Raw genomic sequence first — 60,948 nt, 5'->3', positions numbered from 1 at the left:
TAGCATTCCACGGAAGTCAAGAGAACATTTGGTTATACCTGAAATCTGGCAGCAGAATGCCTATAAAGCCTTTAATAAATGCTAACAACTCAGCAAATCACATAGTGCAATTTTGACGTTCACTTAATTGGATGAGAAAAAAATCTGCCAGTTTTTTAGAACTGAATTTCTGCTTTGGTTGCTCTTTGTAAGGTTTGTAAGCCAAGCATTTTAGCTAAGTTGGCTTCAGAAGCACACTGTAAAAGCAATGTGTTTCTCAGTTTCCCGGTGCCAGGCAGGTAAGGTCAGACCTTGGAAGGGAATGCCCTATGCCACTGAATTTGGAATTGTAGTTGGCAGCATTTGCTATCAGAAGGAGCTCCAAATTAGTGACATTTGTCAGGTGCAATAAGTGCTGCTGCGGTGATAATGTCTGAAAACCCAAAAGACTATTCAGTCTTAAGAAAACATCCACATCACCCCTAACAGCTGTTAGCTGGGATGTAAGGGGGTTGTGTGCAGAATTCCGTATTTCATCAGGATGCACGGGGTTGACATAGGTTAAGTAAGAACCTGGTAAACAATACTGAGACAAAGGGACTGAAAATCTTTTGCAGAAAAGTGTGTAGTCTTGTATATGTTTTGATATATAGGTTAGGGTCTGATTTCTGTGCTTTTCAGAGATCCTGGCAACAGAGGATTTGGTGATGTTTCCTGAGTGGAAACCATGCCAGTTTAGTAACATGTTATTATAAAAATCCAAATTTGGAACTAGATTTGATTAATATTATCCATAACCGACAGCAACAGCACATTTCTCATTTTCTTTTTAAGTTTTTATCTCAAAGAACCTATGCAACCTCTTCTCTTTGTTAACAAATACAGTTAAAATGCTACGTACCTTTTCTTCATTGATAAATTTGCCATTTCAGGGCATTCCAATGTCAGAAATTGTTTGCCAGAAGGTTGCTTGTAAGGACACTTAGAAGGAAATTACTTGATCATCGGAAAATTTGATTTACAACTTCTTTAAATTTTGATAGGACAGTTTATTGTGTAATGACTGAGGTGGTATCTTCAGAATTTTAGGACAAACTCAGTTCAAGCAGAGGATATTTTGTTCTCTTGGTAATAGCAAACTTGAGTTTTAACATTTCAAAAATGTTACTACCAGTTTCTTAGCTGCATTATATAGTCCAAACCTTAAGCCTTATACACAAAATGCTTATTCCAATGAAATAAGGAAACTTATCTTTGCACGAGAATTTGTAAATTGGCTCTATGTGCAAAAAATAAACAAGGGAAAGAAGAGGAAATATCTTTAAGAAACAGTAACTAAACAGTAATAAAACTCCACATTTAAGAACCTTGGGGTCTGCATTTTTACAAGTCAAATGCATCTTTACAAAAAAACCATTAGTTTTTCTCAAATTCATTGAAACAACAACCTTAACCTTTTAGAAATAAGACAAATACTTATAACGAGTAATTTTGCAAACATGCTTAAAATACTCCCTTCTTTCTGACCCAATGCCCTTTTTTTTTCAAGGCCCTAAAAATGAGAAAAGACAGACAATACTTCCCAGGCTATTGTAGGCATTGGCAGCAAGCTCACCAGCTCCTCAAACGAGGTTTAAGAGTGAGCACCACTCTATCTATATTAGGCTATGGTAGCAATTCATCCTTTGACCATTGGATTTAGAAATAAGAATAAAGCCAATGCTACTTTAAAAAGGACAAGTTCACACTTAAAAAAAAACATTAAAAACAGAACCAAGTCATATGATTGTAAGCATTTTCAATTAAATTAATACTTCAACAAAGAACACAGTAGAGAGATCCAGCAGGAAGGAAGAGGGACATTTTTCAGAGTACTGCCATTGTCAAATGGCACACATACGTTCCAGTTTGCTGAAATAACCTACGTTTACTTTTTTCTATTTTTGCGTCAATCAGTCATACATCCAAACAAATCGGAACAAATCTCACAGTCCTTATTTTGTCCTCTAACAAAATTCCCTTTGATGAAGGACTTCAGGAATTGGTTCAAATTCATTCTTATTTATAATGTATTTTTTCTCATGAAAAAACAAATAGCTTTGGTAACCCTTGGCTTTCCTATACAACCTCTGTTTACCACAGTTCCTTTGGTTGTATAATGTAGGTCCTCCATAGGGGTACCTCTCTGGCTTTCTATCCTGTGTGATGCTGCATTTTATTTTATTGGTTAGTACAATGAGTTGCCTTAAGGAAACATGGCAATGAACACATACGAAAGAGTGGCACACATGAGGTTAATTGAGTTGACATTGTAATAACCCTGATCCTAATGAACTAGTTTGGTGTCAAAAGGTCTGTCGTTATACAGAAATTCAGCTCTCACTAATGTATCACTACAATTAAGTTTTTCCAGAGCTTTAGAAATGTCAGGTCTCCGCAAAGTCCTTCCAGCACATTGAGCAAGAGGAAGAGTGAAAAACAAGCACATGAAACAATCCTTCATTAATCCCACATGAGTAGGGAATTTGCATTGATTCTCATAGTGCTAAACGCTGAGCTGACGGTTAGAGCTAGATGGATTTTGTGAGACTTAACCTTATACTAAAAGGACCTACTTGTTATAGATAGTAAGATTGAAGAATGTTAAAAGTGTAATACCTACCATGATAATGAGATCTAGAAGATTCCCAGGATCACCTCTGGGTTAAATAATGCATAACAATGATACTTCTTCAAATTTGGAGGCTCTGAGCAGGAGCTGCCCTTCGCAGTCTTCAAAAAGCTTTGGGGACTTTTCCCAAATTTCTCTCATTTTTGCCTAATTAGTTAATTCCAGTTCCATAAGTTGCAGTTTGCATTTAATATCACAATGTCTTTATGAATTCAGTTAAAGAGGATTTTGTCTATTAACCTTACAACAAAAAGTTCAGTGAGAAACGTAAGAGGTGCAAGTCCTATGTAAACAAGGTAAGTTTGGAAATTAACATGAGAAGTCCATAAGAGACTCCTTCATTATTAAAAATGAACTCAAAGTAGGAGATATCCTGCACTGGATCTCGAGGACCAGTCTTTTCTTAAGGGTGGACGATTATCCAGCTCCAGAGCTCATTGCTACTGTAAGTATCGATAGACCTTGAAGCAGTGATTTCCAGAGTCTGCAACTACAACATGGCCGTCTGAAGTAAGGGCCAGACCTTGGGGACCATAAAGTGGGTCAGCAGAGGTGTTAATGTAGGATAAAAATGATCCGCTTCCGTCAAAAACCTTTGAGGGTGAGAAAGCACAGAACAAATGTTATGAATAAAAAAGAAAAGTAGCGGACACAAGTCTGCTCTCAATTATACCATTGTACTTCTCATTTCTGAAACGGTTGACATACACTAGAATAAACAAGGGCAGAATCTGATCTGTTATTCTCATAATATACAAGTTTATATACAAATGTATTTTCTTATTAAAAAGAACTAATTAAAGCTGCCAGGATCTTTGGCAAGAATTAAACATGCAATGAAATAATAATAAAAAGGGCACCTCGGCTGTTCCTTGTTCTAAAAATAGCCAACTACAATAAATCAAACTCAATCAGAAACTCAACCAACACCTTGTTTTCCTAACAAATATTACTGTTGTGGCTAGCATGACTCTTAGGTTCCCACACAGAGAAAACCAGGAATTTGTTTACACTGTTGACAGTGCTTCCTGAGAACAACTCATAAGCAGCTCCCTCATTTTTATTTTCAGTGAAAATAATACATACACTTAGTTATTTATTAGATATTCTTTGGCAAATAAGAAGACTTTGTGATTAGCACTTGAAAGATAAAAAGAATGCAACTCTCATAACATAAAAGCAGAATATTTTCTCAACATTTAAAAAAGATGATAAAAATCAGCTCCATTTGCCTCAGGGTCTATACAGATCATTTGCTTTTTCGTGCTTTCCACCATGTCTCCAGTCTTCTGTTATGGTGATTATAAATTACTATCATTTCAGCAATGCTTGTAAGTCTCCTAAGTCATCCAACAGCTTTTGGAGAACTATTTGGAGACAAGAGCCTTGGTCACAGTAACCATCAGAGCTGCTAGCAGTCACGTTTGGGAAGTCCACAGTCTGACACAACCACTTCTAAAAGTGGACAGACCAGCAAGGAGGCATATAAAAAGCTGTGTTAGAAACCACATGACTTCTAATGCTGCTATCTTGTTTCTTGGGAAGTCTGAGGACACTTCAGTGGCCAGAGTTATCAATCCATTAGTTTTCCTAATCAAGCACCTTTGAAATACACAAATCTCTACCTGTATTCGGCTGTTTCCCCAATCTGCTACGATAATATTTCCATTAGAATCTACAGCTACTCCAGTTGGTGCATTAAATTGTCCATTTCCTTCTCCATTTGATCCAAACTTCAGTATGAATTCTCCCTCCTGGTTAAATACCTGTATAGGTTAAAACAAAAACCTGAATATGGCATCGTATCAAATATTAGTCATCTACTACTACCAGTTCACCTCTTAACAAAACTGGGAATTTAAGCGTTCCCAGGAACACACACACCCCTACACACACACACACACACACTGCAGATGGGAGAAAAGGTGCCTGTCTCTCCCTCCAGCTCCATTATACCATACAGTATTTCCCTTCTTTCTTAAGATCAGATTCATCTCAGACACAGAGGTGGAGGGCCCCAGGAACCCCTCTGCAGCTTGTGCATCTTGAATTAAGAAGGGCTGAGTGCAGATGCGGCAGTAGGAGTCAGTCCTACAGAAACACAGCTGAGCAGATGCACTCTTCTCTGACTTTCACAATCTAACGCATATTGAGAATCACAGCGTGCTGCTCTCTGGATAGACAGCTGAGCAACTGCATTCTCTGTGATAGCGAGTAACAGCAGAAAGATGGAACCGATCGATGACTATTCTGTCAGTGACCTGGATGCACCGACAGGACCAAGCGAGATACAGGATGTGTCATTTACATAGTACCATAGCCATCTCTATTTATTTTGGTCCATCTTGGACTCAGCCCCAGCTGTCCCACAAGGTCCAACAGCATTCTTAGAGACAGTCTGTGGCTTGCAAAAGAAAATGCAAAGACCTGAGAAGTGCCAACTGCACACTGAAGTGCTAAGAATGTGGAAGATGTGAGGAAATCATCCTATTCTTGAACACCCACAGTGAATAGAGAAAACGCATTTGGGGGAGGAAATTAATGAAGTACTAGGTTGGTGCCTCAGGAGATGAAAGAAAGTAGAAAAATGACAACTAATAAGAAAAAAAAAAAAAACAGGCAAAGATGTATTGCTCTGTCCCTGGGTTAAAATGGGGATGGTGAGTGACCGAATGAGAGAGAAGCCTACATTGAGTAGGATTTTCCATAGAAGATGCCTGAAGGAAGGAATGTGCTTGAAGGTTAGTCAGGGAGGGAGGATAATGTTGCTGAGTGAGAATATTTAATTCAAGACAACTGGTGGCAGGAAGAGGCTTTGGGATCCATAAGAGTGAAATTTATTTATTTATAACTTACTTTATTATTTAAAACAAAATTTACTCTCCACTCTTTCCTCACCATCTAACAAAAGATAACAGCATCACCCAGATTATAAATTACTCTCCAAAGTGTCAACAATTATCTGTACTGATTTAGAGAACACTACAAAAATAAGAATCTTTTCTAGTTAGCACCAAATTGTAACAAATAACATTTTTATCCCATTGAGTCACACCAGAGACAGACGGGAACGCTCTGTTCTCATTAGGAATGCAATAATTATAAATTCACTAAGATGCCACACTTCTTACATCTCTTCACTTGCTTTTTTTCATTTTAGTTTGCCCTTGTTGTTAACTCTCTCCAGGCATTCTTGTTACCACGGTAAGCCCTGCTGGTAGAGGGGTAATTTACGGAGTCATAGGCTTCCTGCTGCTAAACCACGTAAACAATCTGTTTTAGGGCTCCTGCAGCAGTCTTGGTTTCTTTGTTGTAATACAAACCACATGAATTGCTACTTCCTCTCCAATTCCAAAAGGATACAAGAGCAAGGTCGCTATTCAAAGGCTAGATGATTCAACACCGCTCAGGACATGACAGTGTCCATGATCAGACAGCGATTTCCTATTTCAGGTGAATATATAAGATTTATCATTTCAGTTATGAACTGGACTGAGGGTTTATCTTTGTGTTCAATCAGAACAGGCAGCCATTAGGTGAAATCCCAGGGATTTCACCGGTGCGTGGTGCTGGCGCACATGGCCTGAGAACCTGGGTCGGACAGCGTTCTGCTGCCCCTGTCCTCCTGCTGCTGCTGCATGTTGAGGGAAGGAAAAAGAGCACAGAAAGTGACTGAACGGGAATGTCACAGCCTGAAAACACACACCAGTGAGTAATTTCTGAAACGGCCTGTAGCTCCTTCATATACTTTTTCCACCACATGACATCTCAACAAGTATCCTTGTTTTGGTTTATTATTGGGACAAACAAATGTACCACCCTATCTTACCATACCTGTTTAACAGGCCATGAGTCAGGACTTGCCATGGGTGTAAGGACTCGTGGCCAGCCTGGCAGTGCAGGAGGTACAGGATGAAAACTGATGGTCTGTGTTACACACTGGTTAAGAGTATCGGGTTGTAAATGGATCCAGTAATCTTAAAACTTACAGGTAGAATTAAAGATTGTCAGGTATCTTTACGTTGTTATAATTTTATTCAACTAGAAATGTGGGCAGCTTTTACTGGCAAATTCAAAAGCAGTTACCAGACTGACTTAAAATAGTAAAGAACATAGGGTAAATAACAGGTTTGGCAGAAAGCTAATAAAAACAACTAAGTTGATATTATTTATCTCAGGTACAACTTATGTTTAAGCAATTGAATTAGAGAACATTACAGTAGCACCAAAGGCAAGTGATTATATCTCCATGAAGCAATGCACCGCATGCAAAGGTCTCTGAATGTGCAGACTTTATATCAGACCTCATACATACAGAGTGTGATCTCTTTGTTTTTAACAATACTTTATTTTCCCCAAGAAAGTACCATGATAAAATAAAAAGCTTTCCAAGTTGCCATTAATTGACAGTACCTTGACAGAATGGTTATGAAAATCTGTAACGATAATTTCATTGTTGCTGTTTACAGCTGCAAAATGAGGACCTGCAATGCAGAGGAAGAAGAAAACAAAATAATAATACCACTAAATCAAAAAGGTTGCTTAAATCAAAAAAATTATTCAGCCTGCCAGAATAATATATTTGGCTTCTGAGCATCAATAGTCAAATTGGGAATATCAATTTCAAATTAAGAGTAATTTCATGTTTTAAAAAGCTCAGCATGCCTTTTTGCAAACACAAATGATTTCTTTTTCAACCAGTTTTCAGCTAGTGTTATCAATAAGCATTGTTCATTCCTTCCTCTCTCATATGCAGATGACTTTGTCGGTATTTATGTGCTTATTAACAAGACAAAACATGTAGTGCTTAGGCGTAAAGTTGTGTATACACTGAAAATAGTTCTCAAAAATGTTCATGTAAAGTCTTAATTGAAATCTTCTATGCTTTGTGTGCTCAATTCTTACGAGCATTTGAGCAAAGAAGTTTTAGGATAAATACAAAGGTTACTTAGAAGAACGCTGTCAGGGAAAAAAGTGCTTTTTTTGCTTTACTCTGTGTATTGAACCATGTGCACAAACTTGAATAAAAAACAAACAATAGCTTGAAAACAGGCAAGTACCTGAATCAAAATAGTTAGTGCTATTTTGAGTTATTAAGCAGATCAGAACTCAGTTTCAATTTTCACAGTACATCAGTGTAAGCTATAAAAAGGGTGAAAAGTTTTACACTGAAACATTCAAGTAATGACGATTCACCTGTTTTTATGTAGCCTACCACCAAGAAGAGGTGATACATTTCTCAAATGCACTGTTACAGAGTATTTGCACATTTATTTTCAGGAGGTATTCTTAAAAATTTTAAAATGAAAGAAATTGGACAGACCCAGAACATTTTGGTGACACTTAGCTGAGTTAGAGCCAAAGCTCTCATAAATTATATATATGGCACTTGTGCCATAAGACATGGCAAGAGATCTCAAGTAAGATAAAAGCAGTTATACAATTGATGCTGTTTCTCTCTTGTGCTGTGAACCAGTCAGAACATCAGACCAATCTGTAACTACTTACTCAGAGTGACTCAACACCTGCAAAATGACCTGCATATGTAATTTGGCATCTTCATTTCAAATTTTGAAAGAACAGCTATTCACTCAAAATATATGTTTTTTTTTTTAAAAACTTAATAGCATGTTCTAATTGAAAGACAACATGTGCAAGCAGTCAGCTGAATATAAGTGGCAATTTCCCCAAACTGGCATTTTCCATTTGCGTAACTGTGTCTTCCTGATCTCAATCTGAACGCTATCCCATTACACTCATTTTCTAATGGGAAGATACCACTCAGGGCACTGGTTAATGTGCATCTGATCATTGGAAACAGAAAGCATGCTGTTTGAGTTGATTATCATGAACAGCTGAGTGTGGGCATTACAAAGCATTTATAAAACGTTAGTTAAGATCAGTCTTTCTTGGGTCACTGATCTGAAATGCTTCCAGGCACAGAGAGGTAGATAAAACAATCTGGTTACAGCTACATTTGCAGAACAGATGTTGCAGTCTTCCTGACCAATTAAACAAATGGTGAAGTGAATAGGAGCTGTATGTTTAGTAGAACCTTTCCAACCCAGGAAAAACGAGTAGGATAGAGCGTCTTCAACATGCTCAAACATCATGCAAATGTGAGCAGAAGAGGCAAGAAAAGGGGATTTACATATTACCATCAAGTGTACCTGCAAACTGCTTGTCACCATTTCCTCGACTACCGAACCTGGTGACTATTTTCCCGTTCGGCTGGAAGATGAAAACACAGCATGCTTTATTGTCCACTACAATGATGTGTCCATTACGATCCACAGAAACACCTTTAGGGCCCATGAGCTTTCCAGACCCAATTTTGGCCTAAAAGAGAAAACACAAAACAGGAAAATATGTTGGCATGATAGAAATAAGTCAGTACGGTTCAAAGATTGTATTACAGGCACACAGCGGATAGAGAGAGACATTTTTGTCATCAAAAGTTTCCCAGAGGGAAGTGATTGTTTTTACCAGCTCTTACTGCGTACTTCATAATTTTTTCTTCAGCTGAAAATAAAGACTGCTTTCTGTATGCCCTTTCTACAGTGGAAAATCTGCCACTTCAGCAACTGAGTCCAAATACACAACCCATGAGAAACACAATAATCAGATTTGTATCTCTTGATAAACTACAGCATCTGTCAGAAACCATCACAAATGGCTGTATAGCCAGCACTAGTGTACCTGTAGGATAGCAGACAGGCATAAAGGACTTCTACCTCCTATTGCATACTATTCCTGAGTCCAACAACAACCTGCTTATGGATGGGGAAACATGCTTTTACCGCTGCCTGCTACATCAAAGCAGTCGGAGCTCACTCTTGAAGCATCAGAGCTGAGTGGGAGGTATGCTACGATGTCCTCTGTCACCTTTCTTGGGTGAATGAGACACCATGCAGCTTTCTTGGAAAGAATTTGAGCAGACCTAAAGCTCAGGCTAACCTCTATATTGTCCACCAGATCCATGTGAGATTGCATCACTTGCTGCTTAGACACATGAAGTGTCAGCTGAAACCTGCAAAGGAGATAGGATCGTGCTGCCAAACAGCAAAGTAATCTTTGAAACACTAAACAAATCAAAGCTTGCTCCTGTCTTAGGTAAATTAAATTTATTTCCATCATTTTAAATAGGCCTTGTGACTACCAAAAACATCTGTCAGCGTAATCAGCAACAGCAGGGGAACTGTATACAATATTCCATATTGTATCAATGGAAAAACCTTCAGTGGAGATGAGGTGGATCTCACACACAGTGAATTATTTGGAAAGACTAGAGACCTGTCAAAATAGATCAGAAAATCTTAGAAGCATTGTTTAGTAGGATCAAAAAGAAGGGGATCTAAGAAGGGGATCTAAGCAATAGCATCCCATCTAGCCCAGAGCAAGCAGAAATTGAGGGAAAGCCTTCAAAGAACCCATGAGCTACCTGGGCACACACCCAAGAAGATTCTAGGATCACCTTGCAACCCATTTCACATTTTTCACTATTCTGCTCTTTTTTTCAGGCAGAGATTCTAGAAACTGCTTTAATCTACATAAAATCAGTTGAGTTTTGACATTTCAGTTAAAAAAAGGCTATAAAAATACCACCTAATTTTTTGGGGGGGTTGTTGTTGGAATGCAGCAACTTGCTTTCTGTTTGTGTTTTTGGGTTTTTTTGGTTTTGTTGAGGATGTTGTAGGATGTTGAGACATCCTACAAACTGAGGTTCATCTCTTTGGTGGAGAACATCGTTTCCTGTTTCCATAGGAATTTACATTAAATAGATACAAATATATTAGTCTTTTTTATGCAACAAGACCATTTTTTCACCTCACTGCCTTTGCAGGGTGGGACAGATCACCACCTAGAACAAGCAACGCTTCTGACTTCTCTGCCTCTCTCCCCACCCTCTTGCAAGTGGTGAGGAGTAGCTGAAGCTCTGTTAGTCTGTGACTAATTATCAAGGTGGGACAGATTACAGGGCATGGAGAAGATCCATTACCTAACTCATTTCTCTCAACTCCCTAATGTTTTCAAAGCAACCAACCATGACAGTATCTGAAGGAGCTCAACTATCCTTAGTAAGCTCCTGTTCCACAGTACATTCACATGGGTGGGGTTGCAGGTAAAAATAGGAGCCATCCCAAAATAAAGCCATCTAGGTTTTCTGAGGCTGTCTGGTGCAAAGTCACCACTTTACAACCTCTTTCAGTCTCAAATAAAGAAAACTCCAGGCAGTAAATCTTGCAGCTTCAAGACTATGCTTAGTCAACATGCAATGATCATGTGTCTGTTTTATGTTCAGGTACATATGCTCTTATAAATTGCTAAATATTTAGGCAAAAACCACCTAATTAAATCATGCGAAAATATCCCCAGGGAAAACTATTAAAAATGACTTTGTGTTCACCAGGGGAAAGATATGAGCAGACCTACAAAATGTATTCAGGTTTGCATAACAACAAAGCAGCAAAAGCATAAGTCAAATGCAAATCAGTAGATTTATTTCCTTTGGGGTGATTAAATCATATTCCCTTCTTTCCTCTGGGATGCCCGTGTGTTTGTCTGCTTGTGCATTGCACCACCTCCTTACCATCTTTCCAGGATTCCTATGGAAAAATGACTCAGATTCATGAGTACAGTGTCTTCCTGCCCATATAAATACACACACAAAAAAATCATGAATAAATCACGTACTACATTAATGGGCACTCAGTGCTGAGAAGAGTAATAAAAATCACTGTTCTTGGGCCAGGATCTAAAATACAATTTGCAGGCAGCAATAAATTATGCCCAGCTAGAGTTCGCAGTACTTTTTACTAAAAATCTCTGTTTCCAGTTTACATCAAAATATGCTGATGACACATTACTGGGTCTGGCTGAACATATGCTTTGTATATTTTCATTTCAGAAAGTTTCTTAGAATTATAAGTTTGATTATTTAGAACAGAACATTATGAAACCAAATCACTCCTGTTAAGTGTATCAATGGAAGTATTTTCAGACTTTTCTGCCATTAGAAATGAATAAAGTATAATGGATCATCTGAACCCTTAATACAAATAATGTGTTTAATTAAATTCAGTCAAGGACATTATGTCCCTTATTTTACAGGATCTTATAAATTTAGACTGGTTTTCAAATATGCGTTTAAAAAGTCACCCTACCCGGGTGGAAAATATTCTACTGTTGGATGCTGCTAGAGGTAAAAAAATCACCTAGCCTATATAAAAATTTATAAAGACTTTTCCACTGTAGAAGTAGGTGTGTTAGGGCTTTAAGTGTAACTCCACCAGTCTTGGTACTGAGAGGTTTGTGATTGTCAGAAATGAATTTACAGTCTATCAGCATGCCTTATTTTCCTGTTTGAGAACTTCCCTAATATGGAGGTACATCTTTGTCACACATTGCAATGTCGCACAATAAATGGATTTATCATTCATGTGACTGTCTTAATTCAACTGTGACCACTTAACCACACTCCACAGAACTATTCCTATCTGAACATGCAACCAGCTTCAAGCAGCTCCCTTCTTAAGTCTTCAAATGAGACAAAAAAAAAAAAAAAAAAAAAAGTCTGACAGATAAAATGTTTCCTTTCATCTTTTCCCACTCATCTAAACTCGATCTTAACTTGACTTGCAGCCCTGTTTGGCTGATAACAAGCTATCTTAAATACAACCCTTCAAGGCTAGAAAGAAAGTCATTCTCTGCTCAGAGGACTGAGAATCATTCCTTTGGCTCTGTTCTCCAGTTCCTTCACTAGGTTTGAGCACCACCACTGGCACAGAAGCTGATACTGCTGCTTCAGCATGCGTTCTCTCCTTAGCCTAGCAATATGTCTTCTCTAACAGTTTTCTTAAGCAATGTCAGAGTAATTTACAGAGGAAGCCAGCACTGTTACCTGCTTTTATAGATGAGGAAAATAAAGCACGGGGAAGTGAAATGGAAGATCACTAGTCACGTGTGAGACCCGTGGCATAGCCAGAAACAGAAGCCCCAATTCCTAAGACCCTACCTGAGGCTTTATCATTCACAGGATAATACAGCCTCTCATTTTAAGACACTCGTGTTTTGGTGTAACCTTAGATTAGGGTTTGTCCAGCTCTGGATTATGCAAATTTTACAGCCTTGAGAAAATGGAGCTCTGTCCCTGTTGCTACCAGCAACTGAGGAAGGTGACACTTTTCTGCCTGGCAGTGCAGCCTGCTGGGGTGAGTCAGCCCAGTGCTGTAATCAGGGAGATGCCTGGGCCCGGCTCCAGGGGAAATTAGCCTTCTGGCTCACATGGCTATTAAAATGCCACTAAGGGAGGTTATGTGTAAGTAAATACAGAAAGAAGGGGACAACAACAAAAATAGTTAGATGAAGTTCAAAACAGCCCCCTGATAATGCTGAATTAGCAACTAGCAGACCACCTGCATCAGAGATCATATACAATGACTTGCAGGCACAGTCCTTTGAAGGGAAACACCAATGTCCCTTTATCTGTCTCTCTGTGTATCTTAGCACGTGTTGCCCATTTTAATCTGACAAAGCCCCTGTAAGAATTACCATTGCCAATGAGAAATTACAAGGCTTTCCCCAGATTCCTACAGGTTCGATCTGTTATATCCATGTCCTGTGCTTCAACTATATGATTATGCCCGCCGGCCATACATAAAATGCTTCTACAAACACTTGTATATTTTTCTCTCACAAATATAGCCTGTTGCATTCAATCTAAAAATAGTATTTTATATCATTGATGTTTCATCTCACATTTAATCAGTCTGCTCCCAAGAACTATAAAGTCTGATGCATTAACTTGTATTAACCACACAAACATTGCCAACTTTACATAGCTCTTGCAATCCAACAAAAACATTGACTGAAAACAAAGCTAGGCTTTGCATCATTGGAACTACCTTAATAATTCATTTTTTTTCAATACCTGTCTTCCTGCTGGTAGTGTATATAGCACATAGGGTCCTGGCTCCACCAGAGCCATGGCTTTTTCCTCCAGAGCTGGCACCATCTGAAATGCTGGATTTACAGCATGTCTTGAGAAGCAAGAAAAACGATTCCCCCATGCTCTGTGTCCAGATCAAGCCAGTTCATGTTAAAGATGTTAATAATGACTTAATACACACTTAGGTTACTCAAAGAATTTGGATTCTTAACTAAATTACATCTTCCTTTGGTTTTGTTTTGGTGTCTTCATTTCATTCAAGGACTTCAGCCAAAACCAAGGTTTTCCTGTGTAGCTGTACACTTTCAAAACTACTTGACAAGGAAAATCACATACTCTGCAAATGCAAGTAATCTGTATTTTTTTAACACTTGCATTGCATATTAGCAGTTTTATTTTAGTGTCAAGTCTACACAGGATCTGGATACTTTTAAAAGCATGCACGTCTGTTTCCCAGATGGAGGTCACTGAGGACTATGCAAGCACAATTGCCTATTTGCTATAGCATTCGTCACTTTGCAAAGACTACTCAAAGGAAGGCCATTTCTTGGTTCACACATGAGCAGCTCAGGACTTGAGCTCTTTGGTCATTAGGCTGCCAGAAAATTAGCCAAACAGGCAATTTCTCTCCAATGCAGGACTCCAGAACTAAGTAACTATGGTAGAAATTTCCCTGCAGGTCCTTTATCTCACTGAACAGTATGTACTCTGCTATAGGTGGCTATTTCTAGCATGCATTGCCAGGCTTGGTAACATGCATTCAGAGAACAGCACCAAATGGAGGCAACCTTTAATTCTCTCTGGAATTGCACCTGAACCCAAGGAAAATAAATATTGCAGGTTGGCAAGCATCAGTGTAGTATGGTAGCTGCCTTCTTATTTTACTCCTATTAAAGGGATCAGAGTTACTAAGAAAATAAGAGGTGCGCTTTTCTCAGAACTTCTTATTTCTGAAACCTAAGACATTATTACTGCCTTTCAGTTTTTCCAGTGCACATCACCCCACCTAAAACCCTCCTGTCTATGCTGTAGCACTGGAACAACATCCTAGGTTGCTTTTCTTTGCATTTATTACCAACAGGATCATACATGAATTATACACTTGATTTGCTTACACGTATGGAGTAAATAGAGGGAGTCATCATCAGTCTGCAACCTTATTTTTCTCCTCCATATGTCACTGAAGAACCTCATGTCCTCCTCATAAGTTTTTATGTCTGTCTGTGTGTATATACATACATGCAGACACCTTTCTGTACAATCAGAATACTAATGATATGAAGGTTGTTGAGCTAGTCCAACTAGACTTGATTACATTAGCTATCCTTGACTATAAGTTACGGAAAGGCATCCAAGCACCTGGTAGGTAGAACTGTAAAATGGAACATATTGTCTCTATTTGGTATAACATTAGCATCACAGCTGTGACCTCTTCCTATTAATTATACAACGTGGCTGTGTCATGGGTTTCCACATCACAACAATGGAATTTGGACTAAGTTCCAACCAAACTATGTAGTTTCTTGACAAAAAAACCTGTTACTTTGCATTACTTTGTAAGACAGTTAAAGCCCAGGAGAGTTCACATGGTAACTCGTACCTTAAATTTTCCATCTGATGAGAATATGCTAACCCATTTGTTATCATAATCTGCAATAATGATGTCACCACTGGGATGCACAGCCACTCCTGTTGGCCGCTGCAACTGGCCAGGAGACCTTCCTCGTATGCCAAAACGGCTTTTGAACTGACCATCATTGGAAAATATCTGTAACAGAAAACACTCATTTTAAAATTAAGTCTGCGTAAGAACATCATCTATTTCTTGGAGCTTGGATTTTAGCAAGTCACTAATGAACACTATAGTCAGGAAGAGAGTTAGGATCATGAAGTGCTTCTACACCGTCCACATTTGAAAGTGATATGCCTAATTTAAGAAGAGGCTTTCACCTGGACCCTAATTTCAAAATAAGGAAGTTCTCTGCACTTACATTGCACTGTTTCTTCAGTGACCTCAAAGTACTTTACAAATGTTAGGGAATTAAAGCTTCACAATGTCCCTCTCAGCTGGAAGGAAGTGGTATTATTCCCATATTAGAAATGAGGACTGAGGCACTGAGTGACTCAGCCACAGTCAAACACTAAGTTTGCAGAAAAGACAGGAATAGAAGCTAAAAGAGAATTTCAAAATTTAATTATTTGACTTTGGGATAAGTACTAGGCCATCTTTTCCGCAATGCTTTAGCCATGCAAAATTCAGTCCACTGGCTGTGTCCCCAAGCCAGGTAATTAGACACTGAAGTTCCTCTGAAGTGGCTGCAAATTACAAAGTGTGAGGGTGCTGATGAATATTTGACTCTGTCTCTTTGAAAAGGCCTGGAAATGAGTTCTTACTGCATGTGGCTTGCTAGTTCTCACACACTAAGAACAAGCCACACACTGCTGTCTTCTTCATTGCTACCACATGGGCAGCCTGAAGAGTGATGACAAATTGTTAATGGTAAAAAAGATACATGGCAAGCAAAAGAAAAAACACAGCTTGATTTTCACACAGGTTACAGAAGCCAAGAAATCATGGGTGTCAGGGGTGCTACCACAGAAAAGATTTGATCATGGTATCAGATGGAAAAGTCAGTTAAGTAGATTAAAAGCCATTTGAAAATGACATCTGCATATTTATTTTTGTATTTGTATTTGTTTAAGAAATGATATTTGTGGCACCTTGCCCTCCATTTATATTTGGAAACACAGAGTGGTAAATGTACAATGTAAAATGGTATTTACAAAAAGACATTTTTCCAGATTATTGCACTGCTTGTTTTCTTCATTTATTGCCAAACATCATAAGGAAGGGAAATAAACTCTGATATACATACTAGATATAGTGTAGATCTGAAAAAGATAGCTGCAGGTCAAGAAGATGGAATGATAATGGATGAAACAAGTTGAGGTTCCTCTGTATTTTCTACATCATCTTGAATTGTACAAAATGTGTCTTTCCTGGAGTACAAAGAAGGCAGAGGTGTGGGGGCAGGGAGAAAAAGAAAAATACTGGAAGTGGCATGTCCTCATACCTGCACACACTGGTTGTTACTGTCTGCTATTAAGATTTTTCCATTTGTAGATGCAGCTACACCTTGAAGATTTGTAAATTCCCCTTTGTTTCTTCCTTTGGTGCCTAAAATTGAACACAAAGCACATAAGAAATCAGGTTAGACAGGACTAATTAGTTAGGACCTAAATGCCAACACATGCATTTTTTACATCCTTGATCTATAGATTTCTATTTTGAAGAGTTCTTATCACTGCTACAACTTCAAAGATCCATCTCAGTAACAGATCCACAATTCTAAGTACAAGAGGGGATTGTTCTTACTCTTTAGCATGTATGCCATCTAAGTCCCCATCTTATTACCTCTTTGGCCTCCACAAATCAAAGTGTTCACAATTCACCTCTTGCGTGAGGGAACTAGTGAAATGTTTTCTCACAAGCGATGGACTTTTTTTTAAATTGCAGATTTTGATTCAACTGAGAAGGCAATGAAAGGGGCGGTACTGTGGGAACATACAGACAAAAGCTAAGATAAGAACCTGGAGAGATTACAAGGTTTTAGTACAGTTAGCTAAATCTCCTCAGTGAACTCACAAAGTTGAGATAAAACATATCAGTGATCGCTTTGGATAGTGCCATTTCAGGACAGGGAAGTTTCCTATTCACTCAGACACAGTTTTCAGTCATGGGCTTTAAAAAAACCTTTAGAAGGGAAACTCAGATGAAGAACTGGTTTTGAATGATTGGGACATGCGGACCAATGAACACCAACACCTGGAGTCTGAATGCTTCTGCAAAGACCTTAGATTGTTCTAATAAAGCAGTATATGCACACAGAGGTCCCATTTTTACCCAGGACAAATGCAATAGTGATTTACATAGAACTGTAAGTCTTTTCCCCAGTGGCTTAAGGGGATAAGGAGCTATAAAATGTCAAGTTATCACATAGGTTCATTAAGTTTAGATGTCTCATTACTCAGATGTTTGTTCTGAGACATTCTGAGGAGAGTCACACAGCAAAGTGATGTCTTTCAAAGGTCAGTCCTAAATAGGCTGGTCCAAATTACACCTGGAGCAAAGAAAAAGTATCCAAATTCCTGCATTGTTTGTAAAGGAGGCTCAGAGGTCTTTAGACAAGACTGCAATTATGATCTTGGACCCCAAGGTTATTCATAATGAATGAATGACTTTGGAAACAAGACGACTCTATAAGCTGTTCTTTCCAAGACTTGGATGCAGCACTATTTTTCCTGGTGAAGTATTTTTACAAGCATTCACTGGCTGCATATCAGACATTAATTGGTTTCAATACATGGTTTTAACTGAAAAGCTTGTATTTTATTTTAGTCAATCCAAAATATCCTAGAGGCCCAGGGATTAAAACTGTTCTGACTGCGATGCCCAATGTAAGACATACATATTAGCTCTAATTTGTATTTAGCTTTCATTAGAGATGTGTATGCTCTTAACAGCCCTTCTTTCTGCTTTGGTGATGGCTGTGGGTTGCGTATTTCCTGTCACTGGCTAACAACATTTCACTCCTCTGCACTTGGTGCTCTGAGCATGTCCCTTTGTTTCAAGGCTTGCTTTCTTGAACTCTCATATGCTTACATCCTCTGAACAAGGCAAATACGTCTCACCTTTTGTACTGCAAGGGGAAAGTATATATTCAGGGAATAGTGAGTTACGCACCAATTACATTACCCACACTTGAGCCATTTTTGTGTATTCTTTTAAGGAGCAGTGCCTGAGGGATGCATGCAGTAATTTTTTTCCACCATATGCTAATGATGTTTCCTTTTTGCCTTTTAGCCAAAGACAATGGATGAAAAGGGAGAAACATTCCTTTTACTACTGAGAATAAAGGGAAAACATTTGCTAGAAAAGAGGAGGCATAAGCTCGAGCATCTGGAAGCAACTATCGCAAACATTATGGAATGTATGCTCTTTACCCTTAGAAAAATGTTGTGGAAAGTCAAGGAATTTCATTTTTAAAGATAAGAGAGACCTATATAAAGAGTTACTCAGGGTGTTCTTTAGTGGGACCTTGTAAACATACATCAAAGCAAAAACAGAAGAAATTACCCAGGAATGCCATAGTCACATTTCACAGTAAGTTTAAGAAACAGTAATTTATTAGCACAGCGTGCAGATGAAATTCAGCTCCATGCAACGTCCTTGTACATAGCACTTTGCAGCTATTAAATCCATCACATGGTCCTACTTTGCACACAAGCCTTTATACAGTCCCCTCTGCAGCGGCACAAATTTCTCTGAAGAAGAAAGCTGAGGTTAGTGAAACACAGATTATTTCCTAACTTATGTTCAAAAGGAAAATAGGTAACTTTGAACTTTCTGATATGAATAATTCACTATGCCAGCAAAGATGTGAATCCAAGCACAGGCAGTGGCAGCAATTCAGATGATGAGAGGAAAGCTTGTAGTAAAGTAAGGCAGACTCTGGAAAAGCAGGCTCCTGCAACTGACTCTGTAATACCAAAGGATGATGGCTCCTTCCTGTACGTAGAGATTCCTGCCTTATAAACACACCTGCCTGAGAGAGAGTCTTCAGCAAATCTTTCACTGCAAGATACTACCCCTCTGTATCAAGGCACCCCATGCTTTGTCTTCTCTTCTCTCAGTCACCCATCACTCCTTAGCCTAGGGAGGCACCAACATTTCAAATGCACAGGCCTGGGGCTAGGGAACAGTTGTGGGATCCTCATTCCAGTGTTCCCCAAGCAGCCTGGTTTGGAGATGAAAGCCTGCATCTTTCATACCTGTCTTTGTCCAGCCTTACCTCCCTCATGTTCCGAGCCACTGCAGGGCACAAAGGAGGAAAAGAAAGACATTTTACTGCAACTTCTGTGGCAAGCTGCTTGGGATTGGGAGAGGACAGCAGAGTTTTCAAAAGAGCAGGCTGAAGAGAGTTATTGGGAAGCAGATCTGTGGCCTGTGGAATAGCTCCTTTTATACCATCTTTGCATACAGTTCTCTAAATAAACAATCAGATTTGCCTTAGTCCTATCTAATTCCTTCTGGTATTACTGAGCATAGTCTGCACAAACCAATTAATTTAGCTTTGAAGATATGCTTTCAACAAAAGAGTATCCATTTTCAGCTCAAGACAATCTAGCACACATAAAATGTTTCATAATTTCAATCTTTTATTCTTGCACAATACAGGCCAGACTGAATCTCACCAAAAAGATAGAAAAAAATCTAAAAGCCCATTAACATCACAGGAGATGTTAACAATTACATCACATAACTGTAATAAGAATCTGCTCTGTAAGTGCTGGGCACCTGGACAAACCTGTTGTACAATGTACATTTTTGATGCTCGTAGTAATAGAAGGTGCATTTTTTTTTTGCTAAGTTTTACTGATATGAATAATAACCTCCCTGCTTGCTAACCTAGATTTACCAGCTTCCTAAAATGCAAAGAAAAACCATGCCGCTGCCCCCAGCAGGAAGGGAATGGATTCCAGAGAGACAAAAGCCCTGCAGAAAGATTACAGATTAATGGGGAGACTTTAGAGGTTGCAAGTAGCCGTAACATGTTGTGTAAGTACCATTTCTTTCCTGCCTACAACACTTCAAATACTTTTTCTTGGACTGTTCTCTATGTGGTACTGAAAAAAAAGGATAAAAGTAAACAGCATGGAAAGGTCTACATACATACATACTGCATAGACAGGTATCAAGGAGTTGTTGTCTTTTTTGCTAGCCTTACTTCTTTTTTCCTCAGTCAAACCTTACACGTTATTAGGATACGATGCCCTCTCCCATAATAGATAGAGCTGAAACACAAAAGACACTGTAGTAAAACTGCACTGAATCAGATTGTTAACAGGCTATGTCTTTATTGTAAAATAAATGTCAGTGATTCTAATCCAAGTTCCCATGCAAATCTAAGTTTTAAAATCCATCAGTCTGTTGGATGAAGGCACACAATGTTTGTAACCTTTAAAGAGGAATGAGTGATTCAGTAGAAACTCTGGCAGATACTCCCGCACACTGCTGGTAGCGAAGTTTGGGCTGATTTGTATTAATTGGCTTTACACAGCATCTGTCCCTAAAAGTTTGGCCAAAACCACGTCCAGGCCTTGCTTGCGCAGCAGAGCCCTTGCCGCCGCAGCTAGGTACGCACAAATCCTAGGGGTAGGTGCACCTCAGAAGCAGTTCTCTGCTGGTACAGCAGCAAAACCCTGAATGACATGAGTCGAACCGAGACCAGGTCTCTGTCATCAGGACATCAGACCCACACTGAAGATTTTGCCAGCAATGTGATGTCGGCATTCTCCAACCCCCGTCCAATACTGTATGACTGCAAAACCATGCAATGCAGGCCTGGCCAAATTTCACACTGGCCATCGCAAACCCATAGAGTTCATGACAAGCCTCAGAGGGATTTGAGCTAATAAACTGGAAAATGAAATTCTATTTCCCCATTACTAGGCTTTCCTATTCTACAGAAATATAAATTCTGTCTAGAAAACATCTCATTATTTCATACTACTTACTAATGGGTTTGTTCCAGAGTTCTGAAATAGAGAATGAAGAACTGATTAAAGTATGTCAGAGGGGCCTCTGCATTTCATATATCGTACTTCTGCACTACAGGGATCAGCTACACATACACATCGCTTCCTTCTCCAACATCCTTAGCCAGGCTATAATTTGTCCAGGACAGGACTTTGCTGGAAACGTAGAGAAGGGATGGGGGAATAGGGGGAAGAAGGTGCTGCTTGCTACAGGGAAGAAGGTTCCTCTGGACCATCCATACAAGGAGGCTAACTGCAGTTGCAAAAATACACTTTTTTTTCAAGAAGATGTGTACCCATACAACCCACTTGCATTTTTGTAAAAGCTCAAAAAGTATGTATCTATAGGCAGCCCTATTCCTTTCAAACAGGACAATCCAATACAGAGTTTTAGTCAGAGGCCTTCAGAGAAAGTTGAAATAGAAACACCTGATCAAGAATCCCTTTGCTCCCCCTAAGCCTCCTTTTAAACTGCATTAAAGCTATCATTACACAGTCCTTGTTCATGAGTTCATGGAGTAAATTCACAATAAGGCTCCTATTTGCTTTCCGCATTTATAACAGACCAGAAGATGACAACCACACCTGGTAAGACGACTGACAGAAGGTACTGTTAAAGGCACTTTTGGGTTTTTTTTAAATCAGAGTGAATTACACACATTAAATGTACCAGCTAAACTTAGATGCTCGGTTACATGACTGAACAGACAACTGAACACAGTCTGAGGGAAAGGAAAATTGAACTTTCTAGCAGAGAGCCAACTCTCCATCTGGCTGTATCTGATGCCAGTCCCAAGTATAAATAAATGAAGAGAAAAGCAGTTAAAACGGGAAATAGCACCACTACTGCTAAACGATGTCAAAGAACTCAGTCATGAAAAGTGCCAGAAGAGAAAAAATACCATGGCATACGGCACAGCATGGCAGAGCTAGAGCACAAGATGGTGTCCTGGACAGAGTAGCTGACTGATGCCACCCATGGCTCTTAATCCCCCTTTGAAGGACATGGGAGAGATTTACCAGGGAAGGTGGAAGTAGCTGACACTGCGAACATCCCACACCTCCATCTACCTCTGCTCAGCGTGGGTCTAAGGCACAAAAGCAAGATAACAGAAAAGAGCCTTCCCTCTCACTTCAGTGCTTGCTACCACTTGTAGCAAAAGATATGGCACAACAATTATTTTCTGGGTATCACAAGCACATTGTTGTTTTCATTTGTATAAACTAAGTACATGCTACACAGATACTGCATGGACACACTCTTAGAGATCATTCCTGTTTAAAAAAAAATTTTAAAAAAGGTTGAGGACATCAATTATTGAGAGAGAAGAAGAGGAGAAAGCAAGGAATACTCTGTTCTTGTAAATAATGAATTACACGAATGTATGAATGTGCAGTCAATAGCTTGACCTTAAAATGTCTGAATAGAACCACATGCCATTTTAAAAGCCATGAATAACACGGAATTGGCAGAAGATACAATGCACAATTCCCCATGAACAAAAGCACTTAACTGTACTAATGTTGTATTAATGCTATCTCTGTTGATACTAGCACAAGGACAATCTCCTGCTTAGGAGCTGATCAATTTACTTGTGCATAAAAGCCCATATATCAGCATATATACAATAGCATACTCCTTATACTTGGATGCCCATAGGAATATTACAGTATGGTTCTCCAACACAGCTGTATGAGCTTCTGGCAGCCCAAATATAAGATTTATCTTGCTCAGTTTAAAATACAAATCCAGATTTGGCCAGGGCTATCAGAGGACTTCAACAATAGGTTCAAAAAAGAGATATGCAGTTGTGTTGGAAAACAGTGATAAACTTTATTTTACATTACCTCATCAACAAATGAACCAAACCTTAACTTTTCAAAGTGAGCTGAAACTGGTACTAAACGAACTCTTAAATCCATGAAGGCAATCCCTGTGAAAACGTCCAAAGTTTTACCGGTCTTCATTAATTTTGCATATTTTGGAAGAGCGTAAAAAGCTAGAGCATTACAGCTGCAATGGCTTAAGAGACCTTTCAGATGATGCAGACACAAGCCCACAGAAGCCCAGAGGGACATCTTTGTGTAGGGTCATTCTGTGAAATGAGTGGCTGAGAACTGAACATGTAACAGGATGAAGTATTACTCTCAGCTCAGTTTTTCAATAAAACAGCGATCCATATATCCCAAATGTGACACTCCTGAGAGGTTTCATCACACAAAAGCTCTCTTCTTTTTTTAGGGGGTAGAGTGGTGAAGAAGGGGAGGAGGCAGAACTACAGAATAAAGCACATGGTCACAACTGCATCACAACAGAAAGAAAGGGCACTGCACTTTTTGGAAAACATTTAAGACTTCTAGAGTTTATGGTGTGTTGGAGAGAATAGTTAAAAAAAAAAAAAAAAATCCAACAAACACCACCACCACCAAAACCCAAACTAGAGCCATACCACTATTTGGTAGTCAGGCTAGAAACTGCTCAGTAGAAGCAAGGGATACAGAAGCAGAAATTACAAGCTGAAATCACTTTAATCCATACCAAAAGCTTCGTAATAAGAATATTAATAGCTTTAAAATAATTTCAGACCATCTTTTTTTTTTTTTTTTAAAAGAGTATTTAGATCTACAATTTCCACACTGGGACAAATTAACATTTGATGCGTGTAAACAAGAGGGCTTCGCATTCAGTGAAGGTGTCAGCAACAACGGAACAATGGGTAACAGAGCTCCCCTGTTACACAGACACAGTGTACCTGTGCAGGCTTTCCTATTCTGCTCCTACCTGCTACAGACCCACAGACTCTTTCCGCCTGAATCTGTCCATCCAGTCCCTTCTCTGTCTAGCATACAACATCTCACAACCATTCCAGAAGAGATTAGACAGGGTTCAGACATTATTCTTAACTGTTTTTTTTAACCCTGTCTCAAAGCAGGGCCCCAAAAAGATCTAGGCTACATTTAGACGTACTCTCTACCACTCCTGCCAGTACCAGCAGTGAAACTGCATTTGGGAAGAGCCACAGGTCCCTTTCCATTCCAGCCTGAAGCTGATCACTCTGCCCTGTGCAAGGGCTTCTCTCCCCATGGGATTGCTAACAGGGGCTCTGCCAGTGGTGACTACAGCAATAGCTTTTGCAACCAGAACACCCTCCTGCTAGAGGAAGGGCTACGTCTGGCTACTAATTCAACAAAGGTCACCTACCAACTTTGGACGATAAAGCATGGTTACTGCTGAGGAGAGCTGGCTCGACTTCAGTATGAATTGTTCTACATCATATTTCTAACTTTTGACTCAGCAGTCACCATAAAATTTAGCCCTAGCGACAGTAAAGCTGGATATCATTGCCTCTGTAAAAAATGCTTTGAGTTGTTGTATTTATGGGGTCACTTATCTTACTAGGAAATGCACTGGCCATCTGGGAAAGGTTGGTCATTTTATGAGTGGCTTCATCCAAAGTTTACATTGTACTGTCCTATTCAGCAAGCAAAGAGCCCTTGCTGAATAAATTTTCTGATATAAAACCCTTGTGTTACTGCATGTGCCTTGTATCAAAGCAAGGAATCTATTAGAAATACTGACAGATGAGAAATCAGATGGAGAGGGTTAAACAACTGCCAAATGGTGTCCAGATGAATTTTCAGTAGAATTACTAAAAAACCCTCCAGGATTAACCACCATCCATTCTCGGCTGCAAAGGGGAAAGCCACCTTGCCGACTGGTTGTCAAACTTGGTAACACATACTACTGAAATCCTGACTTGTACATGTTAAGAATTAACTTGCTTTTTTCTTTAGTTGTGCGAAGTGAGAAGTATTTTCTAACTGTATAAGCAGACATTATATAAACACAATACCGCACGGTACAGACTTTTAAAATGATGAATTATTATATAGCTTAAAAACAGACTACCTCAAAAGACCTGAAAGAAAATCACAGTAAATGACACCAAGATGTTATATTTTTACCAAGCATTAGAAGCCCACAGATTTAGAGATAACATTACACTATATAAAGAACTAAACATATTTAGATATTGGGGGGAAAAAAGCAAATAAAGTAAATTGTAATTTTGTCCTATGCTGACATAATGAAATAACTATGTATGACCACAGGATTTAGCATGTATAGTTTCAGGCTAATTAACTAGATTAATCGTTAGGGCAATAGTTTTAGAGGAGTCCTCCTACTTCCTTTCTTGCCATGCAACTTTTTAAAGAAGTAATTTAATCTAATCTGAAGCATGGATCTTATTACATTTTCATTTAATGACGCCCAATAGAGTACAGAAGAGGTGGTAAAATATATTATCCCAAATCAAATGTATGCACTTCTCAACCTAAATTCCAATTAAATATTTGCTGCAAACATAATTTCTGAAGGATGCGCTTTTAAAATTTACATATGAACAAAAGTCAGAAGGCCTAAAGCTATTATCAGATTGCTCTACTTGCACCTTTAACCTTAAAATAATTTAACTTCTAGATTTTTTCATCCAGTTTCCCTGAACTATTTCTAAGTATGCCAATAGGTAGCAGACAAGTCACCTACCTACTCTGAAGATCAAATCATCTTCAATGGGATTCTCTTTTCTTTTGCCGGTGCTGTACATGCTCGCAGGTCTTTTTACAGCTTTCTGCTTCACGTGACCACTGCCAGGAGATTTAACGCGCCTCTTAACCCCTTCAGTGGTAGGGGACACATCTGCTGATCTGACCACTTTAAGTTTGAACGGGCTGCCCTTGATATGTTGATCATAAAGTCTCAGTGACAAAGTGAAGTCCCCTTCTTTCTGAACAGTATACAAAAATTCGTAAGTGCCATTCTTATTGTCAAGTATTTCTCCATCCGCTACACTCCCATCAGGCGTGCTCAGTTCAGCAGTGAGGTAAGCATTCCCAGATTTACAGAGCTCCCCATCTTTGTCCTTAGTTGTGATGGTAACAGACATGGGCTGTCCGATCACCGTCTGCCTCAGTCCCTCACCTGTGGCAACTGTTTCAGAGGCAACAGCATTGGTGGTTAAAATAGTACCCAGATTGTGAATGGACTTCTTCAGGCCTTCTGTTTCCACTATGAAGTCCAACTGATCGTTTTCACGTGGCTGCAATGGGAAGTCCCGCTCGGCCAGTTCATTCAGCTTGTCACTCATTTGCTTCTTTACCAGCAGAACTTCGGTTTCAGTGCCGTGGTTGAGGGCTTGGGCCGTAAAGTTGCTGCAACTTTTAATGCTTTCTTGTCCTTCAAGTAAGGTATCCAGCTGTGTCTGGAGGACCTGTGTGCATTACCAAACACCAGATTAGCATCATGTTACAAGAACTATCCTAGCAATATGTAGCATGCTTTATATCTGAAGGCCTTTGTAGAAACTCAATTTATAGTGCTTTATTTTAGAGTTTATTTTAAAGTTTCATTTTAGAAAAAGCATCACACTGATTGCTACATGTTCTTGGAATATCACAAAATTGGAGCACAAAATGTACCCTGTTTTGGGTCTTCAAGGCTTCACAGATCCACTGTCACACTAGATTGAATTATTGTCCCACTGGTCTTGTCTTTTTTTAAAAACAAACAAACAAACAAAAAAATAAATGTAGAAGTTTGAACCCTGCTCCATCTAACTCTCAGCAGTCACAGTTAATGAGATAGTTACTGGGAATTGAGCTGTGTGCACAGAGATAGAGATATTTTTGAGTCATCAGGCCCATTAATAAGGGAGGCTGCAAGAAAGTTCCTGAAATTATTTCTTCAGAGCCAAGGGCAACCTTGGGTTACTCTTCTATGGAGATGGACAAGAAGGCACTCTCAAGATCTGTACATCCCTCCTGAGGAAAAGCGTGATTCCTGATCTAAATAAGTGAAGAAAGGAACAGTCTCCCCAGCAGAAGCGGGTAAATTTCAACAGGCAGGAAAGCAAAATATAAAGGATGGGTTGTGGATATTGGGAAGAGTTGGGTTGAGTAGCCTGAAATTTTGGTGGGCAGCAAGTAGCTACTCTATATTTAAGACTAAGAAAGAGTTTTTATTATAGGGTCAGTTCTGGCCCACAGTCTAAAATCCTTAAAACAGTATTGACCTCAAAATTGTTAGGTGTGGGCTGGGAACAAGGCTAACTTTTTTTTTTTTATACCAGTTTTGCAATGAATTGGAAAAAGGATCCTTGAATTATAACAACCTAGCAGAGAAATTCATGACAGTCATGAAAGCCCAAACATTCCAGCTACCCCCCACACTCTCTACTGACGAAATCTCCAAACCAAAGTACCCAGTCACACATGTGATATGTTTTTCCTACAGAGAAGAACTAGAACTCTGTGGATCAGGGAAGTTATTTTCTTGACGATCACTGTAAAGTAAATATTTTCAAAACATTTCAGTTGATTTTAAAGTAAACTTAGAGACTGGGTGTATTTATTGCAATGAGATACGCTTCCCTTGCTTAGACACACCATGTAATGACACTGCATTCTAAGGGCATTTTTCTTTTGAATTTTACAAAGCTATCTGCTTTTCACCCACTGGAGAAAATCCAGGCTGATGAGTTAGTGATACGGGAAAGTGATAACACAAAATCTTGCAAGCAAAACAGAATGAACAAGTTTCAAGACTACACTGAAATTTCAAGTGATCTGTTTTTCTAGGCACCTATAAACCTCTCAGGATTCAATACAAGGCATTTCTAATATGCCTTGTTGTTATTCCAGGACATAAGTAGTTAAACAGATAGCATAGCTAATAAAGTCCCAGGATGACAAAAACCCATATGCTTGGGATAACAAACCACAAACTGAGGAGGAAGACAATTTGCAGCTACATTTTAAAACCATTATTTTCTCAATACAGTTTTCTTTCATTACAAAGATGGAAAATATTCAATCCTACCATAACTAATTTTTAAAATGTGTTTAGAGTATTTTACACGAGGCCTCTTTCAGTCCATTGGACAACTGAAACTGAATTGCCAACTTTCTTTTAGTAAAGTGTAGCCCTTTCTTTTTTTCATTTTTGCAAAGTACATGATGAGAATGATGGAATATTCGGGTTTGAATTATTTTGTAGCACTACTGTTCATTCAAAAGCAAAATCCAATTCCAATCGCTTTTATACAAACAGGGCCTCTTTTATTGTTTATATGCAGCTTTGTAAAAATTTGGTTCTCTAACGCCCAAAATAGCTTTTAAACTATTTTAAATCCCTTTAAACAACAATAAGATAATTTAACATCATATTCCATTGTGTGTGAACTTTGTACACGCCCTGAGTATATTTGCTTGCTAAGAAAAAAGGGTTTTGTCACATCTTGGATACATTTAGATGAACAGGGGATCTAAGTCCAGATTTTTGATGCTAAAAGCTCCTCAGCTGCTACTTAGCTCTGGAGATGACTAAATTCTGTGCCCCAAGGGTTTTGGGCTCTCTGTGTTCCTGAAAGTACACATCTTGTGCACATGTTAGAATTCCTCCATTTTCACAGCCCCAGCAGTTCAATACCTTCAAAATGATCAAGCCTATTCCAGATCCAGGAATGCAGCATTCTTCCACTTCAGACATCTGGAGATGCTCAGGCTGCTCAGTAATTGCAGAGCATGCCCAAAGATGCCAATATTATCTTGAAACTCCAGCTGTTGATGCTACTCTCTTTTAAAGGCTACTTTGAGGGAAGAGATCTTTCTTCTATATAAAACAGATGACTGATGCCCAGGAAGATAAGGACTAAATTCCTTCATTTACCTGATGCAGACTCACTAATCCTCAACAAAAACCCTACCCACTAGGCTAGAGGCTTCTCTTTGTAAAAGGGCAGATTTCTGTTTTCTTCCTCCGAAGCTTAGTCTACAGAGGGGGAAATACAGGGGGAAAAACATAAGATTCAATCATCCAGATAGAAAGTAAAAGAGTGAATACAGCTCTGGAATCTATTGCTCTCTGCATTCCCCTGAGGAAGTAAGATGTCCCTCCAATCTTTATGTGTTCCAACCAGTGACATCTAACATGAAATACGTTAGCAGGCATTTGAAAGGAAAACAGTGCGTTAAAGCAAAACAGTAAGCCTTGCTCAGTTCTTCAGGAGAAATTGTTCGGCCTGTATCTTAATGCAGGGGTTCACAGGATTGCAGCCCAAGGATTTCAGACTTCCCTTTGGTGTTCCCTTATTGTCATCTGCACATCAGCGTGTTGGTTTTAAGCAGATGCCTGCTTAGTGTGTTGGCCATTTCAGATCCTCACACACCATGCACAAAGGGCTACCTGCCCATACAGGGTCTGGATTCCATTTATAAGGCTGGGCACCCACAAGTGAGGCTCTGCAGCACTTGATGTCAGGAGAACAAAGTTCTCCTCTGGATCTCAGACACAATTTGACAAACTGGTGTCCTGCATCATTTGTAAAGACTGGCTGATTAAATTAATAGCTTTTCATTGAAACAAAACATGCATCTTACTTTGTGTTTAAGGCCATAATTCACTTCCAGTTCCATAAGCAGCACACTCTTTCGCACATTTAGAGTCTTCTGGAGTTCATCAAAAGTGGAATGAATGTCATCTACAATGCTAGCCTTTTGATTGGTTAACTGGTGTATGATTTCAGATATAAAATGAAGTGCCGAGTCGATCTCTGGAAGCCTGAGGGAGGGATTAAATTACAAAGATTGCGGTTTCAAAAGTCATTAAACATTGGCCCTTGCCCCAATATCTTTTGATGAAACAATCTCATCAGCAGGCTGTCTTTAAACTCAGTCATTTCACAGAAGTAAGTTCATTCCTTTTATAACCACATAGTCATTTTGGTCTGGTAAAATAAGGCTAAGCCAGGGCCCTCCCTTGTGGAAATCCATTAGACTTTAGGCATTTCCAACAAGGAGGCCTTGGATCATCTGTCCTTTATGCAAATGTATCTACTCAGGAAGATAACTAGATCTACCCCACTTTTTCCTTTTTTTTATCCTTTCTGGCACTGTAGAGTTTGCACGAGTCTTTTAACCAGCCAGTATTATTTATCATTAAATTCATGATCCTGATGGGTCCCTTCCAACTCAAGATATTCTATGATTCTATGACTGGCTAGTACTTTTCTCCTTAACATTTTTTTCCCCTTCGTCAGAGTACACTTGCATTTCTAATGGCCTCTGTTTTGTGAAAGACAGACAGGAATCTTTTGCTCTTTTCTCTAATCCCTCAGTGCATCACAGTCAATGGATTTTTTTCCTATGCTAGCCTCACTATACCTGTTTTCTAGGTAAAAGTCCATGGCACCAGCACATTAAAACATCTACCCAAGGTAACACAGGAAGCCAGTGGTAGAACAGAAAACTGAAAATAATCAGTGGAGTCTCCATACCTTTTGTTGACAGCATCCAACTGGACTTGGAGTGAAGCCTTGTGTTGCTCCACCACATCCTTGAGTGGTACCGTGGGATGCTCTGCGTGTTCTCCCTCTGTACACTCCCGGCACATGGCTGTCTCACAGGACTGGCAATAAAACTCCATCACCTGGAAAAGTGCACAACTCTAAATTCAAACATGGCAGCAGTAATGTCACTCACAGCACACCTTACTGGGTCTTGAACTCATGTTATTATCCAATCTCTTGAGACAAAGTTTCTTCTTTCTTAGACACCAATAACTTACTGCCTAAAAGATGGCTGTTATTCTTATATATTTCATATCAAAATGCTGGTTTAAATGCATGTTATTCTATCAGAAAGTGTCAGAACAGCAGCCTGGGAAACAGAATGCTGGATTTCAAGGCTGGCCCTAACATCATCCTTATACTGTGTAATAGTAAGTTGTGGTGTCTCTCTCAAGTACTCTGTGAAACAACTCAAAAAACCAGGGCATTCAAGTCCCCTTGCTAACTTGATCCTTAGTCTCCCCAGAGGGTCTGCCAAAGAAAGTGTAAACTTAGGCTGGTTTTCATAACAGGGCCCGTGGAACATGGACTCGACGGACCTCACCAAACAGCATATTTATTTGCTAGAGAAAAGCACCCTAGATGAATGAATGTGCTGCAGGGAAAAATCTCCATATCCCATTACTAATCCCTTAAAACCATCAAAACCTTACATCTGAGATTATAATAAGAGTTCTGATCTACATTTGAAAGAGCAGGAGACTGTTTCAACCTGTTACGTACCCAATAAGATGCTATTAAAAAAAGATCTTTGCATGTAATAAATACCCCAAATTCTGAATATTTTCAGGAAGGGAAAGAAACAGAAAAGTGCTGTACCCAAAATCATACATTAGTCAAAATAATGTACATATATGCAAATTCAGCATGAGACTTTCTTCTACAGCTGAGAAGTCCTTGAGCACAAAGCATTTTAGGCTAATTAAAAGTATATAAGGAAGCTTGTAGTATATGCTTCAAAGCAAGACATTGGCACCTCTCTTGCATTCAGAACATAGCATCAGAATCTCGAATAACTCGGCTGATGCTTCTGGCACTCAGACCTCTCACACAAAGACGGCTGTGCTGGAGATGTGGGTTGACAACAAGATGGTTGTCTAGAACTGGCTGTTTTCAGGTGAGCAGAGGGACCTCTAATAGCACCATGCAAAGTAGCTGGCTGCTCCAAGACGTCTTGAGAATTAGGAGGGAGAAGTAAGAACTGTGATTTGCGTATGGCTATTAGCATTAATAGGGATTTTCCTCTGATAAGCTCCTTTCCGTCTTATTCACATTCTTCCCTCTTATCTCAATTCACAAGATATGGGATTCACACGCGATGAGGGTTTAGTCATTTGTTGGCCATTCATGTAAGCCACTTTAGAGAAAATTTAAAAGCTGCTCCAAATAAACTGTGTAAGATCAAATATATCGGGGGGGGAAGGGGGAAGTAGACCTTCTAAACAATGACAACCCCCATGAACACTACTCCAGTCACTGTGAATTTAGCAGCCTTACAGTTGTAGATCCTCTGAGGCCTGACAGTTACTTTGGTAGGCACTAAGATGTGATGCAGTCTTACAGTGCATAGAGAAAATGAGTTAAACAGAATTTAGGATTTAAATTCTTTTCAAAGGCTTCAAAAATTTGCAACCAGAAACAACCAAAAGGAACAATATTTTATTAGGAAACTCTTAACTCTTTTAGGTAAAAAACTTCCATTTCTTTTGAACGAATGTCGAAAGTTCATCTTTCTGTCTCTTCAGAATTAAATGCTTAGGTTCAAGATGTTTTAACAAGCCCCTTACTTATTTGGTATCTTTATCTTTGGATAAATTATTAGAATAATTTAATATTTCTGTTTCCTATTGAACACTTCATAATAAACATAACTATATTTGCAGCAACATGTATAAGAAAGCAAGCATCTCATTGGCATATTAAAGTTCAGCCTGATCAACTTTCTTCCTCTTTATTCAAGCACCAGAGAATCACAGAAGCTAGAATGGTAATAGCAAGCAGACCACAAAGACCTAATGTGTATGTCTGCACAGAAATAGTCATCTTTGCCTCAGTCAAATTCAAAATGTTTTGAGTGAAGCAGCTTTCATTTCCCATTAAAATCTTTGGATTGTGCCATAGCTGAAGGAGAAAGAAAACCTAATATTAATATGATTCAGGCTTCAAGAGCCTAGATAAGCTGACTTCCTAAGATTTTGTCTAGCATTTCTTAATCGGGTAAGATTCATTTATAACTACAGACAGACATGTGTTACTGGCTTTTCCTCTCTCCCCTCAATGCCCAACACAAGTATCACATTTTGTGACATTCCCAAAAAGCTTTTCATGATAACAGGTTTGCTTTACAAAACAGCTCAGAAAAAAAACATTTGCCTGAACCCTTCCTTTCCAAATTGAAGAGAGCTCTTGGGTAGGATATACTATGGCATCCAACACTGGCTTCAGCTGTGTTTCCACTGAAGTCAACAAAAACATTCCCATCAGCTGTCGTGAGATGTGTTTTAATACCCACTGGTTCTGAAATCCCACCAACTCCCACCTTAAACCAGACCAGCATATTTCAGTGCAATGATCTAATTAGAGACCCATGCATATCTTCACTACTGTAATTTAACTGAATTTACAGAAACTTTTTAATTTGCATAATCAAGCACGCAGGTGCTTCTGAATTAGACTTCATAAAGCCAAAGCACACTAATTCCAGCCCTTCAAAGTTCAGGTCTCAAGAAAAAGGCTCTCGCCAATCACAAGCCCCCTTTATCTAAAATCACATTTGAATAATCACATTGTTCATCCTCTGCTTTCTATTTGTTTGAATTAAAAGAGCAGTCCAGAGAAAAAGGGTGAGTCTGCTCTTTGCCAGCCTTCTTCCTCATCTCACATACATGCTTAATTCCTCTGTCCCAGGGCTAGTGTGTACCTTAGCTTTGTATGTTTGGGCTTTTAGAAGAATATAAGCTTGGATTACCTGAGGGCACTTCCCAGATATCTGGAAAAATTTAGAAGGTGGGCTTTTGTTCTCCCTAGTCATACCTTTTGCCTTACCCATGCAGTAAACCTGAAAGCTTTAAGCAAATTTTAAAAAAAGTTTTGTAAGACTGTCATGACTTAACATGCTTACTTACAAGTGAACCACCCAAATCCCTTGTATGACTTTCCAGTTCAGTCAAATATGATTGTATCAGTCACACTATTGCTTCCTAACTGTATTAAATGTTCCTTGTGAGGCAGAACAAAATTTCATCAGCAGTGAGCTCAGTTTATTAGTTCTAATGCTCATCAAGAGTCTAACTCTGACATTCTGAATTTTGTATTTAGCCTCAGTGACACACTGAATATTGCAGAGTACAGAAAAAATTAGATTATACTTTAATGGAACACATGAGTAAGTGACATGGTAGGAAGTACAGAGGTAAGGAGAAAAAATAAGGTTTAAAAGGTATGTTATGAAGTCACTTCATCAGAATATCAAGGAAGGATTGGTGCTTTTTTATTTTTCTAAGAGAAGCATACAGGCAGTAAGCAACACCTGCACAAGTTCAGGAAATGTTTTTCTAGACAAGATCTTATACCTGCCAAGTTGCCAAGCTATTCTGTGATCTTTTGAGAAAAAGCTAGTCAGAGATAAGGCATTCTCTCTTGTTACAAGCATTTAATTTAATATTGGGTATACTCCCTTGTTACACTCTATAGGCAGAAACACTGCACCTGGAAAAGCATGGATCCTAGACTCTGGGCTGGCTTTCACTTCAAACTCAAATAAAAGCCAAGCATGGACTTTTCAGGATGGGTGACTGCAAAGAGGCTACACCACTCATTACACATTATGAAGTAATGGATGTACAATTTCACAGCCTTCCCTGTCTTGGCTGTTGTACCTGGGCCCTAAATGATTATAGACCACTGTTTCCAAACCAGGATGCTTACATCCAACAAGAGCTGCAGGTGTTTAGCAGCTGAGAATAAAGCCAAATTTATTCTAATGTGTAGATAGAAGATAAGAATCTTCTGTTAGGTTCAAAAGTTCCATAACATATGTGCCCTATCACCATGATTTAACAAGAACATGTATTTGTGCTCTGTGTTGGGTGAAAACGAGGAAGTGTTTGTTTATAGTTCAAGCACAGTGTCCTGGTTTCAGCTGGAATAGAGTTAATTTCCTTCCTAGAGGCAGGCACAGTGCTGTGTTTTGGATTTAGGATGAGAATAATGTTGCTAACACACTGATGGTTTAGTTGTTGCTAAGTACTGCTTACACTAGTCAAGGACTTTTCAGCTTCCCATGCTCTGCCAGGTACACGAGAAACTGGGAGGGGACACAACCAGGACAGCTGACCCAAACTGACCAAAGGGCTATTCCATACCATATGATGTCACGCTCAGTATAGAAACTGGGGGGGGGTTGGCTGGGGAGCAGCAATCGCTGCTCGGGGACTGGCTGGGCATCAATCAGCGGGTGGTGAGCAATTGCATTGTGCATCACTTGCTTTGTATATTACTATTATTATTATCATTATTATATTGTTATTATTGCTACTACTTTTTTACTTTATTTTGTTTAAATTATTAAACTGTTCTTATCTCAACCCAGGAGTGTTTCTCACTCTTACTCTTCCGATTCTCTCCCCCATCCCACCAGGGCAGGGGGAGTGTGTGGGCTGCTTAGCTGCTGGCTGGGGTTAAACCACGACACACAGGAAAACATCTCTCATGTTAAGATACTACAAGCTAAGCTTCATTTTTCATAAGAACACACACAACAAAGATGCCACAACAGAGGAAGAGAGGATGTGTGCAGAAGAAATAAGATGCGTACACACATATGCAAAATATGAGTGGTGGGAATAAGAGACCAACTGGAAAGGAAAGTATGTGGAAAGAAGGGAATCTATGTGGCCTGAGGAAGGCTAAGTTACAAGCAGACAGGCAAGCCAATGAGAAAGTATCTATGCATCAGTTCCTCTCTGTTCTTAATCAGAGAGGTTTAAATCCAGCATGGGTGGAGAGATTGAAAAATCTTGTTTAAACAGAAACTTATGTCTGAGCTAATACAAAGAAAATCTGGTAATGTTTAAATGAAATATACTTGATGCAAATTTTTCCCTTGATAGTAAAAATACAACGGGTCTGACCCTACCCCAAGCAATATGTAAAAAATAATGGAGAGGGGATTCAGTGCAGAATGACTGCTGGTTCTGTGAAGACATTGTCCTCCAGCTACCACCTCAATCCTCTCTCAGTCCCTGAAGCCCCCAGCAAAGCTGCTAGCAGCCAGGTACTTGCCACACAGTGCCCTTGTGCTGTGTACCCATGAAGCCAGCAAATGCCCATTTTCTCAGTCAGGCCTAAGGTGCCTGGCACCTTGCCCTGTGCACCCTGCCCTTCAGCCAAACCCACCTGGCCAGCCTCAAGCAGCTCTCCCCAAAGCTCATCTCAGCTCCTCCCATCACAGGGACTAATGTGTGCACTTTAGCTTTTAATTTCCTAGCTCACAAAGCTTTAAACTGGAGTCACTCTCAGCCTGTCCTCAGCCCTCCCAGATACTTACTGAAGCAAGAAGATATTCCCATCACACACTACTCAGCATCCTAAAAGGCATGCTATGTTTGAAGGCAAGCCAAGTAAGTTTGGTTTAGAGGACTTACAAACCCACCCTTGCCTACAAGGGAGTTCTCAGAGAGGTATAAGGGGACGTATTTTTAATTGTAGGCAAACCATTTTTTAATAAGCACACACAAAGAATCAGCAGCTGATAATGTAAAATGCAAAACAAGTAACATCTCATTTTGACTTTTTTCTGCATTTCACAATCAAATGGCTCCTATCACGATTGCTGTATCAGAAAAGAACTGTAATTCATTTTAAGGAGAGCCAATAAAATGCAAATAAAAACTAGGAATGTATTAATCAGTAACCACTACACACACATAGGTATAGTACACATTAAAGAAGTTACACCAGTTATTCATTAATCAGAGTGTACAGCAAATCAGTTCTACAAGTCCACCTAATTCCGGCAGGTCAGTAAAGGAGAGGAAACTGAGCTGTTTCTCTGTAAGTGTAATCACTACCTATCAGCTGAATTATTCCTATGCAACCTATATACCTAAAGTGACTATCAAATAAAACATTCCCAGAAAGTTGTCTTAAAATATGGGCAACTATTTCTTGGCTCGCATAGAAGCACAGCATTCAATTTACAACATGTCACTCAGCTTTGCAACGTGGTCTACTTACATGTTTGCATGAGCCTGGCTATGAAACAGCAGCTCACATGCCTACCATGAAGCCACACAGGTTAACACTGAAAACTGTGAAGTAAGCAGAGTTAGAGCTGTTCTTGTAATAATCTGGGGATACTTACTCAGCTGGGGGTACTTGCCAATGAATACACTGATATGATTTGATGGTGTATGTGGGGGGATGCTGGGCAAAAAAAGTAGGTGGGAGAAAAAACCAAAGCAGCCTGCGAGGACTGATACACGAGATGCACAAAACACTGCAGGATAAACAGGAGCTATCTGCTTCTAGCCTGTGCTGACCCAAAGCATCCTGAGCTAGCACACCCTTTTACTTGGCTCCACGTTAATATGCTCACATAGCTTTTGGCACTGCCTCAGTGTGCAGGTCAGTTAAGCTTATAAGGTCCCTGATGCATACTGCCTAAACAAGTCCACATGGACCCACAGCAATAGTTGAGTCTACAAATAAAAGAGCTATGAAAACCCATCCCAAAGAGGCAAAGGCACAAGGTTCAGCACTTGCAGGACAACAATTTTGACCAAATGTGCCAAAAGACAGTATCATCCAAGATGATTGGCAAGATGAAGTAATATCCTGACTACTTTAAGATGCTCTACTAAAAGGATTTGAGTTAATTTTAAGAATCCCTTGTCTTTTGTTGACAAACTATAAAATCAAAGAACCAGCGTCATTCCAATTCCCCCGCTACCTTTTCAGAACAAAATATCCATGACAAACCAGACCAGTCAGTACATATCAGTACCTGTACATATCACAGGAGTTCATCTCACTTACATTTCCATCATGATTGGGGCAGGAGAGTGGTTTGCCTGCAGCAACAGCGGTGACAGTCTCCAGGATGGAGGATTCTTCAATGCTGTTGTCCGGTGTTCGTTGCAGTACATCCATCAGGTTGGTGATAAAGAAGTTGTTCTGGAGTGCAGAAACCCCTTTCTCTGGAAGAATGGAGGTCTGGCGGCACACGGGGCAAGAAAGGGTTAAGCTATGGGCTGGAATGTAATTCTGTAAGCACCTATGGAGAAGGGAGGTGGAAGGGGAGAAAGAGAGAGACAAAATATCATCAAAGAGGAAAAAAATTCCCTTCAGTTTAAGAACTGGTTTGAAATAGTGCTACCCCTACTTACAAAAGGAAAGGTATATCACCAGGCTTCAGAAGTAAAAGTGGTTATGGGGATATTTTTTTTTTTTTTGCTTTAGATCTTTTTTCCTCTGCCACATGAAAAAGGCTTCAATAAGCTGATACTTATGTGCCTTTCTTTGAGATATTTGTGCAGAGTGGATCTATGCTTCCAGACATGTACTGCATCCTGCTCACAGGATAGTAAAAATGATAAACTATCAGATACAGTTTGACAGACATGAAGTTATTGCATCAACTATTTGAGCCTGTGTCTGACTAACCGGTGGTTGACCCTGATCTTTCCAATAGAATCTCCTTTATGAGCTTGTATCTGTGGGTTTAGTGTTTCAGAGCTAAAACCTGGTCCCAATGAAACCAATGGAAATTTTTCCATTTATTTCAATCAGGAAAGTTATTTGGCAGTCAGCCAGAATCAACAGAGCTCTCTTTGCTACACAGAGAAGCATGTCCTAGGTTATCACAGTTTATGTTAAGGGGAGTCTGGGGGGAAGATTTTTGTTTATTTGTGTTTGACTGGGGAGGGGGGCTGCTTAACAATTTTGTTTTATTTTTAAGAAAAACTGAATTTCACAGAATATAAATCTGACACAAAATTTCTCTGATCAACATACAGCAGACTGGTCTAGGTGATAGTGCCACTTTTGGCCTTGAAAATCAAGTTAACAGCTGCTGGGCACGCAACGTCCAACTGCAATTGGCAATTCGGTATAGTCCCATAAGCTGTGTAGAATGCAGTTCTTCAGGAGTCTAAAATTCCTCAAGAGATGCCAACCAAGAAAGTGTGACCTTGCACAGCTACACAGCCCTCATCCACTTCCAAAGGCTTTGCTTGCACCATTCTTCTTCTTCCCTTGGCAGCCCTCCTGACACCCCAGTAAGGGCTCTGTGAAAGGAGAGCTAAGGCTTTGTACATCAGCAGTACACTGGAGGAGTTCTTCCAACCTCTCTCCATAACCAGATCAGCCTAAGAGGATTACCAGAAGCCAACCTCAGGATTTACACATGAACTGAAATCAAGAAACTTAAGACATGGTGGCGAAAATCTTGACTTCACTGACTTCAGTGAGGGTTTCGCTGCTGACTTCAGTAAGGTTGGGGTTTCCTATTCTACAAAAGACCATTTCATCTGACACACTCAGAGATCTACAATTTTTCTTGCACCCTGTGCAAAATTAGGTATGCATACCACAATTCTAACCAAGAGGTGGATATCTCCTGAACTAAATGTTCACACAAAATACCATTTATTAAAATTCTCCTGCCATTCAGTATATAATTCAAAGAGTTGCATCCCATCATCAGATAAAGAACTTGAACGAAAAATTCTTCAGCTAACTTTTCTGCAGATGCTGTATTTTCCCCACCATTTGGTGGATAATATAACATTAAAATATCACTACGTATAGTCAATTCATTCAGCTGAGTACAGTAGAAGGCAGGTTGCTGTTTTATCACATCTCTTTTCAGAAAGATTTTCCACTTCAGTCAACCAAGCTGCAGAATAATGAAGACATTTAATCATAGGCTATTAATAATGTATATATCATGTCTAACCCTTGGACATTAAAGGATGGGATAATTATTTCACTGCTTAGTAAATCAACAAAGAAAGGTTTTTATTGTTTCTAATTATAGGCTAATCAGTATAAATTTGAGGCCATTAATTTGAGGTCCAAATTCCGACTGCCATCACCTTTCACATTGTTGTAACTGTATTCATTAGTTTCATTGGATTTACTTTTTATTTACTCTTGCATAAAGGGAATTTATTCCAAGTATGCCACTGCTGTCTCTTTTTCTTGCCTGCCACAAATAAGAATGTTTTTCTACACCCCTGCCTCTCCAGCCTTCCCAGATTTTATCATGCCTTAACATGATCTTTAAAAGTAAAGAGAAAAGTCCCCGTCCACTAAAGGATGCATTGTTCTGTGCTTGTTGCATGACACAAATACCTAGTTACCAGCATGAGGAAAGGACTTGACTTACCTCTCACAGAAAGTGTGCAGGCAGGGAAGTACTTTGGGGTTCTTGTAACGGTCCAGGCATATGCTGCAAATCAGAAACTGCTTGTCAATCTGACGGACCACAGGACTTGGGATGTTGGAGCCTTCACTGGCCATCCTAGACCACTGACATATGGGTTCTGTTCCCTTCTACCCTGCACACTGCTGGAGTGGGGTGGGGAAGAGAAGAAAAGAAGAAAAATGGCTTATAAACTCCATGAAATAACAAAATCAACAACTAATTCACTCACGTTTAATCCTTATGCAGGAATTCATATTTCCATATAAAAACAAAACAGTGAAGAATTAAACTTCTAAAATGGTTTATCACTGACGGGAGCCTGGGAAACAGTCAGCCAAGTCCACAACACCACACATAACACCTTTGTCTGAGCAGGTATTCTGGAAAGGCATGTTGCCTCTGGACTGAGAGAGTTACAGGGCTGTCTGGTTTTAAAGAAATCCCATGATAAAAACATTCTTGCGCCAGTAGGTTCAGCTAGCGCTAACACATACAGGGTTTCTTACATCTACAGTACCGCTGGCAAAAATGCTTAAACTGGAATTGCACCAGCCAGTCAAATGGCTGTGTCACAGCGTTTGAACCATTGTTCACCTAACAATTTTTTCCCTTATCAGTATTGCCAAAGATATGGTAGGTTTGGACTCCAGGAAGCCCCCAAGAAGGAACCTCCAGGACCAGCCAGCCCCTGGGAAGGGAGTGCTCAAATTCTGCATCAGCAACAGGGGTGAGGTAAGTGACGTGAAAATCCTCATGATAAAAGAAACTGAGCAAAGAAGAGGCAACTGATAGCTGCTGAGAATCAGCAAAGGTAGGGTGAAGGATACATGAAGCACATCCAAATAATAAACACAGGAAAAATGGCATTCTAGGCAGAAAGAGTAGTAAGAATCATGTTTCTAGGACTGAAGACCCTTCATAAGCCTGGCATATAAAGCATGAAATAAAAGGGCAAGAAAAAAGCTTACTGACTGACAAAATTTAAATCGCGGGTTAAAGGAACGCCAGCAGGCTTGGAACTCCTCCGGTCTTGGAACAAGGCACAGGGAGAGAAAAACTTAGTTTCTTTTCAGCAGGAGGCACAGATTATAGCCAACAGAATTAATATGTGGAAAGAGAAGACAGGGCAGGAAAAGGAAGGAAGCAACCTCAGAGAAAAGTAAACTGCCTGCTAAAATAATTTAGGAAAACCTGACAAGCAAAGGCGCTGGCAGGGTGGCCCAGCGAGAACTCCTCTCCATCAGCATTTCTAGCGGGCTGGAGCGCCGGGGAGGCGAGCGCAGCGTCTCTGCCGCAGCTCTTTCTGCCAGTCCTCCCGCACCCACAGCGACACGCGGGCTCCTCTTCCGTGTGAGCAGGGAGCCCAGACGGGCTCCTTCACCGCAGGTACACTCCTGAGGTAGTAACTCCTTCCCTAAACGTCTTCTACCCGGTTTTAGTCATCCATTTCAGGCAATTTGATATTCGGCTTGAAGGCAGGTCAGGCTTTCCAAGACAGAAATACCAAGCCCTCTGCCTCGGTGCTGACCACACTCATTCAAAGGTCACTCAATTCCACAATGATTTGCATGAGCCGTAGTATTTTATCGGCAGCGTTACATCAGATCTTCTTCCTGTACTGAATGCACGCCACACTAATCTGGCAGAGTTGAACTCACGCGTTCTTCCTGAGCTGTGCATTCAGCTGTATAGGTACGGTTTACTTACTGCATTGAGCAAGTGGCTATTTCTAGGACAATGACAGTGAGTGGGGAACATGCTGTACTGACCTCCCTGTTACCAGGTTCCTGGGGAATCACCTCTGTGCTGGCAAGTACAGCAGCACAAAGTTATTCACGATTAAAACACCCAACAGCAGTAACCGGCATGTAATCCAATGCACGACACTTAATGGCGGGCCCTTTTGTTTCCTTTTTTCTAAGAAAGGGGAATCTGCAAGGTTAAAAATTGCTATGATACTTGTAAAATATGTTCATGACCCAAAAATGCATGCGTTCAGAATTGATCATCTGTTTAAATTTTTTTCATTCCTTTCCCCATAGTAAGATAAAATGTGACTATTACATAAACACAAATTAATTTCACCTATTTAAATGCCATAAATCACACACAATAAATCTTAGGAGAGCAATTAGGAACCTGTGTTACTTTTTAAAAGCTTGACTTAAAAATGGCTTTATAAGAAGTGGAACCAAAATATCTACCTTTCACAAATGGGAGTAGAAAGAGCAGACTATCAAATATGCATTAATGTATTCATGCATTTAGCAGTATAACATGCAGAACATCAGTGATGTGTTTCAAAAGAAAATTCATTTCACCACTCATGCAGCTGCGTTTGCCTCCCACTCTCCCTACCCAAAAGTTTGGGGTGGGGACCCAAACAAAACAGGCAAGATAATCAGAAGCAGGAAGACTTCTTTCATGAGAAGGACACCGATATGTTATAAACAATGTAATTTTTTTGTTATAGACTAAGCACAGACTATTTAAAAAAACTGTACTTAAGTATGAAAGGTCTCCAGTAAATGCTGCCTGTCATTTAACAGAAGAAAGTTCTCTAGCAACCAGATATTTTCTGTAGTTTCATCTTTCTGCCATCAAGCACAGCTACACCAGCAAGCAGTGTTTATACAAGGAAAACTCCTGCTGCCTGCAAAATTTCATATCGATTTCATCTGATCGTCATCTTAGTCATTTACATTCCCCCAATCTTATTGCAAAATCAGGTGATTCTTAGCATTTAATCCACAAAGCTCATTCCAGTCTCTTTAATTTTCAAACGTTCACAGTTTAAGCTTTGTCAGTGAAAGAAACTACTACTAATTCAGAAATAAGTGCTTTTAATATTTGATAGTTTTGTCTGGGATGCAGCAGGCCATGATTATCATTTATGCCCTCTGCTCACATAAATCAGGTTTAAAACACACACCTGAAAATAGAATTTCATCAGTACATTTCAAGCTTTGGCCACTACCTGGTACGATAACTTCTTACACAAGTGGTTCATTTAAGAAGGTTTTTTGAGTATGGAACTTCCAGGATTCTGCAGCCTCCCTGAGGCAACTCCAGCTTTGATGCAATTTTGATGAATGTGATGTAGCTACAAGAAGGATGATTTTGCCCATTGACTCACTGAAATGTACAATCAAAGACTATTTGAGGAAAAGCTGGAGATTTTAGATGATGCTTTTGAATATTGCCAAAGACAGCATTCATTCTGATTTACTGCAGTACTCGCAGCAGTTCCTCAAGATAGCAACATAAGTTTCAGATGTATTAGCAGTGGGAGATTTCGCCACGTAACCCTATTTTTACAAGAAAAAACATTCTTTTTTGTAGTAACATCTTCTGAGCTCAGAAGCTGCCAGAGCTCTTTTTGGAGGTTTGTTCTCACAACCTAATAAATAGCAGTTGGAGCATGAGCTTTGAAAATAAGTCTGAGAATCGCTTCTCCACATATTTACACTTCGTAATTTAAACATGCAAAGCCAAGGGTTGTGAAACACTGCACCAAACGACATAAAACCCCACCCATTTATCTATAAGCAGCACACACAGGAAACCCAGTTCAGGTTTGCTGAATCAAGTGCAGAAAAGGGTTCTGAAACGTATACCCTTTGTCCCCCCTTTGAGGCTCAAGGGATGTTACCTTTCCAGCCACCCCAAAAGTAACATTGTTCTTCTTCCTTGTGCTTGGAGAGACGACTATCGATTTTCATTCAAAATACACTATACAGCGAAGAAACGAGAAAACAATGGCTCTCTAAGCGAGTGGAAAGCCTTGCCCTGCTATGCATGCATGCCTTCAGGAATGAAAGTCAGGGTGCGGCCCCACCCATATGAAAAGAACTTCTATAGTATCAGAAAAGGGGAAAAAAACATGTTAGGGGACAGCAAATAACAATTCCAAAAGAGTTGTTTCAGATAGATAGAACCATGTAACAGGAAAGTGCAGCCTTTCTACAGGTTTCTTCAAATGACCTCTGGAATTCCTCAACAGTTACCGAATTCTCTATTAGTCTCCATGGCCGGGCTGAGAAAAAGACACTGGGAAAACTTGTAACTGTTCAGGTCCCAGGATTTATTCCCAAAAGAGCTGAATTCTCTGTGGCTGACACCCTGCTATCACTGAACTCCACCCAGCCAGAGCCGCAACTAGCCTGAAAGTACAGCCTGAGGAGAACAAATTGCTTGCAGCTTGTTCATCCTCTTCTTATCAATGGTATTCACAACCCAGAGGGTCTATTCATGTATTATGAATGAATAGGTTTCCAATGGCAACATTTCCAAAGGAACAGCTAGGCCTTAAGAGCTGTAAGACAGGGTGGGGAACCTCACTAATGCTGCTTCAAGGACTGGGGGAGCTGGGGTTTAAAAGCCCTTAAAACAGATACATCGCCTGTCCACAGTCTTTAGGAATAAAAACCAGATTCAAGCCATTTCTAGCAGCAGCCCCAAAATAAGCCGATATAGAACACACCAAGCAAATTAATAATCATAACTGCCACACAGTCCACTTGTGTAAAAGGCTTGATAAGCTAAATTTGCATTCCTTTCTCTCCCACTCTTGCAATCAGCTTGGTGCCTTGTTTAAAACACAGCAACCCTCTTCATTCTTACAGCATGCAGAAGCATAATGAACGATCAGGGGCCAAAACAGAAGGAGCAACCCAGCAGCAGCCACCAGGAATAACACTGAGCAAACTTGAGCATTTTAGACCTACCCATCTTGTAGAAAAATAGCTTAATCAGTGCAGTGCTGAGGATAAAATCCTTGCAGGGACGGAGCTGCAGTTCCGCAGTAATCCAAACGAACAAACCATCATCTGTTAATATTTGAAGCCTCACGCGCAAAACTGCTTAAGAATCCCTATCACAGCATAGTCATCATTAGATGCACAACAGATTTTGTGCTCTAAGGAATGACGCTCCATTCCACGAAGAGGACAGGTGGAAAGAAAAATGGAAGAATAAGAGGAGGCCCAGTGAAGTCGTCATGAATTTTTTTTTTCCCCCGGGTCATTTACAAGTGGGAGACCCCTTCAGGATTCAAACCAATCAATCTTTATTTAGCACATCTTTTTCTCACTCAGCCTGTGTAGAAAGACTGCAGCAAATGGTGCAAGGGATTGTGGGATAGGGATGCAGCAGAGAGCTGCAAAGAGATTCGCTGGGTTATTTTTTTTTCCTCCCTACTCAGCAATCAGCTGTTTCGAGGCTCCGCGCAGGGCCATTGAATTTGGTCACCAGAATGTTATTACAGGATTAGCAGGCGGAGACAGCTACCACTGTGCATCTGGCATGTCAATGCAGCTAAGAAAGACATATGCAAATATTACTCACAAATCGGAAAAAGGATTTAACGCCCAAGGGGAGAGTAAATATTACGTAACATCCATTGCCAGGACATTGGCCACAGCTGAAACGAAAGCACTTTCGTTTATAAAGGAGATAAAGCTTAACACTTAATGATTCCACCCTGATTTTTCCAGGATTCAGAGTGTTTCTTGGACCATAATTCTTCCCTGCTCCAACTTTCAGCAACAACAAAAGACCCCACAAACGCTCTTTGTCCCTCCAGATGCGTGAAGCAGAAGCAAAGAACCTCTTCGGAAAGCTGCGCTACTGACACACAAACCAGCAGCAGTTTCTTCTACTACGGAGCTGCGTATTTGACCTGACTCAGACTCAAGTCAAATATTTAAGGCAGCAATTAGTAAACTCACATTCAGGGAACGCGAGAATCAAAGCTAACAGTCTGTTCAATTTTTGTGCAAACACTAATGCAAAGGTGTATTCTCTTAGTTAATCTATTTCCTTGTTTAAAAAAAAAATTCAAAATCACAGATCAATTCAGATCGTACTAGGCTATTACCAAAGGAAATAAAAAGAAATTTGGTGTCTGGTATTTTTCAGCTATGCAGAGAAGGTTGTTAAAAAGATGCTTGTGAATACACAGACGCTACTGAAGTAAAGCGACACAGAATTAGCTTTGTCTTCCAGTATAACAGCTAGTGGGTTTTGCAGACAAGGTAGTATTTGCATCTCTAAATACAGTGAATCTTTTCTTTTGAAAAAACAAATCATATGCAAGTATTTCAGCTAACTGAGGCTAACAAAGCTTCCCACAAATAAAAGGACACAAAGGTCCATTTGCATCAAGAAGAAAAAATGTGGGGTTTAAATACTGTCTGTGCTAGTCTGACTTAATTAGGACAGATACAGTTATTTTAGAAGTTTAAAATGTTGTCCTAAGCTATTTAAGCACAGTTTCCAGAATGTAATATTTATTCCATTCTTGGACTGATGAGGTAAATAGTATTAATAATCATCTGGCATGACTGAAATGTAATCTAAATTCCTGTTAAAAAATACAGATCCTGCGTACATGATTTAGTTTCCACTTGGCAATCATTTAGCCAGATTGGTTTTATGCATCAGGCAGATCCAGCCTGGTTTCCCTGGGTAATGCCCACAGGGTGAAAGCATGTTGTAATCCAGTTTATAACCTGAAATGAAACATCAGGCAGCGTGTATGCGTGTGTTAGGATTTTGGGTGCTTGTGCCAAAATACTGCTCCTCTGATTCCCTCAACATGTGCTGAACTCAGTCAAAGAGAGAGAACAAGGTATGTTTCGTTTTAGCTTCAACATTCAGCAGGTCAGAAGCAGCAGGCATCTGTACAGCAGGATTCACAGTTTAAAAAAAGGCCAGAAATTCCAGGTACATTTTTGGAGGGGTGTTTTTTTTATGTTTGGTTGGGGGGTTTTTGTTTTCTTTTTAAACTGTCTAGAGAGCCCCCATTGCAAAGAGCAAGCAACATACTTCACTCCCACAACAAGGAGATCCAAGGCCTTTTGTTTCTGCCACTGGAACAAAGACACGCTTACAACAAAAATCAAGAGAGAAAATTCAGGAGTGGCACTCCCAGAACTGAGGTGGAAGATTCTTGGACAGAAGCATGCAGACATCACTTTGCTGCTTGCTTTTCCTTGCTTATTTCAAGCATCAAATGTACATACACTAAACCAGAATGGCAAGTATTGCTCAAATTACTATTTCCATTTACGATCAGTAGTAAGGACTACGTTCCCCTTGAATCAGAACCGATCCCGTAACGTACCTCATGGCCAAAGGAGACTGCAGGAGTCACAGCTGCAGCCACTCTCACAGGCATCTACACCTCCAGATAAGAGATTGCTTCAAAGCGCAGTTAACTTAAAATTAACTCTGAGAAGCTGCCTGCTGACAATGAGCTGATACTCTGCAAATAATCCTGCTTCTTCAACAAAACAAAAATGTGGTACTGTGGCAAGGAAAATGAGACAAAAGTCATAGCATTTCCCTTGAGATTTTTGTTCTTACATGTTGAATGTTGATATGTGGGTTTCTTCTCCCTAGTGAAGAGGAAGTGGATTCATAGCTCAGTGGAGTCTTGCACTTTACCCCCACAGCAGTTACTACCAGCCTGTTTCAAAGAGGTTTATTATGTGTGTGTCTTTTGAGCTGGGAGATGGGAGTGGAGGATTGTTGTTATGTGCTTGGTTTTGTGTTGCTGGTTGGTTGTTTTTTTAAAAAAGAACAGCCTGCTTTCCCTCAGAAATTTGCTGTACTCATCGTTGCTGCTGACTTATCAGTGAAGTATAAGTTCTGGAGAAGAACATGCCATCTTCATAGTGCCACGGAAGAGTGGTCTAGCCCCTGTTATCATCCCCTGTAGTTGTCACGTTTTTGGAATAATGTATTCTTTTCCCTGTTCTAAACACAACCTAAATCCATATTATTAGGGAGCACATAAATAGTTAAGTTACAAAAAAACCCCACAGCTAATTTACAGGCCATAGATAGATATTGGTACATCCTTCCCTAATATTAAATAAGGCATCCAAACACTCCAGGTTAAGATTAATGGTCTGCACTGAAGCCTCCACTATAAATTGAGTGAAGGGAGAGTAGTCTAACTCAGCCTGCTGTACAAAAGAGATTTTAAGGTCAGCAGAAAAAAAAATTATTGGGTTAGCCTGAACTAAATGGCCAACTAATACAGTCCTGGCAATTAAGACTGACTGGAAAATAAGAGGTGGGAGAGACCAGAAATCAATTACCCAAAGCCGACATGCTGGGAATGAGGGCTAGTTTGGGAACACAAATATAGGAGAGGATGGGCTGTTAACAGCCATCACCCAGCTCCACGTCCTTAATTTGACCCTGGCGCCAGGAAAGCAAGTGGGGTGAAACAACCAAGCTCTGTCATTGTGGAACCGTACCCACACTGGGAATCAACAGGCCTTAGTCACCCTGACGAGACAGTGGTGGTGGAGGTGCCCTTACCTTTCCCCACTGCGGCTGTGCACCCATGCAGACCCAGCAGCTCCCGCAGAGCAAGTGCAACTTCCAGCCAGGACCCCACATTCTCCAACAGCCCAGGATGTAGCTCACATGGGCTGGGAAGAGCCACAGCTTCCTCCGACCGTGGGCTTGTAGCTAGAGGGCATGTCTGCCCGGAAAGGAGCTCTACTAGGTCCTGGTTCCTCCCCACCAGCCACAGCCTGGAGCCATAATCATTCCCTCATCTTGTGATCCAGTGGAGCAGATGCTTTTCCCCAAAGCTTGTGACCCAACACATGGCTTGTCATAGCCTGGGAGGCAAAGAACTTCAAAGGTTTGCCTGGGATGTAACGCTGGGCTGCTAGAGACCTTCCCAGCCCGCCCAGCACCCATCCTCCTATGCCTTTGCCACCTTATTTTGTTTCCTTCTACCTTCTGCTTATGCCTACTTTAGCTTGCCAAGGTTGCGGCTTTTGTAGCACAACTGCAGCCAAGCTGGGACAGCCTGGCCTCCCTGCTCAGCCAGCCCAAGCTTGGCTGATGTGACTGCACTCCCTGCCTGTCTCCAGCACTGATGTTGCAAGTCAGACAGCACCAAACACAAACTGCTTTTCTCCCCTCTTTATTATTCTTTTGCTTTCCCCTTTTGGGTATTTGCCACTGAGGTGGCAGGGCCGGGCACCATGGTCACCAGAAACAAGCTCTGTATTCTGGCATTTCTTCTGCATGGAAATGGGCTCACCTTCAGGACCACTGTCAGATGCTTATGTCATGAATTAGGTTTCTTTTAAAAGCTTTCAACTGCTAAAGGCACAGGAGTAACAGGAATGGAAGCCACTGCTATACATGAAAGCCCTGCCTAATAGTTCTACATGTTTAATGCTTTGTTGCTTTTTCTTCCTTTCCTCAGTCTGTAATCAAAGCTTCTAACAGGGTGAACACCTGAAATAGATGGGTGGGCCTCTTAAGATATCAATGTACTAATGCTTTATACTTCGATTTGCAGAGGAGGGAAGGGTTATGGCTGGCATCTAGTACCCCCTTTTCTTCTCCCTCCCCATCCTCACCACTTCTGCCTCCCTCTGCAGTACCCCTTCTCCACCACCCTTTGGTGGTGCAACAGTCCTGCTTCCATCCCCGCAGACCCCATCTCCCAAGTGTCCTGTCCTTGGATGGAGAGGGGACCTTCTGGTGGCTGCCCTGCACGCACCAAGGGACAAGACTGGCAGGTTAGAGCTCGCATGATCACACAGTCATCGCTCAACTGAGATATGATACCTACTTTAAGGCTGGCTGGCTGAGGTTTTCAGGACCTCATTTTGGGTCAGGGCCTTGCACAATAAATTGCATCACACTTGGAGCACACTGGATTTACTGCACATGCAAGGACAATTTCAGTGCTTGTAGTGGAAGTCCAGCAATGCCCAACCAAATGGCCAACATTCTCACAACTGAGATTTCAGAGAGAAGGAGTAGGAAATGAGGGAGAAAGGGCTTGCCAAGGGAAATGATAGGATTAAACCGTCACATATCAGGTTAAATGACAGCCCCAGAGCTGTCATTTAGGGCCTTCTCCATGTTTAATAAAATGTCATATTCTCAGGTGAGCTATTAAAAAAAAATATCCGCAGGGTGGGTCCAAGTAATTATTTCAGGGGCTAGACGTTGTGCAGGCCCAAGTAAAAGGATTTTAAATTGTACACTTGCCATCCAAAGCAGCGAGTCAGAGCATCTCTACTGAAAAAAAGCCCTACCCTGATTAACTACTTAGTGCTGCTACCATCACCCTTACAATTGTACATTTTTGACTCTCCAGACCTACCTATTTTGTTAACACTGACAGAAAGGCTCTGTTCAGCCTTTATAGGTACACAGGCTCAAATAAAGCCAAGCTGAACTGACAAATAATTAAAACTGCACATCAAATCAATGCTGCTTACATAAACATCTGCTCTGAAATGCTACTTGAAATAAAAGTGCTCCATGGAGACTCCACACTAATCACTGTTAACCCCTGCAGGTGCAGCATAACAGGCAGTACAGACAAAAAGCAGGAGACTTGAGCAGGAATCTATTTGGAAAGAGGTCCCTGGCCTTTTCTACATACTGTTAGATATAAGGTACATCAAAAAATGCTCTAGGCATTTTCTTCAGAGTTGTTAAGCAATGGCAAGAAAAGTTGAAGTAGCAAATGCTCAGCATTTTTGCTACTGAGCTGTGTGGTGAAGGTTGAACTGCTCAGAGACCATCCCCTCCACTCCCTCCTGAGATGCTCCTCTGGATCTGCCCCATGCTGCATCTCCACTTGATCTTACAGTTCTGCAACTCTCCCTTTAGGAGAGGTGATACACATCAGGTACTGGAGCTTAGTCACGTATTCTCTGTTGACCACTGCATAGTCAGGTTCCTCTGCTTCTGTTTCCACTTACTTCAGCAGGATTGTGTTGAACTAGCACAAAGTTAAAATCAGTGAGGGAAAAGGCAAGCACTCAGCAATCACCACATGCCATGTAACTTCTTCACAAGATTAACTTAGAGACTGCCAGCCCTTTAGATTTTTTTCTTGCAACATTCAAAATACCACTTCCCAGCAGATAGAGCATACAGAAAATAAACCATGAGAAAAAAAAAAAAGGTGTTTCAAAGCAAGAAACAGCAGATGGAATCTAAGCATTAAAAAAACAAACAATGGAGGCAGAAAACACAGGAATTCATGTCGTCTTAGCACACAGCACGCAGCAGACAGGGTGCCTGAGCAGGTAAGGTTTCTGCCAAAAACACATCTGGGAAGAAGGAGGGGGAGGGAAGAGCCTCTCTCCAGCCTGTGAGCAGGCTGAATTCGGGCTCACATCCTCTGCAGCACTTACATTGTTTAAAAGATTACATATTGGTTGCTGCAGCTCCATATTTACCTTAGCTTTTGTACAGTACCCACCTCATTTTCTTGCCCAGAGCCCAGCAGCGATGTTACCTTCTATGTCTGCTAAGTCTTCTTCTGAACTGAAATCTCTTTCAAAAACACAGAGATATGTCTAAATATTTATATCATCCTTGGGCTCAGAGAAGACCTTGCTCAGGTGTTAAGTGGCAGGCAGAGGTTTACCCAGGCAGGCTCTTTATGTTGGCAGAAACGCAACACTGAACTTTCACAGCAAGTAGGTAAACACGTAGCTACATACAGCAGGTAGTCTGGCAGCACCAGCAGCAGTGAGAAACAATGTCAGAACAACCTTGGAAAAAGGATCTCTGTGGGTTTGGACAATGGTTGTAGGCACAGGAGCTGAACCGCCCAAGCAACGGTAACAAAAAGCCACCTACAACTCCCGTGGGGAGCTCCAAGCATACAGAGCCTGAGCATGCCAGCTGCGACACGGTGTCCTCCTCCCCGCTCACGGGGTCACTCCATTTGATTTAGCACGAGTCAGCTCCAGCACTTCAAAACTTGGAAACACCCAATGGCTGAACTTCACCCACTGAACACGTCTTTCCAGTCCTCAGCAAGGACGCTCGTTTGCTGATTGCATGCCAGCGCTCCTATTTAAAGATCTGTTGTTATAGGGAAAAGCTGAAACCGTTCTACAGCACAAAGTGCTCCCCGTATCTTGTGCCTTATCTGCAGAAATGCATCAATTCCCAGTATGTGTTTCCACAGCGGAGTTTCACCACAGCCACAGTGAGCTGACTGCAAAGCCCACCATACCCCTGAGCGGGCTGGATCTCCAGACAGTCCTAGGCTGCTCGTAAGCAAATGCCCAGCACTGATGCAGGTCAGACTTCTGCAAAAATTACGTTCTCAGAAGACCCTCATACATATCTTCCTGCACGAGTATCAGTCTTTTTAACTTATGAAGCAACAGCTAATGAAAGAGGAGGAAAGTAGAACTCATATGACACAATTTTAAGACTCTCCCAAGCTGAACTAGGATACGCAGTACTTTCATTTCTATATGAAAGTACATCCATTTCACTTTACAGGCAAACTGGTACATTTTTAAGTAAATGAAAAACAAATTAGGAGACAGTCTAGAAAACAATAACCATGTGAATGCAGCTGTATTTGTAAATAAAAAAAACACCTGGAAAAACCACTGGCATCAGGACAGCTAAGAACAATATTGTCTTAAATCAGCCACATTATAATTTGGATTGTGATAGCACCTGGAAATCTCTTCCACATACCAGAATCCCATTGTGATAGGCACCAGCTACACAGAACACAAGAGCCTGGGCAAGCATAGGTAGCCCAGGTTTTAACGCCTCGCACAATTCAACTATTGCCATTTAACCATATCTGTGACGCAAAGTACCTTTTGACACTATGAAATAAGTCTTCATAGCAAGCCATGAATTTGGATAAGGGCTATTTTTGTAAACAAAGAGGTGTGAGATAGTAGCTTATATAGCCTGAATCTTTTGCAGTCAGAGAACAGGAGCATTCTCTTCCACTTGCAAACTCTGTGGGCAAATAGAAGAACTGCCTGACACTAGAAGTAGTCCTTGCGATGACTGTGACAAGATGTACCATGCTGTTATTGATACAGGTTATACGTAGTAAATGACAAAACTCGTTAGAGGTGTCTGTAAAGTAACCAGCTCTAGGAACTGCTGTTGAAAGTAACTGAGAAATCCTAGTAGAAAACCAGTTTCAAATAGCCCATATAGACTCTGCACTATCTCAGGTACTGAACTTCTTCTCTCACTCAGATACCCCAGTGGGGGGCTGTTAGGATGTATTTCAAATAACTTAAATGCTTTTGGAAGCCTGATGAAACAGCAATCACTAGGTTTTTGGTAGGTGGAGCATGCTGTACTCTTGAGTTAAATTTTATTCACAATTTATTTTCTTTATTCACAATTTATATCTGTTGCTTTTTACTCTTCCTTTTTATTGGCCACAGATGAGAAACCTGGCTACCAGTAATGTGATGGATACTCCTTCATCCTGTGAGTTGTGAAACCCATTGCCCAAGGATGCTACAGTTGCTAATATTTTACAGGTATTCCAGGAGAGAAAGACAAAGTCACGGTGGATAAATAGATTAAAGATTTTAAAATACAAAGACACTAGCTCTGTCAGAAGCAGAACTGGAAACACAATTCACTGAAGATGCAAGGACATTCTGGAGAGTACCATGTATGTCTGATCTATTCTTATACCCTTCTGTAGGCATCCACTGTAAGCCACCATCCAAATTATAAGGCTAGGCTAGATTTACTTTTGATTTGACCCAGATAAACCTTCAACATACTCAGTGCAGACATCACAGGAGCTGTCTAAGTAGCCACTCCCTTTTGGCATAGTTAATGGACAATAATGGCTCCACAGGGCTGTTTTTATCACTTTGCAGAGCCCTGCCATTTAGGGATGTCAGGTGAAATGAATCCATCAGACAGCTGCCTTAATACACTACTGGTGCATGAAGAATGCCACTCAGGGCCACAGAGTACCTTTAGCACGTACACCCATTTCTAACTCATACGAACAAGACACACAACAATGGAGACTGAGTAGTCATCACCCCAAGTAAAGAACCCTTTCATAGTGAATACAATATTAACCTAGCATTTCTCCCCATTTCCTACTACCTTTTCAAATTACTTTATCCTTAAAAAAAGAGACTTCTAGTGGCATTTCCTTAAGAGTGACACTTGTCTTGTTCTCTGCGGAGGTACTCTGTATTATTCTAAAAGCAATGCCATAGAGCTTGGGGAAATCATGCCTTGATTGCTATCCTGGTTCTCCTCATTTAAAAGTTTAAAAGCTGTCCACCTTCCTCAACAGAGGGCCCTCCAGAGGGTTGCACACCTTCAGCGCAGGCCTTCTGTAAGAACACATCCCAGAGGTGAAACGATAGCTGTTCAGAGGGTAAAGGCCTCCATTCAGGAGTGCAGATAAAAATCCATCCCAAAAGTTAAATATGGGAAGAAGCCTTCCTGCTCTTCTACTCACTTGTATTCAAGACTCTGCAATGTGTCAGCTTCTGATAAGACAAAAATTGTGGACTTTGCAAGCACAGGAAATGGAACTACTGATTTTTTGCAAATTCATCTTATTATATACAAACATTTTTGCATGTACCAGTCTAGTCCATGGTGTTTTTTGGGGTTTTTTTTTTGTTGGGTTTTTTTTTTTTTTTTTTTGGTAGGAGGGAATAGTAAAAAAGCTAATTAGAATGAGGAAGCTAAGGGATGAGGGGGTTCTCTGCCTACATAGAACACGTAGCGCAGTTCTTGTAAAACAGTCCTCTGTTACCTACTGTCTTCTGTTTAATAAAGGATTGCACTGATCTCCACCGAGAGATTTTAAGTAAAGGATTGCATCTCTGAATGAATTGAAAACTATTCATCTTTAATTAGTAACAAAGTATCTCAGAACATGTTTGTATTTCACAATCAAAATTTATTTCAGCTCTTTTAGATGCAAGGCAAAAAAATTACCACTGCATATTTAATAAATAGGATGAAATCATCATGGTGCAACACTTAATTTTATCTCCTTATTATAAAAAGTTTTCTGAGCTGAGATGCAGAAAGATCAGTTGTTCCCAAGACTACACAGAGCAGACTAAGAATTAGGTAACAAGTAAAGAGAAGAGCCTGTTCTTTGTGGAGGGTCCAGTAAGCCTTTCAAGCACATTGGGAAGACCACACTAACCCATACCATATCACAGTGTTGTCTCAGAGTAACACTCAGGACAAAAAACCCTCAGATGGTATGAAATTAGGCTGTGGCTCTACCTGATTTTTGGGGCCTAGGTTTCCGAACCCCAGTAGAGTGCAATTACTTGAGTTCTAAATATCAAATTAAATCTGCTTTCAAGATAACAACAAAAAAAGCACCTGCAGAAGCTTATCTTGTGGGAGTTAATCCCTGAAGGTTTACATTAACACTTCCACCAATATAGGGAGTACAGGAGGGAAAGTTGTAGAAGGGTATTTCACAAATACTGTTTCCTCACTAGAAAAGGAAGAAAAAAATACTGTGCAAATGCAGACAAACTGTGGCAGTTTTTCCTCTTGAACAGTTTATGTACGCTGTAAAATGCGTGTTCCTCAGTCCTGAGTTTTCATTCCTGGGGTCATTTTAGTTCCTGAGGAATTCGTAAGCAGTCTGATTTACAGTATTTACAACATATAGCTGTTCTCAGAAGAACCAAGGTGGCCTTGAAGACACCTGGCATCATTGAACCTGGTGGCATCTGCTCTTTTGGAAGTCCTGTTTCTCACAGAGTATGCAAGTTCTCTAATAATATAGATCATGGGCCAAATACGGCTGCGGCTAAGTATGGTACACATACTAAGCATCTCCAAGGACCACTATAGATATTAATGTATTCAGAGGCATACAAAAACATAATTGTTGGGATCTTTTCAAGAGCATTTCCAAGTTCAGCAAAATCTTTTCAGTGCAATCTTTTTTGTTGTTGTTCTGTAAGTAATTGTGTCAAGTGCGTTTGCTCAAGTCCATCGCTGCTTTGGAGGGTTTTTGTTCTGCACAAGGTGCAGGAGCATCTTTGCACATTTATATTTTCATACTAGTCAGAGTTATGTAGCTCAGAATAATACAGCCACTGCTCCTTCCTTGCTAAATCAACTCCTGAGCGCTTCACAAAACACACTGGTAGATACCACACACCTTCAAGCTCACAAATAACCAAGTTCTACTAAACTTTGACATAGAAGGAGGCAGGCACAGTATAAATCTATGCAGAGACTAAAACTGTCACTTTTTCTTTAAGCCATCACTCCACACATGACAATTTTCCAAATTACAAGTTCAATGAAGGGCTATCCTCAAACCTAGCATTCAACACCCATAAAAAAACAACAGAAAAAGAGGGGATTGCCATTGTACATTTCCAGAATTAAAAGAAAATAATCAAGAACAGAAACTCATGGTTGCACAGAACAAATAGCTTTACATGACAAAAGAACAGAAAGTCACCCAGAAATAAACTGATCATACACATGTTTAGGCAGACTAATAACACTAAGACAAATAAATCCATACTGGATTAGGAGCAGGCAGATTGCTGAACATTCATCTCATGCATTTAAAACCTGATCAAAAGTAATTGCATTTACTCCAATCTTCATGTCTTTCACAGAGGCTGTCCACCCTGGCATAAGGATGAAGATCACCATCCACCTAATGAATTGCTCCTAAAACGCATCCAAAACTGATACTATTCAGAAGGTTTTAAAGTGAGAGAGAATGAATAATACTTTTACACATGAGGAAAAGTGCTGACCATAAAAATCAGAGTTGTCCAGAGTTCTTCCAGGGGAACATTTAGGGTATACAGTGCATTTTCAAGTCATTTGTCTTCCCCTAGTGGCAGGGCATATTCTTAAAGTTATTATGGCCTAGATTTAATATCTAACAGTAAGCCATCATAGCCATTCCGGCAGCAGTTTCTTTGTAAACCATTGTAGCAGTCCAGCTGTACAGGATATATTTTGATGCTTGTGTTAACAGGATCACCATGTAATGTAAGAAGTGCCAGAATACATGCTGCTAACATTTTTCACATGTCTGTGATTAGTCTCCTTCTTAATTTAGCTGTGCCTCTTTTAACCCTGCTGCAACTAACTAGTAGCAAGATGGATGGAGCCAGCCAACATCTACCTGCCACACTATCTGTTCAGCACTTCAAGAACTATATTCCAATTGCTGTTTCAGTTCTTCCTTTTGAATGGGATTTGCTTTTGAGTTATTGCCTTAAAGTCCAGCTGGCACATGGGAAGGCTGCCTAGTTGCCAGCAGACTACTTAGCTGACTAGATCCTTGGCTGTCCCCATACAGTACATTAGAGTGACACGTTACATCATTTATTTCACTTTATGCTATTGCAGTTACAAACTGCTGTTCCTGTGATCAAACTAAATTACTGACTTCCAGATAAATTCACCTTTTAAAATAAGCAGTGCCCAATCCAAATATAGCCAACTATCCCAATTATTAGAAGGAATGACATGCAATGCCAAGATAATGTCTACAGATTCTGTTGACAGAACATGTCTAGAGAGTCTATGGTAGAAAACAAACGTCTTTAATGTTACAATTTATACAATAAATATTTAGTTATTTAAACCACAGAAATAAAACCTGGTCTTTGTAGAAATAAAACAATTCAGAAAGTTTGACATAAAATGCCATTTTCATCTCTCCAAAGGTCAACCTCAGTTTTGTACAGTGGGAGGTGGACTTTATTCCAGTTGATCAAAAATAAAGAGGAAGAGAAAGAAAGCTTGCCCAATTTCTCACAAAACAGGAATTCTTCCAAATTGCATTTGCTAAGTGTTTGCAACCAAGCAGCTCTTTCCATTACAATCACATCTTAACATAAACCTTACAGCACGACAAGGGACTGCCTCCAAACCGTTCATGTCACATAACAAATACAAGAGCAGGCCCAATTCTAAGAGAAGAAGCAAGTGTGTATTAAAAAGTAACCTATTGAAAATGGAGGTATAAAGAGGTGAAGTCTATTTATGTGAATACTAAGTCCTGTTCTTTTCCCTTCAGTATTTTAGAAACCTCCAAACAATCATTATTTCCTTTCCAACATTTATCACTTTCAATAAATATTGATTTTGTTTCAGAGTCTTGTTTTTTTAACAAGTCATGCATAGGTTTCACATGGTTAGCTTCCCCCTCTGCCTTTTTTTAACCCACAAATATCAGCAATAACACAACCACAACCTGCAGTCTCTGGAAATAGCATATCTAATTTTGGTTGAAGGTGTCAGCCAAGTGTAGGATCTGCTCTAGTGGATTTCAATCTGACAGTCACTGGACTTCTTCAACATGGTTCCTGAAAGCTGACTAAAAAAAAGCAAGTTCATATATGTTACCCTACAAAATATAGATGGGCAAAATTCCAGGAGAAAATTTTTAGGGCTCAAAAAAATCAAAAGAAAGTGGAAAAAAATTGTGTTGGAGTTTTCAGCGCATTTGTAGATTCTTTGGAATTAATGGCTCTTTGTAATACAGAATATTGCACTGTCCTTCAATCTGAAGAGCTATTCCCTTCTATACTGCAATTGTATTAAGGATCATTCTTTATAAACTGAATTTATTATTTGGAGTAATATATATGTTTGCTGCTGTGTATAAACAAATAGTTCAAACTAGCTACACTTGTATCCTCAGGCACCTTTAATTTTGATGAGACAATATGCTTGCCAACTGATCCTTTTACATTTGGCTCAAGGATTTATCTTAACCTACCGTACACAGTGCCTTTGTTTTTGTATAAATAGTTCATGTGTCTAGACACAATATTACATGTTTCTGCAAAACTCTGTATGTTTAGTACTTTATGCAGATGATTGAATTTCAGCTTCACTATAGTAATGCACAACACTTTGTTCTCCGCATTAGGACACCCAAAACCTTTTCAGTTCATTTAATTCTTCAGTTTTCCTCAAAGGAATCAGGAGCATCCCTGTGTTTATATAAGCTGTCCAAATCTTAGTTTTGTTATGAATTAATGAAATTCCATTATCAGGCAAAGACAGGCCCAGCACGATGGCACCAAGCACCAATTATCTGGGATTTTCCAGTAAACAATCTGACCTTCAAGCTAAAACTGGGATTGCCAGAGAAAGAATACTATCATGGGCTGGGAAATCCCCAAGCAGTATTGTCATCTTTTTCCAGGTAAGGTCTAATTTTCCAAACACTGTGCATGCTGCTGGACATAGCAGAATTCAGACAGCATTCGCGTGTGCTGTCAGGCTATGGACACTGCTTGTCTCAAACCTAGCCTCAAAACCAAGACTTCACTGAACTCATATATTCTAGTTAGTACATGGAAAATAACTTCCGTGAAAAAGATGAACATTTAAGACCCGCCCCCAAAAGGCATTAAACATATATATAATCTAATTTTTATTCTGTATCTGGCATGATACATTTGCTGTCTCCCTTTACAAATTACACAAAGAAACCAAAAGATTTTTCCCAGTTGGCTGACATAAATGTTTCCATGATTTTAATTTTTACCTCTTGCCTGAAACCCTATAACCAAATCCAGAATTGGTTCTGTCATAAAACCCACTTCATATTTCCTTCTGGCCCTCAGGCAGCATGTGTTAGTGGTGCTCCTTGAAGCAACAAAGAAGTTCTGTTTAGCCTTCTCCCTGAGGAAAGCCATGGTGTATTAAAGGTGTATCAAAGACATTTCTCATGAAGAAGGATGAATCTCAAGGACTGAAATGAGCCTTCAATGAAGAAAATCCCAAGCTGTTCTTTATAGCCAAACCGTGGGCACTGCAGGTTCAGATCAGACCAGGGAGTTTCTTCACAACTCAAGTTTGTCAAACGCTTTGCTGAGAAGTTTGAGGAAACCTTTAGTTTACGGTAAGCAGTTTTGGATGAGGGCCAAAGCACAGAAGCCTTATTTCATTTTGTCAGCAGCCAACAGAATGATTCCCCCCAAAAAACACTCTGGAAACAGGGATTAACCTCCTCTTTCTGCTGTCTTTGTTTTCTAGCAGGACGATGCAGTCCAAAAACGAGGTACAGTAGCTTCCTGGTACCTTCTCTCTATAACCACTCCGGGCTTTAGATATCATGAGTCCATCCTTAAAAAAATTATGGGACTAGCTTTAAAATAAACAAGTTTATGCAGATTTTAACAAACCAGACCTTTTAATATGCTTTTCAAGCCCTACAATTATATACCAAGTATTCACATTGTCTAGAAGCTCTCATTAGTATCGCTAGTCAATTTAGTTTCAGTTCTCACACAAGCAGCAATGTGGAATTTTGAGAAAAAAATTTCTGATGATTAAATCACAATAGATGGCCACAGAACTGTAATAAATCCATTGCCCTCAAAGACAAAAAATTCAAGGCTGGAACAGAAAGCAACTTTTCTTATGCCACATCCTTATCTGAGAAATATTTATTTAGTCATTGTACTTTCACCACAATTTTCTTATTTGTCCCCATATAAATGAACATTTATGTAATTGTTTTGGCCTAATGAATGTTTGAGTTCAGGGTGATTTTTGTCTTATTCTTGGTATATTACCTGGTACATTATCGTTATAATCCCTTGGTTTTACTTAAACCGATCAATCTGCCTGACAGTCTGCCTGGACTGCATTTTGGAAATAGTAAAATAAACTACAAGGGGGGAAATGGACCGACGTAAGTAACCTACAGAGAGCTACGCACCAGGTAATGGCTCAAGTTACTCTTCACGAAAGCACAACAGAATACGGCAACATTAATGCCAAATGCCAACTTTAAAAAACTGAACACCTGTGAAAAGGACACTCTCTCTCTCCTAATTAGACCTTGGCACTGTCCTCTCAGATTTACTGAGTCCTTATTTTGCTTTGAATAAACAACACTATTTCTTTCCTAGGCAAACTCCTTGGCTCTGTTTCAATTATTTCTTTTAAATATTAAAGAGCAGGAAACATTTGTTTTCCCTTGTCACATCCTGTCCTGTTTCCACAGCATCACACAATCCCCTTTGAAACGCCTGCTCTTACAGCAAGCCTGACACACGTAGTTCAATCAAAACATTTGCTACTGTCTTTTGCCAACTACAAACAAATTTCT

At 40.0% G+C, this 60,948-nt stretch overlaps 1 protein-coding gene across 4 annotated transcripts; it reads right to left on the bottom strand.

Annotated features, from left to right (window-relative positions):
- Nucleotides 1-3,090: 3,090 nt before the first annotated feature.
- TRIM2 (tripartite motif containing 2) lies at nucleotides 3,091-40,138 on the bottom strand. 4 transcript variants are annotated; one of them, XM_075708832.1, is made up of 11 exons: nucleotides 39,996-40,138; nucleotides 37,643-37,880; nucleotides 30,533-30,684; nucleotides 29,637-29,817; nucleotides 25,747-26,470; nucleotides 16,673-16,776; nucleotides 15,199-15,366; nucleotides 8,809-8,989; nucleotides 7,064-7,134; nucleotides 4,276-4,416; nucleotides 3,091-3,243 (listed from the first exon to the last, which is right to left on the bottom strand). In XM_075708832.1, exons 1-11 carry the CDS (start codon nucleotides 40,127-40,129, stop codon nucleotides 3,091-3,093), a joined length of 2,247 nt encoding a protein of 748 aa, XP_075564947.1. In that variant the 5' UTR covers nucleotides 40,130-40,138. The 4 variants fall into 4 exon arrangements, with proteins under 4 accessions (XP_075564947.1, XP_075564948.1, XP_075564949.1 ...); XM_075708833.1 differs by having other exon boundaries at nucleotides 8,821-8,989; XM_075708834.1 differs by having other exon boundaries at nucleotides 8,821-8,989; nucleotides 29,694-29,817.
- Nucleotides 40,139-60,948: the final 20,810 nt, after the last annotated feature.

The sequence above is a fragment of the Pelecanus crispus genome, chromosome 4, assembly GCF_030463565.1.
Source record: "Pelecanus crispus isolate bPelCri1 chromosome 4, bPelCri1.pri, whole genome shotgun sequence".
In the NCBI taxonomy this organism is placed as follows: domain Eukaryota; kingdom Metazoa; phylum Chordata; class Aves; order Pelecaniformes; family Pelecanidae; genus Pelecanus; species Pelecanus crispus.
Note: the sequence above shows the minus strand (reverse complement) of the source record. Positions and strands in the feature narration are given on the sequence as shown.

Coding starts and splice junctions, on each gene's coding strand:
- TRIM2 (XM_075708832.1), bottom strand. CDS start 40,129: ATGGCCAGTGAAGGCTCCAACATCCCAAGTCCTGTGGTCCGTCAGATT. Junction 7,135..8,808: donor GTTTGCAGGTACACTTGATG/GTAATATGTAAA, acceptor TCTGCATTGCAG/GTCCTCATTTTGCAGCTGTA. Junction 4,417..7,063: donor TTCATAACCATTCTGTCAAG/GTACTGTCAATT, acceptor TAACCTATACAG/GTATTTAACCAGGAGGGAGA.